Here is a 70656-nt window from a genome sequence, read left to right as displayed (position 1 = left end):
TCTAAAAATTTTAGTTGGTTTACTATATTTCATAGAAAAAATACCAAGCGATTGAAAATCACTGTTGTTCAGTCAATCACTATTAGAAAACACTATTTATTTGCGGAACTATTAAAAACTTCTTCTCGTTTTGCAGAAAAGTTTGTATGCTTGCAATAAAATACGTATTTTCTTTAAGATAAAATTTTAGAAAAATTGATCCTTATTAACTTCCAAATTAGTCCCCAGTAGACACTCACCACCTTTTTCTTGAAATGTTACAAGGTTTACCAGCCCGACTAAAATACTCAAACGCTAAAAAGAAAAAAATTAATAAGCATCTGTTTTTTTTGTTGTTGTTTTTCGTGTTTTTTTAATTATTCGAACGTTTTTTTACAACGATGCTCACGAATTTTCAGCTTTAAAAAATGAAAAACTTTTCAGAATTCCACGAAGTTTCTAGAGAAACAGTTAGATAAATCTATACATACTACTTAAATATTTACGTTCTTTAAACATTATATTTTAACAAGAAAAAGTCATAATTCCGAAAAAAGTTAATATCTGCTTTTTGCCATAATACAGGATGATATTCAGACTGTTACTTTAAATAAAAAACCAAGATAAAATGTTATCTTTGTGATAAAATTGTTAATCAAATAATAAGTATCACCAAAAAAAGTGTTTTTCATTAACTTTTTTTCCAGACATTTGACTATCTTTCTAACATATCAGACAACTGTGTGCACTCTATAGTTAAATTGTAACAACGTTTACCAAAACAACTAAATTTCGGTATGTAATACATGCAGAATGCCTTTAGATTTTGTTTTTTTTTAAACTTTTCTGCTGTAAATAGGCAGAGTTATTTCTTTTTCCTTTCATTGAATCAGAATTTTGTTACAAGAACTATATAATTTAATGACTGTCAAAGACGACCAACATTTTCGAATTCCACAAATTCTTGAAAAACCAACACAATTTTTTTTCTTTTTTTCTGTGATTAAAGGATTGTGGTTGGTGACAAAAAAAGAAAAAAAAAAAAACGAAAAAACTTTTTTTAGTAGTCATTTTTCGATTTACATCACTAGGTTAACTGCTTACCGACACAAATGAAATTCTCCAGTCGAAGGTACGCAGAATATTTTTACATTTTGACCTTTTTTTATGGTTCCAGCGCGCGTAGCTAATTTTTTTTTACTCTTTTATTATGAGAACGTTTTTCAATTAGAACAAAGAAATTTTGAAGCTGTCTTATTGACTCATCATTTTTAAATTCTGGTAAAGAAAAAAGTCAAAATAATTCCTGTAAAAAATAAAAAAACCTTTCCCCTTTTCAAAAAAATCTTCTGCTTATATTTCTTATTATATTATATGATAATCAATAGTTTTTTTGAATTAATCAAATTTTCACTTTACTGATTAAACTGCTGAAAGCTTTATAAAAATGCAAAATCAATGTCATTTTCGAATTTTAAATATACGACTGTTTAAAATTTGATTTCTCAGGAACTACTCAACCAATTTCTTGCAAATTTTGCATTTTGCCACAGAAAATTACATTATTTGAAATGATGTTTAATTTGTATACCTTACAATTCAAAACTCTTTCCACTATTATTAAATGAAATATAATTCAAAATATAAAAGTATATTTTGAATTATTGAATTTGAATTAAATGAATTTGAATTATATATAAAAGTAAAAATACCCAAATTTGGACTACTATCCTGACCAAACTGTTAGGATCATATTTCCCAGTTTGCGGGTACTTTCCCCCTTATATTATTAGGGTAAGGAATCCTAATACGTCCAAAAAAAAAAAAAGCATGTTTTTTCAGAGAAAATGTGTTTTTGTGTCTGATTTTGTAACTTAAAATATCGCGTGCGCTAGTTTTATAGCACATTTATTCCTTTTATAACCATCGAGTCTTTGTACATGAAAATCTTATCGCTAGATCAAAAGTTATTCAAGATGTTCAGTTTCATTTCTGCTTTGTAATATTAAGTAGATTTGGCAAGGGCTGCCTAATTAATAGCAGTTCGATGCATAACTTTGAAAAGGAGTGCTAATTTAATATTATATCTTTAATTTGTCTCAACATTTAATGTCATAGTTGGCAATTTTATTATCGGTGTCTGAATTTATTATTTTTTATTTTATTTTTAAATTGAGCATGCTTTTATTTTTTTTCTACCTGAAAAATGATTTTCATAATTTCAAAACCAATTTCACGTAAATTCTGTTGAGCAGAAAATATTAAAAAACATCTAATAAAAGATTTATTTTAATTTAGAAGTAATTATAATTGCAAAAAAAAAATAAATAAACACACACACATTTATAAGCCATTGTAAGTTACGTTAATAAGCGCTCAGGGTAATTTATAATCATATTAAGAAGGAATGGCAACAAGCCATGATTTCAAGTATTCGCGATTACAAAAAATTAAAATCAAGTAATCGCTGTTAAAAAATTATATCGCGATTACAAAAAGTTACGTTCATGTACACAAAAAATTATGTGTTATGATTATTTAGAATACAATTAATAGTGACTACAAATTACTGTAGTTCAGATTGAAATTAGTCAAAAAATCATAGTCTCGCGATTGCATGTAATGGAGTGTTGTGACTGCAAGTAAATATAACAGTGTATGATATAAGTTAATCTCAGATTAAAAAGCTATAGGTTCATTGTTATCAAGATTAAAGTAATTAACTACTTGTTAGAGATCAATATCTACATTTATGGGAAAATTGAAGTAAAGTTGAAAGTCTAAGTACTGAAATAGTTCGGAGCAAGTTGCAAATAATGATAAGTCTAAGGCAAATGGATGAATTGGAAAAGCAATAAAGTTAGCTGGTATAGCTGGTCGGCTAATAAATAATTATGTAATTCAAGGAATCACCTAACCATTAAATCTCATGAATTAATAAAAACAAACGATGGAACAAAAAGCAAAAACGAATTAGTGAATGAATTAAGGAATTTATAAGAATTAGTTAATCAACAAATGAGTCAATCAATAAATTTGGAAAAATAAATGAAAATCCATGACTGCAAGGATTAGCAGTTTAATGAATTGATAAATCTATAAATCAGTGCGTCAATGTATGAGCTAAAGAACAAAGAATTAAGTTTCTAAATTAGCAAGTCAATGAGCGAGAGAATTTATGATTCTGCGAATCTAATAATGGAGGAGGTAATGAATCAAGGAATAGACAAAATAGAGGGTTAAAAACCAACAAATCACATAATCATCAAATCCATCGAATACATGAATCAGTAATCAGCAAATCAGTAAAGTCAATGAATCAGTGCATGAACAACTAAGCGTTTCAACTTATCTTAGAATCAGAGGAGGTACCACTGAATAATTAAATTTTCAAATCAAAAAATGACTAATAAGATGTTTCAGTGAATGTATGGGAGAAACTAATTAATTAATGAATCTAAAATCAAATGAATTATTCAGCCATTAAATAAATGGTAAAAATTTGCAAATTAGCTGTAGAATGAGTGAGCAAATCTACAATCAGTTCGTCTACGAATTTATAAATCATTGAATGAAGTAGCCAACGAGACAAAGAATTAAGGAAGAAACATACAATTAAGTCAATGATTCAGGGAGCAAAAAAAAAATATCAAAAAATGAGAAGCAAAAAAAAAGAGGGAATTTACAATTGAATGATTCAATAAATCATCACATCAACAAATGAAAGTCAGCCAACGAATTTATGAATTAAATAGAGAGTTTATCATGCATTCTTTGCTATATTGATTTGGTATACTTATAAATTTTTTCACTTATTCATTAATTTCCTGATTAACTAACTCATTCGTTTTCTTATTTTTCAGTTCACTCATTAACTGATTAACTGAATCATATTTTTTGATTCATTGATTTTCTTATCACTGATTTGTTTACTCATTGATTTGCTCATTTATTTATTCGTAATTTTACTTATAGGGGAGAGGGGAGTAAGAGTGGCGGTCATAGTGTTTGTGCAAATATCTGCAATAATTCGATAATTTATCAGTTAAACTTTCTTTAAAAGATTTGGCTGATTCACAAAAATGTTTCACATTATCATTTATAATTTCACGACAACTGAATACTAATTTGATTGCTCAGTAGTAGATTAAAAACAGGTTTGGTAAAAAAAAATTCTTCAGTTAGTTTTTAACTGCTATGTTAAACTATTTATGTTTGACGTTTTAAATAATAGATGTTATTTATAAACATATTTTTATCGCAACTTCTGATTTGAATTTTTTTTATTAACAATAATTAAATGATTAATGGAGCTAATATAGTGATAGGTGTACCAGGGGCATATTTTCTAGTTAAGATTTCTGTGATAAAATGGGTTAGTTACTAGCACATAAATTAATATGGTATATCAGTTAATATACATAAATATAATGATTTAGTTGTTAATTTATTTCGAATTTTCTTGATATTTAAGATTTTTATGTATTAAACTCAATTTCTACTTCTGTAGTAAATCATTCAAGAAAAACTCAAGCTTTATTGTATTTTATTATTTTTTTATTCATAATATCGATTACCGTTTCTTTATTTTTTAACAGCAGTTGCAAAATGTGTTTTTTCAAAATGTGTAGTTTTAATTTTTGCAAAATGTGTTGTTTTAATGTTTGTTTTGTAATATGAAAATACAATAGTTTCTACATTTTCAGATTGCGAAAAAATCAAAGGTTAGAGCACTCCTTGTGAAATTATGCCGATAGATGGCGATGTAAGCAAGAAAAGAAAGTTTTCCCAGCAAACGGGAAAAGTTTTCATAAAATGAAGCGAGAGAAGAGCGCAGAGAAATTTCAAAATCAAGAAAAGAGAAATTATACTTCATTTTTCTTGTGCTCTAAATTACAATTCATTTCAAAAAGGCAATTGTTCGTTTTTGTTTTTCTTGTTGCTCAGAGTCCAATTCTTGTCCCTCAACCCACCTACTACTTTGTTCCTACTACTTCGTTTCTTTAACTACATTAGCAAACCTTGTTTGTGATCTGTCTGGAGGAGAGTAGTTCTAGAAATTGTTAACTCAGTGATTGTCAGTTCTTCGAACTCTACGCCCAGTCCACTCTACTGCGATTTAAAACGTTTAATTCTTTGTATAGCATTAGCAACCTTTGTTTAGTTGCTGCATACGAATTTTAAATTAAGAAAAAATATTTTTAAACTTCCTTGCATTGCTCAAAGTCTTTGCATCGATCATAGATTTCCAAAATGGGATGTACTGTCTGCTAGTTAGTGCTGAAGAAATCTAGGTAGGGGAAGGGGACGTGTATGATAGCGTCAGTATTGATGACGTTGGGATTTTCTAATAGGTCAGTAAAAACTGGCCAAAAGTTAATTGTTAAATACTATTCAAAATTTTAAATTAATAAATTTTTTAGCGTTGTATAAAAATTTAAGTTTTGTATTATAATATATATAAAATTGATAATATAATAATAATAAAATTAAATAAAGCAGCCAAGAAGAATATAATGAATTTAATAAGCCTTGGGTTATTTAGGTTATTGTTGGGGTGAAGACAGTTTCAGCTTACTGCGTTATACATAAATTTTTTGATAAGGAGGAAGTCTAAACAAGGTGAACAAAAAAATAACTAAATAAAAAATAAATTAAAATAAATAGAAAATAATGAAAAAATGTTGAATATACTTAATTTATCTGTATAGTTTACAAGTTTTCTCACTTGTTTAATTCAAAGAAAAAAGAAATGTTATTAAACTATACTTAACTTTTGATTCTCTAGTAGCAGAGAAGTCAAAAATTAATACAAAATCAATTATTGATGAATTTTTGAACACGAATGAAAAGAAAAAAATCAAATTACTTTTTATTTTGGATTTTATATTTTGGATTTTATATTTTAGAACAAACATAATTCCAAGAATTTAATTAATTTTTTCAGTAACTATTTGACTGCTTTTTATAATAAAAAAATACCAAAATGTATTTTTACTTGTAATTAGAGCGTCAGAAAAAAATATATATCTAAGTCACACCGGTGTCCCACCTCGTCAAAGGGCAAAGTTTTCTGTCACAATAAGTAAGTGTTTAAAATAAATAAAATTGTACAAATCTAAACGCCTTTAAAATTATCATACTGGAAAAAGAAATTTTCGAAAAAGATTATTACTGAACAGAAAATGATACAGGACAGATACGTGAAATTTAAAGTTGTCAAATAGTAAAAATACGTCCTGAGGTCCTTCTATAGTTGTCTTCATTTGTTGAGGGTCAGCAACCTATCAATAATGTGGAATTGTGGTGTCATAAAAATGCAGCACAAGCGCCTAAAATGCATCAATTTACCCACAAACTATTTCAAATAAATGGATATTCACTTTTTCGTACATTCAACCTGGTGCGCAGCCAAGTTTACCAACTTACCACAATGGTATCAGAAATATTTTTACGGCCGGGTCCCTTTTCGGTTTTTTTACAACCCAAAGCAATTAAATGGAGACGCGCAGACGATCTCAAATATTTTGATTTACGATTGAATAGAAACACTTGGCTGTATTCGTATACGCCTTCATGCCGGGAGAGAAGTATGTTGTAAATTACACCCCCTTGTGGCACGCGCCGCCCGTCAATACACTTCTGTACCCCTCTGGGGGCGTGAGGGACCCCCAAGGTCAAGAAAAGGAGTGCCACACGTTGTTTTCTTCAAAGAAAAGGAAATAGAAGCGCGGCTTTGCCTGGATGGTATTTAATGGGGAAAATAATAATTAAGGTAATTGTGGGTTTGTTTTAAATACTACTATACACTGTTTTTAATAAATAACTGATTCTATATGTGGTAGTTTTGATCATTTATCAATAAGTTCACAGAAAAATTTAAACACTTTTCGCATTAATTTTTATCTTCTTCAGCATTTTGAAATTACTTATCTGAGGATGTAAAAATGTAATTTTCTTTTAAAAAAAGGGTATTTGCTGCATTTCACTTAAAATCATATTAACTTTGATAAAAAATTAAATAATTGGCCTTTATAATAATATTAATATATCTGCAGCTCGGATTTTGATGAGACCTAAAAATTTCGAAAAACCAGTTATGTATAAAAAAAAGAAAAAAAAATCTATAAATAAACTTAAAAACATTAAAAAATTTCTCTAGAATATGAAAATTTCCTTCTTTCAATTTGAAACATTATTTCTTTCTTGTATTTCCTTAAATTATATTGAAATACAAATACATCAAAATTGATATGCAATTTCCTTTGAAGTTAAAAAAAAAAAATACCAATGGTGAAAAAGTAACATATAGATTAGAACAAGGCTGCTAGGAATATCAAAAACTGTAGTATTAGAAAAAATCCATGTGAAAAATGACTAAATATATTCTTACGCATAAAACAATACACTAAAATTGAAAAAAAAGGAACGAAAAAAAAACCCAGGAAAATTTGAACGTGCATTCAAAGAGAAAAATAGTCTTACATTGTCATCAAAATATGGGTATTATTTATAGGAGACGTCTACAGTGGTTTCATTGAGGAATTAGCATAATTACAACAAACGAATACGAAAAGCGGCAGTTCGATAATATCTTTTTTTTTAAGTGCAAAGTATTCAAATTGCACTATAAGTGTAAAATATTAAACTCAAAGTGAAAAATATTTAAGCTATAGTTCCAAAAGCTCCTAATGTTAACTATTTAATGGACATTTATATATTATCATAGAAAACATAAATCTTTAATATGTTCAGTGTCGTTCTTCCTATCTTTTTTTTCCTCGTATTACAATCTCAATAGAATTGAAAAATTTTCAAATTTTGTTGAAATATTATTTACTTTTTGTAACCGCAGACTAAATTTTCAGAGAAATACTGTTATGCAAATGTCAGATGTCGAACACTATATATGTATACACGTACTATGTATATCTATCTATACATTGGCCTACGTAAGTCATTTTTTTGCACTGTACTTTTTCTAAGGATCATTTGCAAAATTTTTTTTTTAATTAAAAACTTTTTCTTTTGTTTTTTGGAAAGATGTTTACATTTTAATATTACATTATTAACAACTAGCAAAGGCCAATTACTTTCAAGACTTATTACTATGTAAAAAAACAAAACAAAAACTAATAAAATTAGTTTTTATTCAATTTACTGAGTCATTTGCTTTTAATCCGCAAATGTGCATGATTTTTTGTGAACTAATTGAATAGATCATGGAGCAATATATATTTTCCAATGGGCTATATTACTGATATATATTTACAATACTGATGCATTTTATTGCACATGTACAATAAAACAGAATCAAGACAAAATTAAATTTTTGAGTTATTTACTTAATTTGCTCCAATTTGTCATTAAATATTTAAATTTTTTTTCTAATAAATCTATGCCAAATTTAAATATGATGGCTTAATAATATAATATGATACGTTGTTAAGTATTTAGTCTCATAATTTTTTTAAAAAAAAAGTATATTCATTGATTGAAATTTATAATTCTGATAGGAATTGTGTCTGGAAATTGTTGATCATTCAGGAAGAAACAATAAAGCTTGTTGTTACCTAAAATAAAGAGACATTAGTAGGGCAGAAAAATATGGTTTTTTCTAATCAATCTATGTTAAATTTGTATAAGATGGCTTAATAATATAATATGATACGTTGTTAAGTATTTAGTCTCATAATTTTTTTTTAAAAAAAAGTATATTCATTGATTGAAATTTATAATTCTGATAGGATTTGTGTCTGGAAATTGTTGATCATTCAAGAAGAAACATAAGGCTTGTTGTTATCTAAAATAAAGAGACATTAGTAGGGCAGAAAAATATGGTTTTTCTAATAAATCTATGTTAAATTTAAATAAGATGACTTAATAATATAATATGATACGTTGTTAAGTATAGTCTCATAATTTTTTTTTAAAAAAAAGTATATTCATTGATTGAAATTTATAATTCTGATAGGATTTGTGTCTGGAAATTGTTGATCATTCAAGAAGAAACATAAGGCTTGTTGTTATCTAAAATAAAGAGACATTAGTAGGGCAGAAAAATATGGTTTTTCTAATAAATCTATGCCAAATTTAAATAAGATGGCTTAATAATATAATATGATACGTTGTTAAGTATTTAGTCTCATAATTTTTTTTTAAAAAAAAGTATATTCATTGATTGAAATTTATAATTCTGATAGGATTTGTGTCTGGAAATTGTTGATCATTCAAGAAGAAACATAAGGCTTGTTGTTATCTAAAATAAAGAGACATTAGTAGGGCAGAAAAATATGGTTTTTCTAATAAATCTATGCCAAATTTAAATAAGATGGCTTAATAATATAATATGATACGTTGTTAAGTATTTAGTCTCATAATTTTTTTTTTAAAAAAAGTATATTCATTGATTGAAATTTATAATTCTGATAGGATTTGTGTCTGGAAATTGTTGATCATTCAAGAAGAAACATAAGGCTTGTTGTTATCTAAAATAAAGAGACATTAGTAGGGCAGAAAAATATGGTTTTTCTAATAAATCTATGTTAAATTTAAATAAGATGGCTTAATAATATAATATGATACGTTGTTAAGTATTTAGTCTCATAATTTTTTTTTAAAAAAAAGTATATTCATTGATTGAAATTTATAATTCTGATAGGATTTGTGTCTGGAAATTGTTGATCATTCAAGAAGAAACATAAGGCTTGTTGTTACCTAAAATAAAGAGACATTAGTAGGGCAGAAAAATATGGTTTTTTCTAATCAATCTATGTTAAATTTAAATAAGATGGCTTAATAATATAATATGATACGTTGTTAAGTATTTAGTCTCATAATTTTTTTTTAAAAAAAAGTATATTCATTGATTGAAATTTAAAATTTATAATTCTGATAGGATTTGTGTCTGGAAATTGTTGATCATTCAAGAAGAAACATAAGGCTTGTTGTTATCTAAAATAAAGAGACATTAGTAGGGCAGAAAAATATGGTTTTTCTAATAAATCTATGATAAATTTAAATAAGATGGCTTAATAATATAATATGATACGTTGTTAAGTATTTAGTCTCATAATTTTTTTTTAAAAAAAAGTATATTCATTGATTGAAATTTATAATTCTGATAGGATTTGTGTCTGGAAATTGTTGATCATTCAAGAAGAAACATAAGGCTTGTTGTTATCTAAAATAAAGAGACATTAGTAGGGCAGAAAAATATGGTTTTTCTAATAAATCTATGCCAAATTTAAATAAGATGGCTTAATAATATAATATGATACGTTGTTAAGTATTTAGTCTCATAATTTTTTTTTAAAAAAAAGCATATTCATTGATTGAAATTTATAATTTTGATAGGATTTGTGTCTGGAAATTGTTGATCATTCAAGAAGAAACATAAGGCTTGTTGTTATCTAAAATAAAGAGACATTAGTAGGGCAGAAAAATATGGTTTTTCTAATAAATCTATGTTAAATTTAAATAAGATGGCTTAATAATATAATATGATACGTTGTTAAGTATTTAGTCTCATAATTTTTTTTTTAAAAAAAGTATATTCATTGATTGAAATTTATAATTCTGATAGGATTTGTGTCTGGAAATTGTTGATCATTCAAGAAGAAACATAAGGCTTGTTGTTATCTAAAATAAAGAGACATTAGTAGGGCAGAAAAATATGGTTTTTCTAATAAATCTATGCCAAATTTAAATAAGATGGCTTAATAATATAATATGATACGTTGTTAAGTATTTAGTCTCATAATTTTTTTAAAAAAAAAAGTATATTCATTGATTGAAATTTATAATTCTGATAGGAATTGTGTCTGGAAATTGTTGATCATTCAGGAAGAAACAATAAAGCTTGTTGTTACCTAAAATAAAGAGACATTAGTAGGGCAGAAAAATATGGTTTTTTCTAATCAATCTATGTTAAATTTATATAAGATGGCTTAATAATATAATATGATACGTTGTTAAGTATTTAGTCTCATAATTTTTTTTAAAAAAAAAGTATATTCATTGATTGAAATTTATAATTCTGATAGGATTTGTGTCTGGAAATTGTTGATCATTCAAGAAGAAACATAAGGCTTGTTGTTATCTAAAATAAAGAGACATTAGTAGGGCAGAAAAATATGGTTTTTCTAATAAATCTATGTTAAATTTAAATAAGATGACTTAATAATATAATATGATACGTTGTTAAGTATTTAGTCTCATAATTTTTTTAAAAAAAGGTATATTCATTGATTGAAATTTATAATTCTGATAGGATTTGTGTCTGGAAATTGTTGATCATTCAAGGAAAAACATAAGGCTTGTTGTTATCTAAAATAAAGAGACATTAGTAGGGCAGAAAAATATGGTTTATTGGGGAAAAAAAAAGAGTTTCTAATATGCTTAATCTATCATATAGGTTTCATTAATAAAATGAATTTTCAATAGCGAAACTAAATTAGAAAATAATGGCAATGGATAATAAATATTGTAGATTTTGCATTATTTAATAATCTAAAGTAACTATAAAATTGAGGATATTATTAATAATATGAAATTTTTTTTCTTCTCGAAGATTCATATTGAAATAAAATTTAATTTTTGAAATTTTTATAACAAATATTCTTTTCAAAAGAATTTTGAATTTTATCTCCAAAAATTCATTCTGAAATAATGTTGAATTATGTATTTTTATTCTCGAACATTATAATAGTCTTGAATGTATGCTTTTTTATTCACTAAAATTTATATTGAAATAATTTCGAATTATGTGATTCTCCCCCTCTTAATTTTTACTCCAAAGATTCTCGGAAAAATAATTTTCGAATTATGTATTTTCAAAATATTTTCCTACTTCATAAAACTTGGTTTCATACAATTTATAAGGAATTGGAAGGAAATATTAATAAAATTTAACATCTTCCAAGAAAACTATAACAGAAACATCATTGATCTATTCACATAACATCTTTTTTCTTCCATAACCTTTTTTTCTTCTTCTTTATAGATCTGAAGAAAATGAATTAATGTTATTTATTTATAAACGACTATAATTTGTTTTCAAATCACAAAATTTGAATTCTTGTACAGGAAGTTTAATATTAATCACGAGTAAATCAGTTATTTGAAACACGACAAGCATCTGTGACTTCAAAAAAAAATTTTTTTTTTATGAGATACTGTCTTTGGAAATAAAATTAAAAATAATTAAAAAAAAAATCAATTTTATGAGTTTTGTTTAGATATCAAATACGAAATATACAATGATAATAATTTATAAAATGATAGTTTCAGTCCAAAATCGTCTGATTTACATACGCGCAGACGATAACAGAAGAAAGCAATTTTTCACATCAGTATTTGTTATCTTCTCCCATCTGCGCAAGACCGTCGAAGTTAAGTTTGAAACTTTTCTCTTTAAACTTTTATTTCCGGCCACGCGCTCAAAAAGAACTACGTCCAAGGAGACTGACCACTCTGAACGAAAAGCGCGCGCAAGTCGAAAATCGAACTAGATCCCGCTGCTGGTCACCCTTCTAGACATGCATGAATGAAAAAGATAGAGTGGAGTTAGTATAAGTACCACACATGGGGTGGCGTAAGGTGGGGGTCGCGTTAAAACGCTCTGTCGGTAAACTCTATCGATCTCTGGTAGGGGGAAGAAGGGGGAATAGCGAGAGGGAGGAGTCACGGGACATCGGGGGAGTGGTGAACTCCCGGTAATCTGCGGCAGCCGGTTTGACAGTCGCGAAGACAGGCGTGGTGTTACGGTCCCAGCGGAGGGATACACGCCGGTGAACCACACAGGGGAGTGGTGGTTTAGAGGGAAAAGTCACGTGGTCTACCCACTCTCCCCAAGTTGCGTTCCCCCCTCTTTGCTCTTGGCCATCCTTTCAAACTCTCCCTTCTCTTTGTTATATAGCATCCGCTGCAGCCTCACTCAGTTCCTAGTTGACTGTTGTGAGAAGAAGTCGTGTTGTCGGATTCACTAAACCACAAGTTATCTTTAGCTTCTCATTGGGACCTATTTCAACAAAACTAATTAAAACCCTTCTTTTATTTAATGCATACTCATATCTTATTCACAGAACAAAAATTCTTTATATAACTATTTATATGAGTATACGGCAACGCTTTCTGTCATCAATGAAGATATTCTAAATCTTTGATCAAAACAAAGATAGCCACGTGACTACCACGCAGGATAAAATCAAGACTTAATTAATTTGAAGACAAAAGTCCAACTGTTTGAAATCAGTCCACTAACTGTGTGGAATTTCAAAAAGTAGATACTGTAACTAGCCAACTAATTTTGTTGATATACTGAAACTGGAATCTACTAACGAACTGTTTGTCCATTTTTTCCCCGTTTAATCCGTCATGGACTCCTGATGATTTCTCAATATTAGGATTTTGTCAACAATAATCTAAACATGCATTTACCAGCAGATTCAGTGAGTAGTCCACCGGTCAGTACGAACAGTCCTGACCAAACGAATACCACAAATGGTTTTCTCTTCCCCGGCGAGAGAATGCTGAATGAAGTTATGAATGACCATCCTAATGAACTGGTCAAGACTGGAAGTCCCTGTGTTGTGTGTTCCTCATTGCCTAGTCATTGGAGATCAAACAAGACATTACCTATCGCTTTCAAAGTAGTTTGCTTGGGCGAAGTTGCTGATGGGACAGTGGTCAGCATAAAGGCAGGGAATGATGAGAACTATAGTGCTGAACTGAGAAATGCCACTGCAGTGATCAAGAACCAAGTGGCCAAGTTCAATGACTTGAGGTTCGTGGGTCGAAGTGGACGAGGTAAGTTTCTTTTTGCATTTCTCTTTAAATATTTTAAATCTCTTTCATTGATAGTGAATTTCTACAAAGCTTTTCCGCTTTTTTATTTTTCGTTAGGGTTTCATAGTATTTTATGGCATGAATTAAGTAAATAATCGTAAATTAAAGCACCTCGTCAAGCTACACGTTTGAATAAGTTTTGTTGGGAATAGATACTCAATATTATTTTCTAGTTTGATATTTTTCCCTTTCTCTTTTTGATCCTAATTTTTTAAAATTGAAATGGCATGAAATACTTTTTAGGACCATTAAAAGAGAATTTAAGATTATTAGGAACATTCTTAGTTTCAATGCTTTTTTTTATGTTTCAAGGATTAAACTTTTTAGGAAACAATTACATGCTGTGTTTTAAAAGCCATTGATTTCTTTTCTGTTTACTTAGTTTCTTTCTTTTTTTTTTTTGGTTGATAATTAATTATTTATTTATTTATTTTTAACTTTTGCATAGATATTTCTCCCGAATGGATCATATATTTTAGCATCAGTAAAATACTAAAATACAAAATGAGCAAAAACGGATATTAAACATTTTCCACATTTTGAATCCCATTTGTTTCCAATTTTTCTTCTGGCGTATTTTTTAAAATTTTATTAATTACATTCCTGGCGATGTTTAATGATTTAAGCACAATATATTTCCATTATAAAACTTATATTATGTTATAATTTTTGTTCAGTTGTCTAAAATTTTTATAAGTTGAATATCTAAAAAAAGAAAGGCAGGCCTTTTAGCTACACCTAAAAATAACATGATACTTTATAAATAAAAAAATTTTTCTATTAGAAGCAGAACATAATATATGATATTAAAAAAAGTATGTATTATGTTATCAAACCTTAAAAATATTCACCATTTTATTTAGGAAAAGAGGTGATTTTTTGCTTAAGAGAAGCACTTATTTTATATATAGTGAAAACTACCCTATTGAGTTTAGAAATCATGGCAAAACTCAGCATCCATTGATTAAAAATACCAATCATCATTGTGTTTAAGTAGATTTTCTGTTCTTTTCACTAATTCGAATGTTCATTGCTAAAAATGTCTGAAATATCAGTTTTCGAAGATTTAGCCATTTTATTTTAATTCGGTTATATAAACGTAATAAATAAGGAACATATATAAAGAATTGTAGTTCGTTAATATATTTACTTTTTTCCAGTGAAAAACTAACTTCCTCATCCTTAATAAACTTATTCAATAGATTGACTAAATACTTTTTGGCATCAAGAATTTTTTCGAATTGCGATTAAATTTAGAAATGCTCGTTGAGGTTTGTAGTTTTTTTTTTCCCCAATCAAAATAAATTTTTAATGAGTTTAATTTACATACATTTGGTAGTCCTATTTTTTCTTTTTTTTAAGAGGATATTTGTTTGAAATTTCTACTTTAATCTATACGCGTATAAACGGTACTAGTTTATCTACTAGATTGAATTGATCTGTGACAAGTAGATACATAATAACTTAAAATTTAAGATGAGTAACATACTCGAGTTACAACTTTCTTCCTGTAAACATTTCACCGATTTAATAAATCCAAATGATATTGAACTCACTTGAATCTACGTGTTATTTAAATACTGTAAGTTCTCATAGTTGTACTAATATTTTACGCATTATGTTTTGATGGCATGCATTTGTTTTGCATTTTGTTTTGATTATTCATGATGGAATAACATTTTTTTTCTTCGAAAGAACAAGTGATTCTAAAGCGAATTTTCTTTCTTTGTGTTTGTTTAAAACGTTAAAAGTAATTAGTAGCATGTGCCATTCGCCTGAAATAAGCGACAATGTCGTAATTTCCGTTTTTTTTAAAGTTAAAAAAAAGCTGCTATTTTAATTAAAATTGATGTAGAAAACTGGCTTTATTATAGTTTAAACAAATTAAAGGAAGCTGTCTACTGTTAGCTAATAAATTGGGAGCTTTGCCTTATAGTTTGGTTAATGGTGTTAAATAAAAATTGTAATTTAATATTTATAATAGTGGGATAAATTGGAAATTTTAACTTAAGATTCAAAGATTGAAGCAGGTTTAAGAAACACATAAAGATTAATGAAAACATAGCATAAAGATTAAGATTTAAGAATAACAAAACATAAGAAGGACGAAAAAAAATTATAAATCGTTATGAAAGTAAGAAGCAAGACCAAAGAAAAGTTTCAAGTACGTGAAAATTCATGAAGAGATTGACTGTAAAAATTTAAATAACTTAAAAGGATTGAAGAAATTAAATGTCACTATCAGTTTTGAAAAAAAAACTAATAAAAAATATTATAGTTTATAAATTAAGAAAGACTTCGAGTTACAATTCATCAAAGTAATAAGAATTTTGTGCTGAAAATAAAAAATAATAATAATAAATTGCTAAAACAATCACATTAATCAAAACAATTGAAAGAAAACATCATTGTAAAATATTCAAAAATTTAATATTTTTTGATTTTTTTTTTTAAATTTTAACACTTATAATTAGTATACATATTTGAAAACATTATGGAAAAAGTATGGGTTGAAACTAATATAAATGAGAGAAAAAAATTCGCAAAATCCTGGCGGAGTAAGTTTTGATAGAAGGAGGTCTTTATGATAACTTCTCAAAACTGCATTTCTCATGCCTACAGGCGCAAAGACTCATAAGTTTTTAGCCGTTTGTTTAGCCGATTTAACAGCCTGTGTAAAGCAAAAAGTAGTTTCCGTTTCAGAAAGAGTTTTTGTTTCTATATTTTTTAAAAATTTTATTTAATAGTTTACTAGTTTTAGACAAATTAAGTGATAAAGTAAAACGTTTACACAGTTTAAGTTCGAAATTTAATAATTAAAAAAAAAAAAACAAAAAAAAAAGACCCATCGACGGGACATTTAATATTTCCTGGAATGGAAGCTACGTCATTTATTATAAATGTTCTTAAAATTTTGTAAATTTGATGGATAATTGACTAAGTTATCGCATTTATACTTAAAAAAAATCTTTTCAAATTACCGTTCTGTATGGTAATGAAATTTCTGGTTTAAAAAAAACAACGCAATTGTGGTTAATAAAACCGAAATATAGTATATTTAAACTATTCACTTGGTAATTTTTCAGTTCATATAGTAACGGTTTATCAAAAATTCTGATTTTCAAAATTATAGTTCGTATTACCACGCATTTAGTTAAAAAATATAAAACTAAAAAGTAAATTTAACGGAATATATGGAATTATGCTAAAAGTTTTACAACATTTATCTAACTTTATCACATATTATGGAATCATACTTTGCCGTTAATTTTTTCAAAATTACTACCAAAGCACTTCGGTAAAAATTACCAAAATTTTGGCATTTCCATGGAACTAGAAGCACGGTAAATTTTTCCTGTTTGACCATACTTTTCTTTGCTCAGTGTGGAAATACAAAAAACGTTTTATCTATTTTTTTCATAAAAAAAAAAACGCATTTTATAATTAGGGAAAGCTTATTTCCTCAATGTGCATGTTGATCTGAAAATCACCGTATTTTTCTCGTTTATATAAGTTTCTTATATAAGAAATGATATTTCACGTCGATTTGCCTCTAAAAGCTAATGCAACATAAAGTTAATGCTTTGTGCGTAAGTATTTCGCAATCATATGGTTGAAGAACCGGTATTCTAATCAAGATATTTTAAACTGGGTTTATTTTGATTGATTCATTTTTGTTCTGGTTTTTTTTTATTACAGTCGGAAAAAAACAAAAAAACAAACAATAGAAATACTTTATTATTAAGGAGTAAGTTCATTTCTAAAGAAAACAGACGAATTCTTTTAGAAAAATATTTTAGTTAAACTTTTAGTAATTTTTTTAAATTAAAGGAAATGGGATAATGAAAGGTTAAAATCAAGTTCAAATATTCTCCTTAAAAAAGGAAGATTTTAATTCAAAAAATTAAAAATTGAAGAAACCTATTACGAAATAAAAATTAACTTTAATTTTTATCTCAAATGTTGAATCATTCAAGCGACAGTTTATATCAATTTTCCATCTTTTTCCTCAACGATTTACAATTAATGATATTTTTTTTGTTAAAAAAATATCTTTCAAAGTATAATTTAAAATAACTTGAGTAGTTTTCATAAGCCATCAAATCATTGCATTTGAAATAAATTAAAATGAACGGAGATTTATACAGAAAAAAAAAAGTTGTAAAATTCCAAGCGAATTTTGTATTTGTTTGAAAGATATTCTAATTTTCAAAGTTTTACTTCCTTAAGATCAATAATCAATGTATTAGCTGCATTTTTATTTATTTCTTATCTCTTTTATTGATGTTAACTCAAACAACCTGCGAAATACATAAATGAAAAAATATCTTTAGCATCTCAAAGCTTTTATCAACGGTTCCGTTAAAAACGTTGACCCTTGTAGTTTTCTGTTCCTTATTCATTTAAGCACAAGTTACTAAAGTAGGTAGGGTAGTAAATCAAGTTATCTACAAATTGTTTATAATACTGTTTTCCTTAAAAGTACTTTCATATTTTTTAATATTAAAAGTTTTATGTTGAAAAATACTCGTAGAAAGCGATTTCAAGAATTTGATATTATTTGTATCACTTGAGAATTCGGGTACCTTAGCACACTTTATTCAACAGCAAAAGATTTGTATTTAAATTTACATGGAGCAAAAAATTCTGATAAAATTACCGTACTGTATGGTGAGGGCATTTTTAGTAGAAAATAAAATAAAAAAATATGGTATTTAAATAATTTATTTGGTAATTTCTCGGTAACGGTTTATCGGATATTCTGGTTTTCAAAATTATAGTTCTTATTACAACACGTATAGTAAAAAATACAAAACTGAAAACTAAATTTGACCGAACGGGTTGTTCTTATGCCCTGATCTAAAATTCTTCTAATCTAATCTAATCTTTTATGCCACAATAAAGATCCGAAATTTCATCACATATTATAAAGCAATACTTGATTGTTAATTTTAACAAAACCCTTCGATTAAAATTACTGTACTTTTTGGTGCTTCCACACGACAAAGTTTACCATATTTTAGTAATTTTGAACATTTTTTTCTTTTTAGTGTGCAAAAAGATCTGAACATTTTGTTATTTTTAGTATAATTGGGGCATCTTGGTGAACTTTGCTTTGTTCAATAACAGGGGTCAACAAAAATTAAAGATTTCTATATTTTATAAATCAATTTTTTGGAGTCAGCATGTTATGGATAATAAAGTAACGTTAAGTCAAAACTTTTCGTTCTTATGAAATTACACAAAGACAATTATTAATTTTAATTATTGCTATTATCTAATGAGAAATGAAATGGTCAGAAATAAGGTATACAGTTTTTATGTATAGAAAATTATAAAATCTAAAATTTGAAGATTTTAAAAACATGCTCGGATGCTATTTTTAAAACCTTAATGTTATCATCCGTTTTATTTTCTCGGATGTTATTTAGTAAAACTTCTGCTTTTTTAAAAAAACATTTTCAGATTTTTAGGTCAAAAAATAAATAAAATAAAATGGTGGAATGTTATCATGATATTGGGCTAAAGTTGCGATTTTTTACTTGTAGACTTGGCACCAAAAGTTTTAATTTATAACAGGAAAATGATTTCAAAATCCATAAAGCATAATTATTTTATAACATTATTTTAGGCATCTTTATCATATTATTTTCAATGAAATAAAATATATTGAATTCATTAGTTAAAGGAATGTAACAAAACGCAATTAGAATTTATATGAATAAAAGCTATCTATTTATAAAATCAGTATTCGACTTCTTTTGAAAGTTATTTAGATTATGCGACGAAAGACGTCAAAAATACGAAAACCATAAGTTATGGTTTTCTTAAAACGTTTCGCCCACATCATATTTTATCGAAATGTTATGTTATAATGAAATTCCTTTAAAATTTTTTGAATATCATTGCGTTTTTTTTCTCCATATCCTTAGGAATATTTAAATTAAAAATAGCACGAAATTCTTTAAAAACCAAATTATTTTCAAAAGATACTAAAAAATCATTCTTTTTGAGGCAAATAATTGAAACAAATTTTTAAGTTTAATAAGCTTTCATGGAAGAAAAAGTTTATAAACGAAAACGATATGATTTAGCAATACTTAAAAAAAAAAAAAAATCCTTTGAAAAACTAATCTGGCTTATCATGAATTCTTTTAAAGCTTGAGGTAATTTCGAAATGCGAAGTTTTTATGATCTTTTAAAAATTAAATAATTCAATTATATTTATGCTCTATTGTTTTAAGAAGAATTTGCTAATATGTCTGAAGCTTTTCTCCTTTAAAAAAAACTTAATAACTTTTTAGATATCTTAAAAAAAGTTTATACATTTCATTATAATTGTCTTTCCTTAAAAAATTAATATTTTCCAAAACTATCTGCTTTAGGTTATATGATATGATTTCGAATTTATTTAAATTGAATTCTTTTTTCTTTTTTTCGTTGAGAGATTATACAAATTATGACAAAGAAAGAGATTTTTCTACTTTTTCTTAATAATTCAATCTTGTAGAAATAGACGATAGTATTAAAAAACAAATCTAATTTATTTGGAAATTTTTCATGGAACATGTTTTATTTTTTTTCCCCATTTAAAATAAGGTACTGTACAATAAAAAAAACGCAAAACAAAACTGGGCTCTTTCGATTATATGAAAAAGCCAATGAAGTACAGCGAATGAAAAGTCATTTCTTATTCAGTATGATCTGTTAACAAACCAAAATAAAATGAAGGGAAACAAATAATGTTATTAAATATCTAATTTATAGATAAAATAGGGAAAAGAAACGAAAAGAAAACTTTTTTTTCCAGCTAACAAAAAGTCATCTTGAAATACGAATTCCCGATATTAATTGCATTAAAGTTTCCATTATTAATGTTCTAACTGAAATAAGCAATGATCCAGAAATAAGGTTTTCCTTTCCCCGCCATTTTTTTTTATTGCTTCTTCTTTTTAAGAACAAAGATTCTCAGAATTCGAACTGAACAAAAGTTAAGAACCAAGAAAAAGAACGAAACAATAAGAGATTTTTCAGTACACTATATATCCGTCGGCAGGGATTCAAATAAATACTGAGACACGATCAACCAAATTTTGGATACAAATTCAATTACATGCAAAAGCCAAGCGATGCCCAATGTCTTACCCCATCGCCCCCTAGGGGGATTGTCGGTAAACGTTGTCGCGTAATTGAATTATAATTTTGCTTCCGTTTACACGGGGAGCAGCCATCGCACAGCTCAACTCCGCGCTGCGGAATAACGCGAGAGTTTTCCCCTTCTTTTCTTATGTTTAGCTAAAAATCAGAGAAAGCTTTTCTCTTCGCTGCTGTCAGAAGATAAAAGTGAATTAGCATGAAGGGAATAGTTGCATTTCTTTATCTTGTTCTTTTTTTTTTTATTATTTACATATTCTTCAACTTTATTTCGCTTGTCTCTTTTTGTGCCGGTGATATACAGGGTAAAAAAAAAGTTTGCTTTTTGTATTTGAATGGCTGTTTACCTCTTGGCGTTTCTGTGACTTTTTGAAAAATTTATTGAGACTAAAATGTGGTTGATATAAGGAGGAATTGCCTGTCTTATCTATTTCCACACTTTGTCAAACGATGAATACGAATTCGAATCCAAACTTAAGATTTCCTTCCCCTTTTTTGGTTTAGAAAAAATATTTTACTCTTCCTTTTTGTATAAATCTTAAATGTAGTATATTTTCAGAAGAGAGTTGATGTAGATACATATCTATCTATTCATTCAAATTCACAGGAAGACATTCTGATTTTTAAAGTTATCATCTGCCTTCTTCTTGCCATGTGTGGCATGTATTTAGACATTACTTGGCTAACAGATTTTAAGTTGTACAAATTATGTCATAAAACAGATCATTTTAAGATATTACTTGGCTAGTAGATTCAAAACAGATTTTAATGTCGACACAAATTTAATATCTTGGGTTTAACTTAGCTTTTATATAAAATATGTTGAGACCTCATTTATATATATATATATATATATATATATATATATATATATATATATATATATATATATATATATATATATATATATATATATATATATATATATATATATATATATATATATATATATATATATATATATATATATATATATATACATTATCTAATACATGTTGAAAGTTTATTTTACAATATTTTCCATAAAAACATTTTAGAAGCTCATTTTTGCATATTTTCATACAGAAAATATGTTAATAGCTTATCTAAAAAATTTTTAATAGAATGTTGAAAGCTTCTTTTAATTTCATTCATTTCTTCTTTAAAACGAAAAATATGAAAGCAAGATTTTATTTTGGAAAAAATAGCTTTAAGCTATGTGTTTTTTTAAAACTAAATTTCATTATTTCTATTAATTAGAAATTCTAATTAGATGTTTTAATTCGTCCGCTGAGTATTTATTTCATATACCAAACGGATTGTCTTAAATTTTCGAGCCATTACAAAATCACGTATAAGACATATTTCCAAAACTAAAATGACCGAAGATAGGAAAGAAAAAAGAGTTTCAAAGTCTGGGAAAGTTGTGCTACGGGATATCACACTTGGTTCATTTGAAATTACTAAACAAAAAACAAAAATGGCTAAGGCGGATGTGTAGTTGAGGAATATGCGGGCTGTGGAATTTCTTCTCCTTTCATCCGGCCTAAATGTGGGATCCGATTTTGTTCTTCTGGTCAGTGGTTTTCTTTATCCCACAATTCTAAATAAGGTTAGAAGCTTAAGCGAAAGAATTTTATTCCCTTTTAATCTATGAAGATTTAAACAATTTATTTATGCTCTAAATAATGACTTGTTAATCTCTTACTTCGATTTGTTTTTGGAAATAGATTGATGTACATAAATCGCAAGTTTATTAATTTAATTACAATGGATTTGCTTTTGTAATTGTCAATAAGATTGGAATGTTTGTGTAATAATTTGAGTATTTTCAATATAGGTTTTCGGATTAGCAATAATTATATCATCTTTAGACACTTATAAACTCTACATTCACTAATTTAACTGTATCTATTTTTTCCCAGTATCAAAACAGAAACTATTATAAGATAATTTATTTTTATAACTCTTGCTCTCATAACAAGAACATAATAAAGCGAAAAATAAATTCAAAATACAAAGTTCTAATAGATTTTTGTCAAAAATACGAATTCTTAATAGATTTATTTGTCCTAAATACAAATTCTTAATAGAGTTTAATTTGAAAGCAATACGATATAAATGATTGAAATAATTTGTGTAATATGCCTCAACATGCATGACTATAGTAAATTTAGAGAGGAGATTTTTCTCTTTTAATCATTGCTCCTGTGGAAAAAAAAATAGTAAAAATGGAAATATTGCAATTGTCTAGCTGTAGAGTTGGATCGCATTAACGCACTTTCTTTTATTCAAGGCCCTGTGGTAGGCCTTATTAACAAATATTATCTTTTTTTTTTCATTTATTTAATTTATATTATTATTATTGTTCAGTACTCATACATGTAAATCGATAGTAATTTTAATTCAATAAAATGTTCATCATTTTTATCATTTAAAGATGGTTTGAGATCTGCAACAAACTTAAATGAAATAACCAGGATAAAGAAAATATTTTTAAAACATTTTCATTAATTATATAAATTTTGAATTGTTAGTTGCAGTTATGGTTTAGTTTGATGCATTTACAATAATACTTCTGCCGTTTTAACACAAGTTTTTAAGAGGTACCTTAATATACCTTACCAGTAGAACTAATGGAGTTTTTTCTGTTGCTGTTATTTATTTGTTGCCAGGTGTGCAATGGGAGTGGCGCTTAATTACTTAGGTTTTTTTTTTTTTTTCTTTTTTTTTGGAATGACCTAGTCATTGACAATGCTTCTATTTCCACTCACCATACAGCAATAAAAAAAAAATCCTCTTTTTACTCTCTCTTTTTTATCTGAAATTGAAACTGCGAAAGGGGATTGGGAGAAAATAGACGTTACATTTTAAATGGTGGTCGTTTGCATTGTTAAAGAAAACGCGAGCGTTCATAAAATAATGTCTTTTCTATTCAGTAGACTCTTTACATTATGTTTGTCAAACTCTTCACATTACATTTTTATTGACTTTACGAACTAGTTTTAAAGTTACTTCGAATACTTTTTTCTTTGTTGTGTATTTCAGCGTTGCTTACCTAGTTTTGAGTTTCTTGATTTTTATTTCAGGAAAGAGCTTCACATTAACTATTTCGATTAGTACAAGTCCTCCTCAAGTGGTTACTTACAACAAAGCCATTAAAGTCACCGTAGATGGACCCAGAGAACCAAGAAGTGAGTAGCCTTTTTTCATTGGTTGATTTCATTAGACACATGACGTCACATAGATGTTAATTGGATAAAAATAAGAGTTGCGAAACCAACGTCGGTTACCCAAGAGTCAAGTTTATTTTATTTTAAAGTTAAAGCGCGTGAAAGAAATCCAATATTCTACTCTACCATAGAAACATATTCGAACATATCTTTACAAATATCATAAAACGAATTCAATTAGAGGGATTTCAATTAGAGATTCAATTTAATTTCATTAATTAGAGATGCAATTTTTTTTAATATATATATGGAACTATCTAATTTTTACAGTATTTCTAGAGAAAGTTGTTAGACAAATATCAATAGAGAGCAATAATACCTGTTTTCTCATTCGCTTAGCGCTAACATATTTTATCTCATTTTAAAGTCGTCTACACTGCAAAAGATTACAGTATGAAGTACCAGCACTTAGGGTTCATTATCCACAAAATCCATTTTTACGGTAAAATATTACACCGTAATTTTTACAGTAATATTTGCTTAATTAGAATGATTCAGTTTTACTGTAACTATTCCTGTAAAAATTAATATTAATGCAGTAATATTTGTTTAATTAGGGTGATTCAGTTTTACTGTAATTGTTTCTGTAAAAATTAAGGAACATCAATTTTGTTTTGTTTTGTAACATTTTCCGGTTAAAAGTAATCAAACATAATCGACTATGTCCTAACAAATATTATAATATTGATTTAGCACTAATTCAGAATTGCAATTTAGCATCAATTCAGATACAATTTATTTATTTATTTTCGTATGCATACAACTTATACAGTACTATACAACTTTCACAGTAATACAGAGAAAGTAGTCAAATGTCAATAGAGAGTCATAATAACTGTTTTCTCATTCGCTTTTACTTTATGATAGTTTTTCTAACATATTTTATTTGATTTTAAAATCGTCTGCACTATAAAAAAATTCCGGATCAAATTATGGTATAAAGTACCGGCACTTTGGGTGTGCATCATTCATTAAATCCATTTTCACCGTAAAATATCAAACCATAATTTTTACTTCAATATTTATTTAATTAAAGTAATTCAGTGATTTTACCGCAATTATTACTGTAAAAAATATTGAATAAATTTTTTTTGTTCCGTAGCATGTTCCGGAATAAAATGGATTTTACTGTGAAAAGTACTGGTACCTTGATAGTCCGTGTTTTTTACCGTTATTAAATCCAGTATACTTTACAGTTTTTATTGTATGCCGATGTAGTATTGGAGTCATAACTCGTTCAGATCTGAGCAATGATTAAGTGTATCTTCACTGAAAATGTTATTTTTTCTATGCTAATTTTTTTTGGAAGAAATATGTACGCAAATTTTTACGGTTATATTTGCAGTTAAAAAGACTCACTCTGAGTATTGGCACTTTTTGTTATGAATTTTCAGAAACATATTTTTTACATGTTCTTTTACTAATTGTACCGATACGTGTTTGGAAGTTTGAGTCAACTTATTAACATAATAAGCTGAATATTCATTTATCGAATCTTTAGTGAGAGGTTTACAGAATTCATTTTAATGCAGCGTTGACTGTCACGATTTCGATGCATTGTTTTAAAATCTTCAGCTAGTACTTAAAGCATTGTTTATGTTGACTGTCACAATTTTGATGTATTGTTTTAAAATCTTCAGCATCAACTTAAAGCATGGTTTTTCTTAAAGTGCTAATTTTACCATCAACTTTTAGTTTTCTCCAAAATATTTTCTTTTAGGAAAATTTTTTTTGTGCAAATCTTTTTGAAGTTAGGCTTTTTTTTTTCTTCCTCTTCTCTTTTTCGCGAAAAACCTCGTTAAAGTTTTGAAGCCTTTTTTTCTCTCTTTAAAAAAAGAAATAATAATAATAAAAAAACTTTCCTAAATAATGATTATGCGCCGGAGCTCTTTTACGGTTATCCCTTCCAGTAAAGGTAAACCATACATTGAACCGCATTCTTAACACAAGCAGCGGAGCGTAATGCTCTAAATGAGGTAGAAAATAATTTTACGCTCAAAAGATGGGCAGGCATTAAAAAAAGAAATCAAGAAAACAGAATAGAAAAGAAAAGAACTTTCGAACAATCAAGAACAAATTCTTCAACTAAGTCCGAAGACACTTTGTCATTAAATGCTCATCTGCGTTAGACATTTCTTTTTTTTTCAAAACCATTTTTTTTTCTTTCGCTAATTTGTAGCCTTTGTCACCAATGGTTGTTTTCAGATTCGAACATTCGCTCAGCTGTAAGGAATAAAGTAAGTTATAAAAAAATCTGGCAGTAGTCCCCCAAACAGTTTAGTCACACCGTGTTGCGTTGGAAGTAAATATCGATCGAATAAAATTATCCTGCTGAAAAAAAATGTTTAAGTGACATACAGTGGTATATTAAAGTTGTTCAGTTTCCCCTCCCCTTGACTGACTGTTCGCTCCATTACAGTTCAATTTTTTCTGTTTTGAGAATTCACGCGACATCCGGTTCATATGTTATGGTCCACTCAATGCCATTGTTAACTTATGTTCACTTTAACAACCTATTTATTTTGTAATAGATAAGAACATACACGTATGGTAAACTGTAAATTGTGTTGCCATACTACTGTTGAACAATTTCAGTATTGTTTGAGCAAATATTCTCATGAAAACGAACCAGGGAGAATACAACGATAGATAGTTGAAAGCATTTTGTCTTTTTATAACCCAGTTTTTTTTTTTTTTCTTCAAATTTTTTCAATCTTGATTTTGAATAGCTTTAAGTTTTCTGAAATGTTACCATATCTTTTCCTTTCTCGTGTAGAACTTTCTATGATCTGAACTTTATATGATCGTATATTACATAAAAACCATACTACATAAAAACTATGCATTAGATAAAGCAAACAAAAAATAAAAATACATTAGAAATTTGCGTTATTTAAAGAATGCACCCAACGTCGTTTGGGGACTTATTGTACAACTAAAATTAATTATTGTACAACATATCATAGATATATAGTTTTATTAAAAGTACTTTCTTCAAGTAATTAAAGTTTTTCACTGAAAATAAATAAATAAATTAATTAAAACAAAATAAAAAAACGAATAATTTTAATGTACCAATCAATCTAAAAAATGTCAGATTCCTTATACATAATGCTCTGCAACAGTCGTTCGCCATTCAATAAGGATTGAGAGTTCGCTATCCAATGACGTAAACTGGATTCGAATCCCAGCGATGGATGGTCAATACGAATTCCGTACCCGGCTCGCACTGACTACAGTGCTGACGTAAAAAATCCTCAGTGGTAGAGGGATCATGGGCTAAAGTCCCCTTGCGTCAGATCAGTGGGCGCTTTGCGTGATTTTCCTCTCCATGTTACGCAAATGCGGGTTATTTCCATCAAAAAGTCCTCCATGAAGGCAAATTTCTCCCAATACTAAATTCGGGAGTTCCTTGTCTTCTGGATTAGGTTCAAAATTACAAGGATATGTAGTTAAACTTAAGTAGTCGTAAGCCCAAAATTGTGTCGGCTGTTCAATGATTGCTATAAAAGGGTGGTTTTTAATAAATATCGTTGGAATCTTGATTGTAAAAAAGTATACATATTAAAGGTAGCTAATAACTATACAAGTGAAGAAAAGGACAAGCTTTCGAAATTTCTCAAATCATTAATAAGGAAGACGAGCGCAAAGTATCAAAACTAGCTTGATTGTCTGGCAAAAGTGACGTTTTTAATAACCGCCTTTCAACTCTGGCAATCAAATAGGTTTTGATGTTTTCAGTTTCGCCTTCCTCAGCAGGAATTTGTTAGGTCCCGATAACTTCTTTTCTTCTTTCGCTTAAATATTAACTCGATGCTTTCAATTAGGATAGTTTTAACAATAATTTTAACAAGCAAAAAATTAAAAAATAAAAAATAAAAAATCGGATGAAAAGTTGAAATGCTTTTCTTTTTATAAATGATGTACTATTTTAAATTATTGTATATTAAAAATTGACGCATTTTGAGAAAAAAATTAGAAATGAAAGTAGGGATTGTTAAACTTCTAAAATTTTAAAAATACATGCATACTCATCACAACAGAAATTTAGATACTTATTTATAATTTAACTATTTTTGTTTTTATAAAACTGAATCGTTGCATAATATACAATTGAAACTGAAAACTATTTATTTGACGTTTATAACTTAACAATCCCAGTCACAAATAGCGAACTTGGCAGAACACAAAATTGCCAAACCTTGTTTATTAAAGCCGATCCTCAAACACTAGCCTTACCCTTCCCTAAGTTCAGGATACTTGCAGCCGCCATAATTGGTGGTTTGGTGGTCTTTCAAAAGCTGCATCCACTACCTTTTACCACTCAATGTTTATTTGGACTTAGATGTCAATAATTAGCGTAAAGGGTTCTAATTCGAAGGCGGGACTCTTGGCGGCCTACGATTTGATGTTTGATAAACGGCCGCTTTTGGGAGAGATCGTTGCTTTTAATTAGCTCCCCATTTGTTGAGTAACGAATTCCAGAAAGGGTTACAACTTGAATGGGGCAACGGTATTTCGGTTTTGGGTGGATTTACGGCTTTTCCAAATGGCAGACGATTTCGAATCTTGGCGGTAATTTGGAAATGTTTTCTGGTTTACGGTTAGGAGTGAGTTTGGGTTTAGAAAGATAAGGTTAATTTGAAAGTTTTCTTTTTGTTGGAAAACTATCATTAAGGCGAGAAAGAAATTTGTTTCATTTGATGCGATTATGGTGCTAATTTTTAGCTGAATATATTAGTTGGAGGTTGAAATGAAACTCGTCAAGAGGTAAAACAATGGCATAAAATGAATGAGTTGCAGGTATTAAATTAAATTACAATATAAAGTTGGAAAAGAAGTTATTTTATATGAAATTATCTTTGGATAAAAACGAGTTATTTTTTAAATTATTTTTAATTTACAGAAATTATTTCAATTCTTTTTAACATTTCCTGAGTTATGGAAAAGACGTAAAAAGTGAACTTAACTTTAAGGAACCACCCCTCTGACTGAACTATTCCGAATTGCTGCTTCCTCGTATATTTCGATTGTCGAAATTACGAATCCGCCTAAAAAAGTGGTATGTTAATCAAAGAAAGTTAGTTATTGTGTCCAATTTCGTAAATCAAAACATCATCTGCTCAAATTATAGTTCAGCTCTTGAAAATTAAGATTGATTTTTAGTAAATGCATATTTGAGCATTAGATCAAAAGTTATAAAGGTGTTCCGTTTTCGTTTTGTGCACTGTGCACATAAACAGGGTATAAAATTACAGTTTGATGCATATAATCTTCTTTATTATACACTGCATTCTACTTTCTCTCTTTATTTTTACACATCGAATCTTGTGATTCAGTTTCGCGGCAGTATTGCTATTTAGTTTATTTTGTGTACTCTGCGAAAAAACGGGATATAAAGTTACAGTTTAATGAATATACTCTTTTTTTTATTATGCATTTTATTCTACTTTCTCTCGTTGTTTTTTACATATTGAATCGTTTAATTTAGTTTCGTGGCTGAAAAATTATTTGAAAATGTGTGATTTTCTATTAAACATTTCTATTTTCTATTAAAAATCACAATTATTAAACATTTGGTGGATGATTTTGATAAAATTGTAGTATGTTTATACATTTGAGAAGCATTTTTACCGTTTTCATGTTTCTAAACACAATTTTCTTCATGTGTTTATATCTTAATCGCATTAAAATTTTTTGAAGTACGAATCCAATTAATAAATATCAGATTTATTAGAATAGTGAAGAAAAATTCTAACTGATTGTTTTTTTCAATTATCGGATAATGGGTTAGGCATTTGCACGAGCCTAGCATAAAGTTTGTACTTATAGACCAAATATTTGGTGTTTTCACATACTTGTGTGTTGTTGAATATAGAAAATATTAGTTACTGCTGCTTTCAAGAAGGAAATAACAAGGTAGGGTAACTGCAGTGCCTTCATTGCGATCTAAGGGTAGCAATTTATCTTTTACCACATAAATCGTAAACAGGAAATTACTGGTTTTTCTCTTGTATTATAGGCTATATTTAAAACAGGTTAACATGTTCGGTTTGTTTTTCGTGGCTCTTAAGAACTTTTTCAACGTAAATGATCGTGTACTGCCATTTAATCGATATTATTCTAAAAATACAATCTCGTTTTTGTGGTCAGTTTGTTTGATTTGAATTGTATATAAAAAACTAATCTTCTCGTAAATTTAATTAAGTACACACTGCCGAAAATTCCGGATCAAATTCCGGTAAAAATTATTGACACCCTGAGAGCATCATCCGTAAAATCTATTTTTACCGCAAACTTTTATAACATAATTTTCATAGTACCATTTATTTAATTGCATAAGTTGAGTGATTTTCAAGTAAATATTACTTTAAAAATTGCAGTATATAAGTTTTTTGCTCCGTAAAATTTGAAGATAAAACTGGATTTCACGGTAAAAAGTACTGGTACATAGAATGATGATTACTTTTTACCGTAATTTGATCCGAAATTTTTTATAGTGCATAGCGTTTTCCTTTGTATGAATATGCTTCATACATAAATTCGTAAAATGAGTTTATAGATAATTTATGTATGAAACTCTATGCATACTTAGGCGTACTATATACGTTACATATATAAATTAGCAAAATGCATTCATTATAGAAAGAATTTGTTCATGCATATATTGAGAAAATAATTTTTTTTTTTTTTTGGGATTAGATTGAATTGATCTCCCAAAATTGAATATTAATTCGCATAAAACTGTTTAATTTAAATGTTTCTAAATATTTTGTGCGTAAACTTACCCCTAATTTTATAACAATTTACAGATATTATTCTCCCTCTCAATGAAAATCTATTAGAGAAAAAATAATTGAAATAAAAAATTGGTAACTTAAAATTGGCTTTTTAAAAAAAACTAGTTGAAACGTAATATGTATCCCTTAAACCATAATACGGTGCAAATTAACTACAAACTTAAAAATGTTATATTATGAACCATATTTCCATTCATATTGAACCATAGTATGGTGGCCAATTTATGCCGAACCATAGTATTTCCTACAAATCTCCTGCAACTTAATTTTTAATTCAACTCTTTACAATTAAAGAGGAAATATATGTGGCAATATCGAAACATTTTGAAAAAGCTATCTAACTTTGGACAAACAATTATGCATAAAATAAAAGAAAATTCTAAATGATCAACTTTATCAGATTTTGTTACGAAATTCTCAAGGTTTCAAATAATAGGCATCTTAATAATAAAGTAAGCATATTCATTGCTAGGGTCATAGTCGCATATATCTTTTTGGTTCAAACATTTTACTTTCCAAGATACTTTTAAGAACATACTAGGGAAGTTTCTTTTTATGTTATATTATGAAATAGTTGTATGGCCATTAAAGCTGGTCAATGCTTATCCAAAGTATAATGTTTTATTCCAAAACTAGGTTTTAATCGGATCTTGATCCGCTTATAGCTAGGCTCTTCCATAATACCTCGAAAGTTCTTCTGTTTCCAAAAATTTTTTTTCAACAAGAATTTATACTCTACAGTCTTATACGATATGGTTTTTACATAAATCATTCACTAAGAAAAAAAAATATGGTTAAAACTACCAGAATGGGGTAACATTTACCGTCTTTCTGGCTTTATGGAAACAACAAAAAGCTCAGTGATTTTTACGGATGCGTTTTAGTTACGATTTTGGTAAAAATACCAATAAAATATAATTTTTTAATATATGATAAATGTGGAAAGTTTCGGTAATTTTATCAGAATACCTCATATTATGGCGTAAAAACCATTTATTTGGCTTACTTTACATAACATTGTTAAGAAATTTTTCTTGCGTTAAATAACAATAACGCCTAAATTTGCTGCAACTTTAATTTGGCACTAAGATAAACAATACATTTTATATTGCTCAACTTTGTTTCCATATTAAAGTTCAACTTACATAAGTTGAACATACTTCTTGAACTTGATTACACGTTACGTGGAAACCTAAGCTCAATTTATCGTCTTGTACCTAATTTGCATCGTAATATTGCTCAAGGTACCGCTCTTACCGATTTCAGACATTGAACTAATTTTTCTGAGAGATTCTTTATCGATTATTAAGAGTTCTCTAAATCTACTCACACTTTTTCCCCCATTAAAATCTATTCCCACGTATGGAAAAAATAATCGGATATTATTTTTAATTTGGTAATGGAAATTATTTTAAACTTATGTTAAATTGCTCGTTTTTCTCTTGAAATAGTTTCTAACTCGTAAATACTTTGTTTTTCAAATATTTTATTTTCTAAAATGAGCTAAGTGCACTTTTAAAACTCATCACGCATTTACTGCCCAAACAACAATAAAAATACAACCATGAGTAGCATTTCTCGTGGGATTATACTTTATCTAGTATTAAAAACTCGCCAAATCTACTCGTATCTCTCTTTTGCAGACCCCCACATTCGGAAAAAAGCTCTTTTCTACATTATGTCCCCCCTTCCATCATATTCGCCAAAGCTCTTGTCCCCCAGTATAAAATATGAAAAATATCCCGTACATAATGAATAAATTCTATGCTTTGGATAGAAGGGCAGATTTGAGAAAGGGGTGGCGGCGGTGCGATATGAGAGACTACCCCACCTTTTATATTCTACTAGTACTCCCCCCCTTGAAGCACCCTGCGATTCGATAAACAACGTCATTGATCGGCGGTAGAGGGGGTCAGGGGATGGGGCCCTACACTGTTCAGAACAGATGGTTCTGCAACAGCTGTTTGGGCCCGGGAACATGTTATTAGGGAGTCCCGAACTGGAAAAGAGGGGCAGGGGAAGCGTTTAGCTTTTGTACAGGGGCGTACTAACCCTCCCGCCCGTCATTCTTGTCCAGTGGCGCAGCGTGCCAGAGTTTGGCAAGTCGTATAGTGGCGTTGGGAGAGGGGAAAATTGACTCCGTCGAATGTGGGGGTACGTCCTGAAATTGTGTGAGGTTTGATCACGTGTTATGCGGATTAGCTTGTATATTAATGAGTTTATTAATTTTATTTGTGGGTTGATATTGGATATGAAAATGAGGATGAATTATGCACAATTTTTATAAAAGTATTCTGATTTGAATTGGACGGTATTCATTTAAATATTATGTTTTAGATTTTTTTACTTGGTAAAATAAATTGTGTTGGATATAAACAAAAGTTCAGCTCTAAAGATGAATAAAACTTGATATTTAGAAATATCTATTAAACAATAAATTTTCAGACAACACTTGCAGAATAATGAGTTCAGCATTAAATCATTATATAGTGCAAATTTGCTATAAACTTACAGGTTTTGATTTTATTTTATATCCGGCGTTGAACAGAGAACCTATTTTTGAGTTTGTATTTATCTATGTTTAACTCCCCATTCTTGTAATTTTGAACTCAACTCAGCTGACTTGGGGAAAACTAGCCTTCGCGATGGATTTTTGTTGGAACAAATACACACTTGAGTTAAACTATGAGGAAGACCATGAAAGTTCCCATTGTTGGCTAGCATGCAAGGGATTTCTAACCCTATAATACGTCCGTCGAAAGGAATATTTTATGTCAGTACTCTAGTCGGTGCGAGTCCGAAGCAGAAACCTTGAAAATTTAATTTTTTACTTCACTTTTCCAAGCAAATTGTCTCCAAAATTAAAATCTTGATACTTGAAACATAATATCGTATACAGAGGAAAAAATATGGCTATAACTATCAGAATATGGTAAAAATTACCGTATTTCTGGCTCTATGAGAACATTAAAGAGCTCGGTAATTTTTACCTAAGCGCTTTGGTGAATTTAACAATAAAATATGGTTTTATAATATGTACTCACATTTGATAAATGTGGTAATTTTACTATAATAATTTAAGGTATGGTATAAAAACCATTTATTCCATTATTGGTATGGTGGTAATAACTAATGAGGGGTAATAAGAACTAAAATTTTGAAGACCAGAATTTCCTGTAAACTGTTACCCTTCGAACAGAAAAATTACCAACTGAACTGTTTAAATACCGTATATCACGGTTTTATCAACCAGAATTATGTTCTTTTGTGTAATCAGAAATGTCAATGTCATTGCGATACTGTCGGTAATTTTACCAGAATTTTTTCCTCCTTGTAAGACCACGAAATTGTTACACTCAGAACATCGTAGTAGTCAGTAGTCGAATACGCGCATTGCTTTAAATTTGGAATAGCAAATATTTCCAATCATTTAAATACTTTGAATTAATTATAAATATCTATTGTATTATGGGCTCCTAACAATTGAGTTTGGTGCTTCATCTATTTCTCAAGTTTATGACTTAAAAAATTATTTCGAAAAAAAAAATTAAACAATCCTTTTCCGAATTTTTTTGTTCACGTATTTAACCTAAAAATTTTCATAGCTTCAATAAGGATTTTTCATACCCATTATTATAATTTTGAACAGCGATTCTTCCCCAGTAAGGATTTGACTCGTTAGCTAACGTATAAGTCCATCCCCTATAGTTATTTTGATTCGTGGGAAAATTCGAGGGATAAATTAAAAATGGAAAATTTTCATAAACGATTCTTACAGGAGAGAAAAAAGACATTTTTGGTGTCAATTTTATGAAAACTTCAGAAATACAACACAGCAAAATCTTCCGTTTTTATAACCTTATTCGAAGATCGAAACGTCCGTGGATAGTTTGATATTTTACATTTAATCAAATCTTCGAAGAGCTAATCACAATTTGTTCACTAACCCGAGAATGTTGTCAATAAGTTTTCTACCATGGCCTCTCACTGATCGTCGTCGATCAACTATTCTCGTGGGGCAGTTGCGTTGGGGTGCGCCCCATAACCACCTGATGGCTGGTACCAAGTAAATGGCGATGGTCAGCCGCTGTGGAAACAATTGTGGCAACTCTGGAGAGGGTGATATCAACCTCCTCCTCTTCCACAACCTCCCCTCACATCGTATTATTCGGTACGTTTACACGCAGTAGACTCCCCCACTTAGTTATTGACCTCACTGGACCCAAAGTGACCGGAAGTTGAGCGAAAGCAATCAATACTTTCTGGAATTATAGACTTTTTTCCCCCTCCTTTGTTAGACGGCAAAAGAGCGGTTGTTTGATTTTTTGTTTGTGTGTGTTCTATGGATGAAAAAAAATTATTCTGTGGGAAAGTATTGGTGATGTGATTTTGATTTTAGGCATCCAGATGGCGTGTTAGTGGGGAACGTTATTACTATTTTAAGTGCTAGAACGGTGCAATTCACTACCTTAACTGTTTGTTAACTGTTCCGTTAGAGTTATACTATAAGCATCGTTTTTTTCTTAATCCTGCGTCATTTCTTCGTGATCCGAGTTGATTTATTTCATAGTTCAAAGCAAAACAACACTTAACTTTAAACTCAATTTAATGTAGTTGAGATACTTATCTAATCAAATAATGGAATTGAATGAAATTTAACAAGATGGACATTCTTTGAACGCGTCATGACTTCTTGATTGAGATTCTAATACTTAAAAAATGTTATTTAAGCTAGAACTTTTTAAACTACATAAGCAAAGACTTTAATTGCACAGCCAGAGATCATATTAGAAGATATTTAGTGTTCGTTAACGGGTTCTTCACAAGTTTTGTATCGTTAAAACGGACCCTTTTCAAAAAATTTTATCGTTATAGCAGATCATACGCTAAATATTTTATCGTTATCGTCCTTAACGAAATCTTATTGGAGAAACGGAATCAACGACGTTTATAATTCATAATTTTAAAACTAAATCTCTTTAAAAATCATGTTTTTTTTTTGTTTTCCCCACAAAAACAGGACTTTCTTTTCAGATATTCACAAAATTGTCCATAGTTGTTGCTGTTAATTTATGTCGCACTAGAGCTGCACAATGGGCTAAAATTGTCCATAGGTTTCTCCCAAAAAGCCATTGGATTATATGATATTTGTCAAAATCAAGAGCTTATTTTCAGAAAAGCATGACATTTAATAAAGACGTCAAGTATGTTATCGTTACCGTCCTCAACGAAATCTTATTGCAAAAACGGAATCATTAACGTTTATAATTCATAATTTTAAAATTTTAAAACTAAATCTCTTTAAAAAATCATATTTTTCTTTCTTTCAAAAACAAGACTTTTTTTTCCAGACATTCACAAAATTATTCATAGGTTCCTCCCAAAAAGCCATTGGATTATATGATTTTTGTCAAAATCAAGAACTTATTTTCAGAAATTCATGAAACAATGTGCAGTTTTCAAAGGTCTAGAATGATCCATGGCAATGTTTTAAGACAAGATAGTTCCATGCCAGCTTCGAAGACAAAGAAACAGTCGTTTTCATTTTACTCAACAGATCGTAATCTCTTGACTTGTATTAATTCAATATACCAGTTTATAATCTCGGAATTAACACAACATTTTTGAGTTATACATTATTTTACAAATGTTAGGCGATGAGGATTAAATTTGTTCCTTTTATTTCAATTGATAAGTTTTAAATTTTTGCTTTTTTTATACCTTTTATTTTACTTTATATATCTATTTAATTTTACTTTCTATAGCTTTACTTCAAATTTTGAGTTTTTATGCTTAATTAATTTTTCACTTATGTCGTAACTTCAAAGATACCCATTTTACTCGTAGTTCAGTTTGGAAATCATTTTGATTACCAAAAAATATTGAACTGCTGTTATAGTTTCAACAAGGACTCTAAACTCTATATTATGGACTTAGCTGCTTGTAAAACATTAGTTAATGAGAATTACTTATCAATCAAAATAGAAAAATAGGTTCAAACATATCTCCAAATAGTTTATTTCGATAATAATAGAACATTACGAAAAAAAAGAAGCACTAAGTTAAACTGTATTAATTTTTTTTTCATTTAAAAACTTGCTTAATTTCGAAAGCCGATTAAAAATAATTAAAAACATCCTAGCTGTTTCTAAAAACAATAAAAAAAAATTTTCTCCAGAGAAATGAAACATAAGGAAAAAAAGAATGAGTTTTTTTCTTAAAGAGGTCGAGCTGCTTTACTTTATGATTGTAAATCGATTGCAGATCAATCATAACAAATATAAATATTTTGACACAATTTCTGTCACTTTAAAAACCCACACACTTTTATCAAATACTTTTTGTTTTCAGTAAAGAAATTGCTTCTTCCATCGCTTTATCCCCCCCCCCCACCTCAGACAAACATCGTTATTGCTCGATACCAAAATATAAACAAAAAATAAAAGAGAAAATGAAGCCAAAATCTCCTTAACCAGGCGTTCGCCTTGCTGTCCATTTCATCTACGATTGAAATAACGTGATCCTTAAGAACTTTGGCTGGAGTAGAAAAATAGTTCCTTTCCCAAAGAGCTTTGCAGACGCTTTGCGCCGTAGCGGTGCAGGAATAACGCTGATGGCTTCTCTATAAGATCTGAAAATATACTGCTTTAGTAAAAGAAGAAATTCCAAGAAAAGAAGAAAAAAAAAGAAGACTAAAATAAAGAAATAGGACCGTCCGCGGCCAGTCCTCTGTTTTTTCTTCCGTTCACCACAAAACCATAATCTTCTGTCACTAGGGGATTTATTTGCTTTCGTTTTTTGAACGGTGGTTTAGATCCAATGGGGGCATGGGGCCTTGATATATTATAGTAATACTTTTTCCTTCTTTCTCTTCATCTTTTTCTTTCTTTTTCTTCTCTTCATCTCATGCCTGCATTGGCAGAAGCATGGAGCGGAAATGATTTTCTTAACTTCTTCATTCTTAAACTTCTTTAGGGAGGGATAGGACCGCTTTCAACATTCTTTTGAAGGCTATTTTTTTCCCCTGTTTTCCTTTCCTCTTATCCATTCTTTTCTTTTGTATCTGGATACATTTTTTCCCTTCTTATGTCTCTAATAGACCTTCTTAGAGTTAGTGTTCCAATGTTTCTTCTTTTATTTATTTATTTGTTTGTTTGTCGTTTTAAATACAACTGAATGTTTTTCAGTAGTGATACATAGAGTGTATTTTTCTAAGTTAGGATCTTAAATCTAATACTTTGAGTAGAAAGTTACGATTTTTAGTATATTTTATGGATAATTCATTCAAAAATGATATTGCTTTTTCAATCTTCGTATCTAATTGTTATCTCTAGGAGTAAAAAATAACGGGTTCATTTTCGATTGATTTAATTCATTCGGTGATTTTATTCACATAGTTAGAAGTAACAGCCAAAGATAGTTTTCTAAAAAAAGTTATTGTTAGTTTAGATTGTTGAAAGTGTTATTGTTATTAGTCAATTTCTAGAGAGGTAATATATAAACTTATATAGTAGTGTGCTTTTTCAACCTTCATATCTAATTGTTAAACTCTAGAAGTAAAAAACAACGGGTTCATTTTCGACTGATTTAATTCATTTATTGACTTTATTCACATAGTAGAAGCAACAGTCAAACATAGTTTTCTAAAAAATGTTATTGTTAGTTATGATTGTTAAAAGTGTTAGTGTTAATAGTCCATTTCTAGAGAGGTAAATATGTAAACTTATAAAATAGTGCAACTACATATGGTGTGAATAAATGTATAATGCTATTTACTATCGTTTAAATATTCATAATACAGCGATTATAAATATAAATGAAATTGCCCTTTCTTAAAATTATATTCTAGTTATTTTATAATAAATGTCAAGAAAATATACAAATAATTGTTGTAAAGGAGAGGAATATTGTAATAAAGGTGATGCTTCCTTGACGGAAAGAAAATTGAAAGTTTAAATTTAATTTTTTTATTAATGGGAATGTAATATTATTATTATTATTATTATTTTTTGTATTCGTATATGGTACTAAGATATTTCAGGCATATGTACATGTTTGCAATTTTCGTATGCGGCAAATATCGATTAATTTTCTGATGAAAAATGGTTACTTGGAAAAGCTGATTAATAAAAGTGATTATAAGTAAGTGTTGCAGATGCTCGATTAAAAAAAAAAATGAAATGAAGCGTTAAAAGTGATATAATGGTCAAAATTTTTACGAGAGAATATTTGTTGAAAAAAACCATGCTTACTCTCTTGGCAATAAGTTTCAGTTGTCTAGTGGAAATTCCAGAAATCTATATTTGAAAACAAGATGTGAAGCAGTAGTATGTAAAAATATTACCATTGAAAAAATATAGTTTATTATCATTATAATGGAAAATGAAGTAGAGGACTAGTTGCTGGAATTTTATTAATTGTGGTTGAAATTAAAAAAATTACTCAAATTCATATTCTGATAAAATAAAATAATTCATATTCTGATAAAATATTTCATATTCTGATTAAAGCAGTATATGAAAACAGGAGCATAATGACTTTAAAACTTCTACTTCGATGCACATCTCTAAGTGTTAATTAAAATGAATATTATTTTCCCAGGCATATTTAAAGTAAAATAATATATTTTGCATTACATGAATATGGACAGGCTATGGGAGGAAAATTTCCTAATCTAATGAAAAGCCAAACCAACAATATTTATTCGTTCGACACTTTGCAGTACATTCGAGATCTATAGAGGCGTATTATCGAAAAAGGACATTGCCGAAAAAATGCCAAATCAGCCAATCTCGCGATATCTCACGTTAATATTAAAATAATTTGGCTGAAAATTTAAGGCCAAAATGTTCGCTTGAAATTAAAATACGTTAATGCTAATGTGGTTGAAGAAAGAAAGGTTAAAAATATATTCTGATGTTAAGTTGTCGTGAAGTTGAATTAATAATAATTAGTTATGCATTTGTATTGGAAGTAAAAGGTTAGTCGTTACATTGATTGAGAAAAATATTTACATTCGCTCTTTATAAAATTGAATTAAAATTATTTAACTGACTTATTTACTTAAGAAGGGATTAGGAATGATTAAAAATGATTTAATTTACGAAACAATGGAAGTTAAAAGCTAGAAAATACGTAATGCTTCTAATAGCGATCATGTTACTTTAAGTTCTTCTATTGTTATAAAATAAATACTTTGTTAATTTAATAGGAATTAAATAACGTATAATATGAATATAGATATGATAACGGATATCTAATTACATATAAAAGATTACATTTGAAAGCAAGGGATGAAAGCTGAAAAAAATATATGTAAGCTTTTATGTGGCTTGTGTAATCCTATCAAATAATTATTATCAATCTTCCTTTACAAAAGTGAAAGGTACTGCAATAAATCAAGTTTTTTTAATCGTCTTTCAAAATAAATTCTTCCCTCTTAATCGATTAAAGACCTCATTCATTTCAAAAATATGCAAATTGGTAATAGTCGACACATTTCAAGCGCTCAAAAAACAGGCTCTTTTTTTCAAGAGTTGCCAGGCGGGAATATGTACGTTTCATATTTCAAATTACTTTTGTTTCTTCTCTTTCACTTCTGGCGAGTCTTTAAATTGGGCGCCTGTTTTTGAGCTCTTGAAACATGTCAACTACTATTTCCAATTTGTATATTTTTGAAGCGAATGAAGTTTTTTTCTCTTATTTATTTATTTATTATTATCATTTTTTAAATTTTTACAGCTTCAGTTTCTTGAAATTGATTATTTAAAATTCTTTTCTGATTCATTTACGCGTAGACAATTTTCAAATCTATTTCAAAATTTTTTTTTCAAGTAAATTGGTTTTTCATTTACTTTTTGATTGGTTATTGAGTTTTTAATTATTCGATTAGTAATAATAAGCAATTAAAAATAAAAATCGAAAATTTTTCTTTGCTGCAAAGAGTAAGTTTTTATATATATTTTAATTATCACCTTTGACGCACATAAAGTATGCTTACACTCTCTGAAGAAACGATTCAACACCAAACCATGATATCGTGCAAACTTATTGCGACCTTAAATAGGTATTAAATTAAATCATATTTTCGTTTAAGTTCAAACCTTAGTATCAGGAAATTAAGATTAATATGCCTTAATTTTCACGATGTTATACTTCAATGAGCCCCAGAATAAATAGTGTATGGACGCACGTTTTAATCAAAAATAAATTAGATAAAACGAAGTAGTATTGATTATAAAACAGTGTTTGGATTTGCCCACTTTTGAAAGCTGCCCATTCATTTGCTTTTCTGCATTACACAAAGGACTTTCTCCATGTGAAAGATGAGAAAAGAGAGTGCAGAGGAGAAACACTTTTACAGACACAGCAACGCTCCGTCTCTTTCTAAGTGGTTTGCAAAGCAATAGCGTGAATTTCGGACGTATTCTGAAAAATATTTATTTTGAAAATTCGTAATAAGACATTTTGCTGCATTTTAAGCACACAAAAGTGAAAATGATAATTTGTTTCTAAGCACAATTTTTTAGAATAAACAAAAAATAACTTTAAATTATTAAAAAATAGAATAAGTATATAATAAATGTAAATTAAACAGCATAATAAATTCTTGTCTTTTACTTGTAGATATAATAACAGGAACTACAAAAATAAATTTTCGCAACGAAAATGTTACTTTAAAGGAAAAAAAAAGAACAAAAAAAAAAAAGAAGAAGAACTGGATGATAGTATGAATTTAATCACCAGGAAGGAAATATCGATATATCTCGATAAATTGCGATATTTTTTTCAATTTGACAAATTTGCACTATTTTTGCATTGGTCAATATTTTTGTTACCTAAATAAAATTTATCAACTATTAAAATAATAACACATTCGTTAATAATTGATAATAATTGTATTATCTTATTCGGTATTCACTGTTGTTGATAGCGAGTGCCATATTATAGTTGCCGATAAGTATAGATTCGATATTTTTTAAATATTGTTGCGATGTTTAAAACATATCAGTATTTTACGAAAGGTTGTGGATTTCATATTTTCTTGAGGAACAGATTATATATAAATGAGTCTTAAGACACTTCTTACTGCTAAAATCAAGTACGATATAGAAAGATAACTTTGTTAATAATTTTTATTAATAGGTTAACAAAATTTATACAAAACCTTGAAACAGAATATTTTTAACAATTCCTAAGCTACCTATCCAAAAATCTACTAAACTACTACTCACCAGAAAGAATTCAAATGTAAGATTAATTTTACATATTTTTAAAATATTTTTCAGGAGTTTTCCTTTTATAGAATTTAAAGCTTTAAAACCTTGATAGTTTAACATTTGTCAAATACAACTTCAACTATTAACCGTTTGGGGACTAGAGACACTTTAAAACTTTAATATCTTTAACAATTGCACACAAATGTTAAATAATCCCCCTTCTAAATTTTAATTAATCCAGAAAAATGCTAAGCCATGCTATTTTGTAGTTAAGAAAGAATTCAATTGTAAGATTAATTTCAAACATTATTACTTTTTAAGAAATGAATTTTACGGAATTTAAAACTTTATACCCTAGTTAGTTTAACGTTTGTCAAATACAACTCCGACTTTTGTCAGTTTTTTGAACTCGAGATAATACCGTAAAAGTTTAACATCTTTATCGATTGCATGCAAATGTGAAATTATCACCCATCTAAATTTTAGTTTATATATAAGAATATTTATGTTTAACTAAGCTGCTATCTTGACGTAAATCAAGAAAATATGGGAAAAAAGCCTTTTTTTAATTTGTAGTTGCGGAACTAGTAGCTAATTATTTATAGTTAAGAAAAAATTCAAATGAAATATTAATTTTATAGATATTTAAACTACTTTTTGAAAATTGAATTTTACAGAATTTAAAACTTTATATCCTAGATAATTTAACATTTGCCAAATACAGCTCCGAATTTGAATCGAACTTGATATAATACCGTAAAATTTTCCCATTTTTAACGATTGCGTGTAAGTGCTAAATAATCACCTATCTACATTTTAATTAATCTATAAGAATTTTTCTGTAAAGACACACTAATTTTTTTATGTAAATAAAGAAACTATGGAAAAAAGCGTGTTCATAATTTGCAGTTAATGAGTTACATGAATGTTTACAGTAACATTAAATCAAGTTTTATAGTATTAAATCAAATTCCACATCTGATTTATAATAATTATTTTTTTTAAAGGAAAACATTACAGGATGAAAGGAAACAAGCGGTGTTTAAAATTCGTATTCTGACATGTCTTTAAAAAAAATTCGATTTTTGAAACTAAACAGGAAGCATTCTACAGAAGTCTGAAGCATAAATCATAATCATACTCAAATATAAATGACGTCTGGTATTCTTATATTATTCCACAAAATAGTCAATAAATATAAATATGAACTGTTCCAGAAAATATTTTAAACTGCAGAGATCTCATTCTTCTAGTTTTCACAATAACTTCCACAAAGAACTTTTCCAAACAAACTCTCTTCTGCTGCACCCTATAGCGCCCACCGACTTCAAACCATAATAGTGTTCTGGCATAACCAACAATGGCACCCATTCCTCCTTTCATAAAGGAATCAGATTGGTTTGAATGAACTATGGTGGATTCCCTCTCAGACATGAGTCATCCTCTATTGAATTTACCCTATGCCCTCCTTTGCCCCTGATCCGCAAAGGGACATCCATTCATCTGTGACACCCCCTCATTTCATTCCCCCCTTATTGAATGCATCACCGCAGATCAATAAGAATATAACGTAGAGGGGTCTTTCTCCGGGGAAGACGAACACACGATGCCATCTTTATTGTAAACAATACCGACGGTGAATATTTAAATCATTTAAAACCGCTAATCAGGATATATCAGGAGAAGTAGGGTATGGGGTTATCATTCAGGAAAATGGAATAAAGGAGGAGGAGGGGGGATTTTTATTCCATCTTCGTTTCTGATTTAGAAATGAGAGTCAAACAGTGTATTGATGAAAGAGAGATATTTCCATTTGGGTCATTGTGTAAACTAAATTAGAGCCAAAAGGGCTATTATGGATGGTTATTAAATTACTATGCTGACTAGTACCGTTTGAGGATGAAAGCTCTCGAGAATTTCCTTTGGTGAATTCATAAAGCAAATGTTGGCGGCTTTAGAGAAGATCCTTATTAGGTGAATTTTGTGGTTTGAAGTTTTGCTATGTAAGCTTCGGTATTTGTTAAGGTATAAAAGTACTCTACTATTCTTTAACCGGTGGCGTAGTTGGTTTCAATTTTTCGGGAAGTTTTGCTTAAGCTCTTACTTACAGAACGCAAGGTGTTTCTTAATCACTGCTTTTAGAATATATTTCTAGATTGTTATGAAATTACTGGATCTAAATAACAGCCAAAGGGCAATTATGGATGATTATTAAATTACGATACTGACTAATACAGTCTGTGGATGAAAGCTCACGAGAATTTCCTTCTGTGAATTCATAAAGCAAATGTTGGCGGCTTTAGAGATAGATCCTTATTAGGTGAATTTTGTGGTTTGAAGTTTTGCTATGTAAGCTTCGGTATTTGTTAAGGTATAAAAGTACTCTACTATTCTTTTTAACCGGTGGCGTAGTTGCTTTAATTTTTCGGGAAGTTTTGTTTATGTTCTTACTTACAGAACACAAGGTGTTCTTAAATCACTGCCTTTAGTATATATTTCTAGATTATTATGAAAGAGATAAAATTACTGGATCTAAATAAGAGCCGAAAGGCAATTATGGATGGATGTTAAATTACGATGCTGACTAACACCATTTGTGGATGAAAGCTTTCGTGAATTTCCTTCGGTGAATTCATAAGGCAAATGTTGGCGACTTAAGAGAAGATCTTTATTAGGTAAATTTCGTGGTTTGAAGTTCTGCTATGTAAGCTTCGGTATTTGTGAAGGTATAAAAGTACTCTACTATTCTTTAACCTGTCAAGTAGTTGCGGCAATATTTCGGAAAATTTTGTTTAAGCTCTTTCCTACAGCATATAGGATGTTCCATAATCACTGCCCTTTGTATATATATCAGGAAATCTTGCAAAAAAAGGAAGTTAAAAAATGCACACATTAAGAGTGGCAAGTTAATATTTAAGCTGTTAAAATTTAAAAACGCTTTTGGAAAGAAGATTGGGTTCATATTAAGGGTGTTCATTACAGAACACTTTATAGGTTAATAAATAGTTAAAAATTTATTTCGCTTTTAAGCTTTTGTTTTATACTTCAGAACTTTTCAGTAAATGAACTTGTTTTCTTATGTTTAATAGTACAATTATCTTTCTTTAAAATTAGATTCCATAACTTGGAAATATGTTTTGCTTCAACAACAACGCCACTGTTTTCAACCCTTCTGGCTAAGTCGCACACACTTAGAGGCATAAAATATTAAGTTAAGCATAAAGAATAACTACTAATCATGATTTTTGAATTACTTTCGAACAATATTTTAATAATTTTTTTAGAATGGTATTTCATAACGTTGGTCTGAACTTAGTGCATCCGTAACACAAGTATTCAAGAGATCATTACTCATTTTATTTGCTTATTTTATTATTATAATTTTTTTTTAAATCTTGATAGTTAGAAAATAATGCAGTTTACGATTTGAAATATATATACTAAGTATTGTTCGCATTTTATAATAAAAATACTTTAAAATTTGGTACGAATGGTTAGGTTACGCGTTTAAGGGCCGATTAATATATACTGTAGTATTAAGGTAACTAGAGACTCGTGAGTAATTCTTCCTTTTTTAAATATTGAATTATATTTAAAGACATTTAGCTTCTGATTGGAATGCGTTCTAAGCTTTATATGAAAACCTTACCTATTAACAAAATTTCAGAATACTGTACTTATATATAGTTATACATACTTTCATTTAATGTTATGAGAATGAAAAGAATTACATAGAATATCAAAACAATGTAATCCTATTTTTCTTAAACTTAGATGTTTAAAGACTTTGACATAGAATTTTTATTAAGCCTATTTTTCATACTTTTTTTCTCGTAATTTTGTATTAATTTTGGTCAAAACAAGTGAAAAATATCATATTTTGCAATTTAATAATTTTTGGTTATATGGTCGGCGTCTTTTTCTGCATGAAAGGTAAAATCTTCCAAACATGGTTTACTTCCAAACAAATTTTTTTCTATTTTAGTACAAATATAATTCCGATAATCTAACAGACTTTTTCAAGTAACTATTAGATTGTTTCTCAATAATTAAAAAGCACCAAAATATATTTTTACTTGTAATAAAAGCATCTGAAGAGAAATATAAAAGGAACACCGGTGTCCCATTTGCATCAAAGGGTTAAAGATGCATGCCTTTTTCTGAAAGTTTTCCAGATCTATAGTTACGTACTTAAATATCTTATTAAAATTTAATAATAATAATAATACCAATTAAAATAATAATAAACATGGATTGTATTTTTTCCTCGTATATTTTCATGAATGGTGGTTTTATGTTATTGTAATGACGTTTGCTTTCTTTTCTTTTGTAGGGCAACAGCAACAGCTAAGGGCGTTCGCTACAGCGTTCGGTCATCGGCCACCCTATTTGGATCCACGCTTTCATGATTTGCGTGAATGGGATAGCATTAGAAGAAAGAGCGAACACTGGCAACTAGACTTTCAACGCAGAGGTCAGTTGGATTCTTTTTTCTTGGTTTTACGATATATGTGAAAATAAGTTTCACTTCCGAAATTATGTATAATTCTGTTGCATATTTTTAAAAAGAAAAAATGTTTGAAAAATTATCAAATTACCCATTTAAAATATAATAATCTTAGCAATTAATGATAGTCCAGACACGAAGAAAAAAATTCTGGTAAAATTACTGTACTGAACCGTGATCCCATTTCTGGTAGAAAAATAAACCATAATTTTGGTTAATAAAACCAAAATATATGGTATTTAAACCATTCAGATGGTAGTGTTTCCGTTCATTTGGTGACTGGAAACTCTGGTTTTGAAAATTACAGTTCTTATTATCACATATTTTGTAAAAAAATCAAATTTAAACAATGCCATTTTAATGCCATGTATGTATTATGAAAAAATTACCAATCTTATTCTAGAATAGACTATTCTGTAAGATCACTCCTACTGTTGATTTTCAGAATCCTTGATAAAAAGGAAGTTGAAAAAGTAAATACATCAGGAGTTGCAAATACTATTTAAGCATGCAGCAATAACAAACTTATAGAAATGTCATGATAAGAATCACTACTAAGGACAGCGGGATTGAAAACATAAAAGCTAGTTTTATTGCCTGAGAAAACTCGAAAGTGTCTCGATTAACCACATTTCAACACACACCACATTTAATTTTCTCATTTCCATCTCTTTTAAATTTTCATTCAAATTGTTATTCAATAATAGTTTCAGTTATCCATCTCTCAAACAGAGAATTACTTATTCAGTAACGCAACTTGGTTTGAACTCTAGTTTGTGTCTCTTAATTAATCTCTCTAACCTTCATTAATTTTTGTCCCGTAACTAGACACAATATATATTATTTTCCAAGTAAATTGTTTAACATTGATATTAGTAGGCCCTTTATTTCGTTTTTTTTCTTCGTGTTTTTCCCTAAGGTTGTCACTCACTTTGATTTCTCAAGTGATTTTGTCTTTTTTGAAAAAAGGTAATAAGGCGTTGAGAGGTTTAGTCTTTGGTTTAAATGCTATAGATAATTAAAAATTGTAATCATATCAACGAAATAAACCATTCACTTCTTAATTTTTTGATTCAAATTGTTATTCAAAATTAACCCTAGTCTTCTATTTCTCAAAAAGAGCAATGCAACATATTCAAGTTTAAACAGAAAGAGTCCTAAAAGCTCTAATTCGCGTCACTTAACTTGATCTACTGAATCCTCATTGATTTTTGCGCCGCAGCTACACACAATATATTTTGTTTTCCTTATAAATAAAACAACAGAAACAAAAATGAATCTTCTCCCGAAAACTCGTAAAAGTCATTTCGTCAACCGAGCCGATGTGTACCTGCACTATCAAGCAAGGAAGGAAATAAATACGAGGAATAAAAGAAGAAGGAGCAAAGAAGAAGAACACAGCCTCCAAGAATAAATGGCGAATGTAATGAAGAAGAAGAGGACAGAAGGTCCAGAAACAAATGGCCTGTAACGGCAGATGCCAATTACACCTTTATGGCATACCAACCAGGAGACGATACTTACTGGCAAGCCTGCACCCTCCCTGTTGCCTGTGCACAAAAGTTTTTGCAGTTTTTGTTTCAGATGAAGGTTGCAGAAAAAAAAAAAGAAATAAGAAAACATTACACGAAAGGGCAAGGAAAATGGGATGGTTCCGTGGTTGTAAGGAGTGGATATTTATCACTGGACGGTTAACCACAAAAGTAGAAGTACCGCTGCACTCTCGCTTAAGTAGTATTCTTAAGGAGGGAATATTGGCAAAACAATCATCTTTCACGGTTTTCTTTTCTTCTTTCAAATGACTTTTATTTCGTATTTTTCGTACATTCAGTTTTGTAAAGAGGAAAAACAAAAGATTTCTTCCCATTTTTCCTGAATTGCTTTTCTTTATCATTTTAAAGCTGCTATTTTCTTCTAAAAATATCTTGTCTGGATTTTTCAATTTGTTAAGACTTTAAAGAAGTTTTGCTTGCTTTATAACTGAAAATATTATTTAAGAATTTTCTTTGTTGCATTCTTAATAATTTTCTATCGATGGTTTGGTCTTACTGTTATAAATAAAGGAAAAAAAGAATTCCAATTTTTACAATATTATAATCTAAGCATAGTCATGTTGGCAACAGAAAGTGGTAGTGAATACCTTCATTAAGTAAACAAGTGTGTTACTTCATAACTACACTTTGAGTTTATAAAAAAATATATTTTATTCAATCTGCTCCAGCTTTTTATTTTACTTCATTGAATGTTTCCAAATCGATGTTTTTCCTATAACATATTATTATAATATTATGCTTCATGTATTTCTCTGTTTTTACAGTACTGTACAAACTATTTCTATGCCTATTGTGTATTTTTGTTTTTTTATTCTAACAACAAAATATAAGAGAATACTATGAATCTCTAAGTCCTTAGCTTAGCTGTTACTTTTTGAAAAGAATTATCATAGTTAAAATTCATCTGATTAAATATTATCCGTTTTCTTTTCTTTCCCTAATTTTATGGTAGAGTTTGCTGAATGAATTTTGAAGTAAAAAATGCAGTTTCTATGAATTTTATATTACACATCTTTTCGAAATACAATTAATAAGTACCTTCTTCAACGATTTTAAGTTTATGTCAAAATATAATAAGTAAAGAATAACTTTTTTTGAAATTTTTAAAAAACCTATGGTTAAGAGTCAATTTTTTTCTTTTTTTTAAAATAGATTCTATGTATCTCTCTGATGGTCATTGGGGTCACCCATACCCATTTTTAGCTTCAACGTCAAGTCTTCAAGGAGCAGGTTTTCCACCGTATAATTTGGATGTCACTCTCGCTGTTTCTCCAACATCTCAAGATTCATGTTCCTCTACATTACCTCTTGCTGGTAAGCTTCTGATGTATTCAATGTAGAATGTTTATTTTCAAGTTCAAATTTGACCATAGAAATGCAATTTACAGCCTTGTCCATAACAAATTAATTTCTTATAGGTCTTGGTGATCCTACCACAGGCTTAACGAACACAAGTTCCTCCTTTCCGAGTCTTAGCGATCACTCTGGAAGTTTAGCGCTAAAAACGGACCCACTCTTGATGTCCAGGTACAATAATGCTATAGCTGCCGCAGCAGCAAATGCAGATCTTCGACTGTCAGATCGACTTACAGAGCTACGCCAAGGTCTCAATTCTGTCACCAATCCAGCACAGCAATCCAATAATCCTGTCGCACTCTTGGCAGGAAATGCAGGTAGTCCTCCTTACCTGCCAGTAAACCACAGCAGTTATGGTTTGCTATCGTCTCATCCTTACTACAATGGTAACGGTTGCAATGCTCCTGGTGCTGCTGGAATGTATTTGAATCCACCTGTAGTACCACATTCACTAATGTATCCTCAGCTTTACAACAGCATTGCTCATAATCAGCTACATACCTCAATTCATTTGCTGGGTAACAGTAACTCAGATCTATTAAGATCTCCAGAACCTTCTATTAGAAACGAAGAAGAAACTTTGCATACCAGCTCTCGAGAAAGTTCTACGGGTAGTGTTGCAAGTGTTAATGGAAGTTCACCATCTTCCGTCAACAATCTTTTATCGCCAGTTGGCACCAGTCAGCCAAGTTCGCCAACTCACCAAACTCAAACATCATGTTCCACGCCATCCAATGGTAGAACTATTTATGGTTCCACCACAAACGGCCACGGACAATCCGAAACAGGTCTATGGAGGCCATACTGAATTGTTCCTTAGCTGTTTTCATGTAAGATGCTTCATTTAACTGGCAAAAACTTTAATGGTCTTGAAGAATTGTTTATGATAATTTCAGCTGATAGTCAAAAAAATATTTAAAATAGTTATCGAGCTTTATGCAGGATGGAAACTTCATGCTGCTTGTATATAGTGATTATGTAATATTTCATATAATATGCAGAATATAAACTGTGGCAAATAATGTGATATACGTTTTATTAGGCATAAGATTATGATTATCATCTTCAAAATATCATGAAATGAATTATAAATAGATGAACTTTTTTGTATTCATTGTACAAAATGGAGAGTTATTCATTGTCTTAGTGCTAATATATGACATCTGGGTGCTAATGCTTTAGTTCCATATGTATTCTTAAAATAAAAAAAAAGTTTTTAATTTTCTACAATTATAATATTTTTTATGGCGCTGAAAATGTTCCCAAAAAAATTAAGGCAGGGTATATGGATATGTATTGTTGACTTACTTTGCTTTAAAAGCCTTTTTCAAATAATTGCTTTCCTTGATTCCTGACTGAACCTTTGAATTTACTTTTTTTTCTCATTAAAATATAATAAGAAAGACATATATGTGCAATTTTGTTTTAAGACAATGATAATACGTAATGCTGATCAACAAATTTTTATTGCTTTTCATTTTTACGTAGTTGTTGATCTGTTTTGATTTTTTTGCTGTATAGTTGATTATATATATTTGTATAAAAGGTGACAAAATGATTGAATAATGTTTCGGAAATTATCGTCATTGTTATTTTGTAAAAAGTAAATATATATATATCTATATATAAAATAAACATTACTATTTGATAGTGAAACCGTCTCTTTTTTTTTTTTTTTTTTTTTTTTTTTTTTTTTTTTTTTTTTTGCAAAATGCATGTTTCATTCATAGGACTTAATTTGTTTCTAAGCATAAATACTATTATGCTTAGGAAATTGGGTATTACGTAATCACTCCACTTAATGCATAATTTTAGAATCCTTGTCAATGTCAAATACACAGTAAAAATTGTACATTATAGTTCTCTGATTAATAAATAAAGCAAGAAAGAGACAAAAAAGCTATGGAAATTAATGAAACATTAGTGATGAAAGTGGGTTGATGTACTTCAAAATGAGTTTGATTGCCTGATGAAACTCGAAGGTGCTTCTTAAAATCTCCTCCTAACTTCTCGCTGTTTTCTCCGGCAATCAAATGGGGTTCGATAATCTCACTTCTGCTTTTCCCAGCAGTGATTAAGAGAATTTTGGTATCGTCTATGTTTTACCCTAGTTTAAATAATAGTTTCTGACGCCTAACTTTATATACTAGTGGGCTGTGCCCCCTGCTCACTGATGCTCGCCAACCCCCGAAAATTGCTACGCAAACTTATATGATTTGCTTCGCTCGCACTAACTTAGGTACATTGCAAATGCACAAAATTCTTAGAATTCAAAACAATCATTCAAATCCATGTAACTTTAAAAAAAAAAAAAAACATCGTTTTAGTAAATACTAAGTCATTAAAATAAATTTGAATTCAAATAAATGGCATGTAATTCGTTAAACCTATTAGAAATGTGCTATAGTATAAAATCTTAAGATAAAATTTCTGAAACTGATATCTCTTTAAAAAGGTTAACAATAATTAAGTCTATTTAAAATTGAAATAAGTGAATTGCAATGGAAAAACATGCATAAACAAATAAATTCTAGTAAAACAAATAAATTCGTGATATAAATCAAAAATCGTCAAATAAATTCGTGAAAAAAAAGCGCCTTCGACAAAATACTAAAATAGAGATCTATCGACAAAGACTACTCACTTCTGCCTAGCTTATGCTCTCTCTGGTTATTTCAGTTTCCGTTTTTAAAAGCGCTATATGTTGAGCCATCTCGGCTAGATATGGCATGTGACATTTTTAACAGCAATCATTGGTCGATTTTCCAGCGTTGCCATTCGGGGAGTTGTAATGAGGCTTTTTTTTGTCGCCGTGTAAGAGAAATATATATATAGATCTTTTCACTTTATTTTCAAAACGGATTTTTAAAATATATATTTGAAGGGCAAACGTTACAGAACAGATAGCAGATAAGCCTTAGAAAGGAATACAGAATTTCAATTCTGGTTAACTAGGAATTATAAAATTTCGAAATAATTTTATAACTACTTTAAATTTTTTTTTTTTGACGGTTAGATAATGATTTTATGAATTCTTTAACAATAAGGTTGAGTAAAGAAGCTATGATGAAGATAAATATTCTCATTAGCTAGAAACATTACAAACAGCCCTGCTTTTAAGTCAACTTTGCTTAATTAATTAGTAATTTGTAAAATCTTGCCTATTTTTACCTGGCATAAAAATGCATTTAATTTTTATTTATGAAATTTAAATACTTACTAATGAAAGTGAATTTCCATGATTAGCTTCTTATAGTCTAACCTCTCAAATGCGGGAAATATTTAAAGATTTTAGGAACTTCCACACAGAAAACGTTTACAATTGTATATTAAATATTTTAAGTTAAACATGCTAATAATAATTCTGTAGATGCCTTGCAAGTAAATTTGATATTTTGTCATTTAAATAAGTCAGCTTAAATCTCCCGATAATATTAGTTTTGGACGCCCGGTGGCTGAGCGGTAGCGCTTCGCGCTGTCGTGCCACAGGTCCTTGGTTCGATCCTCGGGCCGGGCAAGGTTGACTCAGCCTTTCATCCCTTCAGTGGGTCGATAAATGAGTACCAAGCATGCTTGGGAACTAAACACTGGGGGTTTCGCGTTCGGCTGACCACCTGACCGGAACATCTGCTCCTGCACCCCAGAGCCCAAGGTCAAGAAAACTGAGATGGGCACAGTAGGCCTTGGCCCTCTTTGGGCTGTCGAGCCACTGAGTTTAGTTTAATATTAGTTTTGAATTAATTATTTTTAACTCAGAATTTAATTTTTTACAAAAATTGTATTTGGCCTATTTATTTATTTCAGTAAGTAGGGGAGAGTGGGGTCAATTGTAACAGGGTACGATTGTAACAGAGCAAAAATTTCGAGTGTCAGGTTCTAAATTTGGTTTCTAGGTGGCGCACAATGTGTATTTAATAAATCTACATGTACACCCCTGCTGGCAACCATTTTTATGTACTTTTGGAAAAGTTACATCACAAAAGATATTTTCACTCTACGTAAGTACTTTTTTTGGTATTAGAATATTATATTGTAACAAAGTAATTTTGTTTAAACAAATAAAAATTATTAACCGAATATGTAAGTGGACACCTTAATTAACATTTAAAAAAAAAAGATTAGTTTTGTTAATTAACTAGCATTGTTTTTAACAAATGAAGCTGAAATGGCGTCATGGGGACGATTGTAACAATAAGTAAAGGGACGATTGTAACAGCTGAAAATAGAATTCATAATTTCAATTGCAATTGTTTAACCCCTTAGGTCCCATTTCTTATGTTTACAAACCATTACTTAACTCTTTAAGAATCACCAATAGTTTCCTACATCATTTATATTATGTTGCATGTGCATTATTTTATTTGTCACCTTTCACAGCATAAATTAAAATTTTTAACCCCTTAAAGTTAAAAGTTTAACCCTTTAGGTCTCTGTTCATTATTATTTTTACTCCTAAAATATCACTACTATTTTGATCAATAAAAAAATATATCACAACTATGATAATATGTATAATTAACTATGTTTTAGTTGAATTTATGAACTGTTACAATTGACCCCGTAAGTGGGGACAATTGTAACAAGTGCACGACTGTCGAAAATTGTTAATAACTAATATAATTACATTTAAAATAAAGTATTTATTTTTTTTTTCTAGTAGAGGATAGTCCACTTTACTCGACTGTCAATTAATACTAATAATATATTGGATTTTTTGTTAGTTAAAAATATTTAAGTAAAAAATGTTACAATTGACCCCACTCTCCCCTACTACAGCTTACTGATTAAAGAAAAAAATTATTCCGTTAAAATATTGCCGTGAACACCAAAAATGTGATCTGGAATTTTCTTGTAAAACTAGAGAATTTTATTTCTAAAATTGAGTGAGAACCTTTAACGAGTTGTGGAGATTGACTACCTATTGATAGTAGTCAATCTCCACAACTAAACTAATTTATTTTAAACTACTACAATAACAACAGGAAAGGCGGTATCTAGATTTTTGTGTTGGTTAATATTTTGTACTGGTTAATATTTTTAGTGAGCAATGAAATTAGGCACTTCATCAATGTGAAATCTAAAATAAAAGTAAAAACGCCTTATTATTTCCCGGCAAACTTGATTATTATTCCTCGTCAAATGATAAACAATGTAGAAATTGCTCTGCTGTCAGCGTTGATAATTGAAATGTCATTACTTTCACACGCTTTCTTATTTATTATTTAAAAAAAAAAGATTTTCAATAATTAGTTTTCACTTTCATTAGACAACGCTTCAATGTTCCGCCATGATGAACCAGTATATAGGTAGCGTAACCAGCTCACCACTTTTCATTGGTATTTGGCAATCCACTTACTTGAATTCTGAATTGCATTGAAAACATTCCATGGAAGCTAAGTATTATAATAATTTTGATCTGGTAGAAGATAAAGCAATTATTATCCCAAATTAAACGCTTATCAGCGCAATGCTCATAAATAGTCGTTCACATATGATATTGCACGTTTAACAGTCATTTTTGATTTGCACACCATATTCTGTAATGTAAAAAAGTAGGAAATGAAGCAACAGCCAGTTGTTGGCTGAAGGGGTCATATTAAAGATAAGGTATCACAATTTATTGATCAACAGCATGGTGGTGGTAATTTGGTCAGCATTGTGCATTGACTGCTGTAACTGCCCTGTCAATTTGGTATCCATCTATCTACAATTCTGCTTAATCAATCATTATATAGAGAACATAAGTGAACATCTAATTGACTTCAGAACCAATTGGGAACAATGGGTGGAACAATTTCATAAATCAAAAATCAACCACGTGAGCAATCCATAAATACAAAAGAGGTGCCTGTCTTAAAACGTAAATAACACTTAGATATTTTCTAAATCAAAATTTATGTAAATTAAAAGATTACTATATTAGGAAATGAGCCTATTTTATCTGTTATAAGATATGAAATATTTACATTTTTCACATTTCATTCCCTTCATTTTAACTTGGCTAATTCTAATTCGATTACTTCCAACCATTCCTTTAAAGAAGACGAAAGTAGGAAGATAATTTGATTTTTTATAACTTTTTTTTTGTTGAAATAATAATCATAAAAAATAATAAACGTTGTTTTGAGCAAAAGTGCGAGGTACATCCACTAATTCCTGCCCTTCCTAACTTTAAGTGAGGAACAGAGGTACCATTTTAGGGAATCTCTAAATTAATTAGCAGGCATCCGTACGGGAATTAATACACGAACTTCATCATAATAAGTTTCTAGAATCATATATATTGAATAATTGTCTAAATGGATTAGAAGTCGAAGCCCCGAGGACAGACAAGCACATTCGCCAACCAACAGAATCCGACCATCTTGGCGAGAATTTGATTAGAGCTTTTAAGTAGCTAGCTAACAGAATTAAACAGACTCTCTTCAGAATGGGAAAGAAATTATAAATTCAAAGTACCAAACACTTTCTTTTATCACGTCGGAGCCTTTCAAGAATTAACTTTAATTACTCTATTCTTAACTCGTTTTTTTTTCCTCTCCTTTTCTTTTCGAAAGAAGAACACTAATTTCAAAAGATCGCCTTAGTGAAGGGAGGTTTTTTTTCTTCTTAAAAAAAGTGTTTTCATTGAGTAATTGCCAAGAATACAATGGTCACCCATATACAATTTTTTTTAATGTTGTCTCACAGCAAATGCACCATATATCTACTTGAAATTTTTTTCTCCTTTGCTTTTAACATTAAGCTTTAATACTGGAGCTGCATTTTTTATTTACGGTTGCAAAACAATGAAAAGAAGCTCGCAATTAATGGTTGACCACTTAGTTTGTGTATGCTATCCCCCCAAAATTAATTGCCGGCCTCTGAGGCAAGTTTGGGTAACCTAATTATCGCCGTGGAAGACCGCCAAACGGTCACCAGAGGGCGCGGGCTGATTTATCACGCCATGTGCTTGTTGCCAGAAACTTATGTCTACATTTTAATGTTCCTTTTCCTCTTTTCTTGCTTTTTCTTTTCCACAGTTTAGCGGCTAACTGACAGGAAAGCACTTTACAGACTCTTGGCAACGTGCTTTTAAGACAATTTTTTCCCTCCCTTCATAGTTCGTAAAAGACAAGTTCAGCTCGTGAAATGCCAACATAATTTTCAATCGATGAACTTCATTAGTTTTGGCAGTGTAATTAAATATTGCTGGCGCACATTATATATTCAAACATGTGGGGTTAAATACATTTTAAAACTGGTTTAATCGATCGGCCAGACAGTTTATGTTTTCTGTAAAACACAATGCAGTTTATCAAAATAGTTGTCTTACATTTTAGCTACGCTTACAAATTGTGAAAGAGAGTTTATATTTAAATATTGTAGTAATTTATCAGTATTAACCTAAGTTATAGTAGAAACTCTTCTATATTACCACAAACCATTGTAAAGATGCTTTACTGTTAGAAAATGAGGAGAATATTGTTAAATAAACAACAATTAAATTTGAATTAATGATTGAAAGATTGCAGCTCTTAAATAATGTAATAATAATAATGTATTGTCTAAGTTCATCGATTTAAATAATATTTCACTATTCGTGTTGAAAAGATCATGTAAAATACTTCTTTCAGTAATGCAATCTAATTAACATAGTAATTAAAGTTTAATATTAAGGCAAATTACTGTAAAAATTCTTCAATATTAACGCAAATAATAATAATCTACACAAATAATGTAAAAATGTAAGGAATTTTTTAAAACAATATTCTCTAAATTTTCCCCTAATTATTAAAAAAAGTAGAAAATATTGTTAAAAAACAGCAATTAAACTTTAAATAATAAGGACAAAAATTTACAACGTTTATTTTTCATAATGATTATGAAAAATAAAGTTGAAAAGCTCGAAAATCGATCTGAGTTAAAAATGATTGACAAAATTCTAACACATATGTAATGTCTCTTAATTAGGATAATTATTTTTGTCAATTGTTTGGTCAGTACAGGCTGTAAACAGTATAATATGAATTCCAATATTCCAATAATAATAGTATTATAATTCAATCCTTTTTTTCTAAAGTGATTTATAGCTGAATATCTTAAGCTATGTTAGCTGAATAACTTGAACTATAACCATTAGATTTGTACGTCTTGAAAATAGGTCGTAAAATACATATTCAGTTCATGATGGTAAAGTTATTTAGATGCTTTATTAGTTTTTGTAAATAATTATGCAATAAACAAATGCATTAATGCATTTTAAAACAAGTTTACCCGATTATTTAACATTGGCGTTAATCGTATAAACTTTATAAGAGCTACTATAAAACTTATATTAGTAATTCTTTAACATTAACACAAATCATACTTTAAATTCTTCATTGTCAACAAATGTAAAGAATATTGTTGAATAACCTGCCATCAAATTACAATCAATGATTGAAAAAAGAAAAGAAAAATATTAGTAATAATGAAAAATACAGTTGATTAGCCAGTAAATCTGAGTTAAAATTTAACATAAGGACTCGTACTCCTGATCCTTCTTCTATTAAGAATAGGCTTCTTTTGCTCATAATTTGTCCAGTTTAGGCAGTATAAAATATAGTTACTTATTTGTCATAGTCGGCAGATATAACTGAGTTAAAATTTACCAAAAGGACTCGTACCTATGATCCTTCTTCTATTAAGAATATATTTCTTTTATTCATTATTTGTCCAGTTCGGGCAAGATAAAATATAATTATCTGTTTACCACAGTCAAAATTCAAACTTCAATCCATTACATCTAAAGTGATTACTAAATTATAATTATTCACTCTGTTCCTAGTACTAATGCAACGCGACCCATCATAGGAAAAATATTCGAGAATCTTGCTAAATGATAAAAGCGCTACCATCAACTAATATTCTGCTTAGACAGACTTTAGATAAAACGTTCCGTTTAATTTTAAATTTTATAGCTATTGCGTCTATATAGATGGTGGTTCCAATGCATTTAATATTTTTCAATCACTATTCAGTCTGAATTGGACAACCATTTAACAGTCCGACGCAACTATTGGGAAAAAGTCTAGACATCCTAATTTGCAATTTTGCTTCCTTGGCGCATGAGCAAATTTTGATCTAGGTTTTTCTTTTCTACCTTACTAATATCTTTACTTTTGGAGCCGTGGTGGCTCAGAGATTGAGCACATGTCTCCCAACGAGGTGTCCCGGGTTCGAATTCCAGCGATGGTTGGTTGATACGAATTCCCTCATCCAGCTCGCGCCGACCACAGTGCTCAGTGGATATTGCCTAAATGATAGACGGATCATGGGTTGGAGTTCCCTTGCCAACAGGCTAACAGTGGAAAGTTTTCGCATATTTCCTCGCCATGTAACGCAAGTGCAGGTTAGCTCCATCAAAAAGTCTTCCTCAAAGGCAAATTTCTCCCAATACTTGATCCAGTAGTTCCCTTGTCTTCTGGATTGGGTTCAAAATTACAAGGTTAATGAGGTTGAAAATTGGTAGTGGTAAATTCAAAAATGGGTCGACTGTTCAACGATGGTTATGAAATAATGTAAAATAAAATACCTTTGCTTTAATATCTTTACTAAATTTTACCTTACAATGGCCAAGATAAAATTATTGCTGAGATTCCGCGTTCAAATTGGTACAATGAAAGAGAACCAATTATATAATAAAGCATTCAACGCAATACAAGTATGTAAAATTATCGAAAAATTTTTTTTTTAATGCCCGCAGTCAGTGATGCTCTAGTGAAACTGCTTTATGAAAAACTGTATTTCGGTGAAAATGAAAGAAATTTGTTTATGATCAGAGTAAAATAAAGTAAACAAAGTATATTTACACGATGAAGCATATCAATATAATAGAAAAAGAAGATTAAATATATGATAGATTGAATCTGAAACGCAAAATTGCCTCAATTTTTCGAATCAGCAGTGCCAAGTAGTTTATCCTTAATACATTTGGCGTTCCAATATTTTTCGAAATCATCGAGATATTTTCTCTTATCTAGTAAATCTCATTATATTTCACTTTCCGTGAATTATTTGGTCGCCATTTTCTGTTCTTATATCCAAAAAACACAAAGAAAATATTAAAATAAAAATATATCCTAAACGAATTTTTTACGCGAAAATAGCTCATTCTAACCAAATATCGAATTACAGTTCGAATAAGGTGGAAGAGAAGAAACAATTTTCTGTATTTCGTTCCTTTTTCTTCTTCTTTTTTTACCCATCGCCAAATCAAATTTTAATGTTATTGAAAAAGGGAATATGGATGAAAACTCAATAATGATAACTTTCCAGGGGTTAGGGAAAAGTAAGCCGGGTGAAGCCTCCGTGTAGGGGTCATTATTCGTAGTAGGGTGGGTCGAGGGTCGAGAGGCACGCTTATATGCCCTGTGTATTCCGGCAGAGAAGATTTCATGACTCAGCCTATGCGTCTGTGAGAGTTGAAGCGGGCTACTTAATCGTTTTACAAAATCGTTCGCCCATGCCTGTATGAGGGACTGTTTGCGCAGTGCATGGTTTTACTAGGATGCATCAAATCAGAAAGGCTTTATTCTCTAAAATATATTATTATTTTTTTATTGGATGTATCTTATATTTTTACTTCCAACTATGAGTGAAGATAGCGTATTGTGATAGTTTTCATTTTCGTGAAATTTTAGTTGTGGAAATATGATTTATATTTTTATCAATGAAGCACAGTTTTACGTAATTTCTGTTTCGTGCCACATAAATTTTGAAAAAATAAAAACATATGCTCTTAATATTTGTTTGGGAAATTTATTTTGGTTTATAACAATAAGAAATTTGGTTTATAACAAATCCGAAAAAGTGATGGCGGCCATTGTTTACTTTTTGTTCTATTACTGTTTACCATTACTGCTTTGTTTACTATTACTGTTTACTATTGCCATGTCATGAAGAATTAAAGAATATAAAAAAATAATGGAATAAACTGCTTTATGTGTTAACCTATCACAATACTATCAATATCGTACTATGATTCTCATTTTGCTTTCAATGAATAAAGGAAGGGGGGAAGAACTAAAAATCAGAGAATCAACTTCTATTTTTCATAGGGATGACTGGGTTCCGAAAGGGGAAATCAGAAGGGACTGAAGAAAGATACTTCACTGAATATTTGACTGAGGTCTCAGTATAAATCGGATTGAAGACTGAGTGAATGACTATACCAGGAACAATACTAAGCTTTCAGAAATGGAGAGCGAGGGAGTAGGGGATTGGGGTGATCACATCTGCAAAGGGGGGCAGAGAATGGGCGAATAGTTGGTGGGTATCTTTATGTATGGTGTATGGTGCACCACTTCCCTGGGGTAAGCCACCCTAGAGTCGTTCGGTACACCCAAACATACCCTACTTCTTTTAACTTCGATGCAAAAAATGAATGAAGCCTCGCCCTGTGCTCAAAAAAGATATGCAGAAAAGGTCTTGGGCTAAATAATGTATTAGTAACGACGCTGAATTTTTTAAAATTATATTCTTTTTTCAAAAAACAGTTAAAAATGGTTTACAACATATTTAATACCACATCCAAATTTCACTCCAAAAATGATTACATATACAATCAAATGAACGATCTTTTAAGGGTGGGGCATTTAATGCTGGCAACGAATTCGGAAAGCAAAACAACATTTATTTCCTGTTTTGCTGTATTGTTCACTTTTCATGGCCGGAGGGCTATACTACTTGTTTGTTGCGAAAGTTTTATATTTACAAAACTATGACACCATATAATTTTATTTCAGGTATTTTTGTTTCCAGAGAATTTATGAATCCTTTCGTTAACGATATTGTTTACAAAATTGTTGGTCATTTCTAAAGATTTTCCTGCCAAATAGATTCTTGATGTAAACTGAATACAAAAGGCTCCTTTTAGGAAATCGGGAAAGTCACAATTCATATTATTATTATGAGTACAATCTTTTAATTCAGGAAAACTTGCATGTTGCCTGAAAAGAAGTTATTGTCCCAAACATAATGATATTATTCAGGATGCTCCTTAATCACCGCCGTTAATATAAATTTTAGAATTTCGTCCAATATAAAGTAAAAAAAAGAGAAAAACTCGGGAGAAAAATTAATATTTATTTAAGGAAAAAATAAAGACATTTTCAAAATATTAAAAATAACTTTTTCTGAAATAAGGGTTTAAAAACCTCAAAATCAGTTTAAATGTCAGATGAAAGTTAAAGGTGTTTCTAACAGTTATTTTTTTTTATCTCCTTGCAATTTCTTCCCGAAAACGAAACGGGTTTTGATATTTTTTATGTCCCTCTTCTCGATATTTCAAAAATTGTTAAAGCTTTTCTATTTTCCTTCTTAATATATTAATTTATGTTTCATATTATGCATGGATTTTGACAAGAACCTTATAAAAATACACTTTGAATTTGGAGATTTTGCAAAACATATATTATAAATAATTTTTTTTTCACTTAAGAGTTAAAAAATTTAAACTACCATATGTTTCTTTATTTAAGTCAATTCACTAATAAGCTGAAGATATTGTTCTTCTGAGAAAATGACAGTCCTTCTCTCGGCTAGCACCAACCACAATGCTGACTTAGTTATTTCATAGAGTTTTTTTGTTACAATAACAGAATTTTACTGTTAAAATAATAGAACTTATATGTTTAAAAAACAGGCATAAAATTTTAAATATCAGTATTTTCCTATGAAATAAATGGTTTTCTATTACCATTTATCTCATAGGATAATTTATTTCACCATTTATTACCATTTATTTCATTATCTATATGGTTTCCAACCACAATGCTGACTTAGTTATTTTACAGAGTTTTTTTTGTTAAAATAAGATAATTTTATTGTTAAAATAACAGTACTCAGTAAAATAACAGTACTAAAATAACAGTTTTATGCCTGTTTTAAAAAACAGGCACTAAATTTTAAATAGCAGTATTTTCCTATGAAATAAATGTCTTTCTATTGGCACACCAGCTGACATTTTTTTTTTAGTAAATTTATCAGACATTTTTTAAAAGTGTATTACTAAAAACAAAATTCTATTATGTACTTGGGTCTTTTTCCAATAACTCTCTCCAATTAGAGTTTCACTACAAGCTAGGGGTGCCAGGGACTTCGTGTTCCCTCTCCCCTTAATGTTGGGGCTTCCCTACATCCATTCATCTATACTGGTTGTGGACCCACGTACATATCCATCCCTTTACCCCACGGTTATAAGCCCCAACCTTCTTTGTCCCTTATTATTGATCTACTTTGAGGGGCTTCCTACCCCCCATTTTGATTGAAGGGGGGAAAAAGCACCGTCTGAATAATAGGCCAAAAATGTGTCTGCGTTAGCTGTATAAGGGTAGATAGTATTGCAATCGGTGCCATGATCCGTAAAGATTTGATAATATTGTATCTTTGGATACTTTTTTTTATACTTTTTATCCCCCCTTTCTTTTTTTTTTCTAGGGTCCTGGGAGGGTTTGGTGAGCCCTTTGAACAATGATGCAGAAAGCGCTACCAAAACACCATAAGAAATTCTATTTGATTTCGTTCTTTCATGAAAGGAATAGAAAAATGGCGTTTCTAGTTGTGATCGTAAAAAAAAGACAGAAACCTGTGCCAATGGATGTTTACGTAAACTTGATTGTAACGGCCTTTGTTGCACTGAGAAATGATGCATGCACAACTATTCAATCCTGCTTTAGATATGGTTTCCCACCATTCTTTATGGAGGGAAATTTGAAGAGTATTCAATCTGAAAAATAAAATTTAGAATGCAAGTTTTGAAAAACATAATAATTTAGAAAGGAACTGTATGTTCAATAAAGTGAGATAAGAAACGGTATAAATTCTGCATTGCATTATTTTAATCTTGTTTTAACATAGAATAGAAAGCAGATGGATTCGAATTTTTCTATCTAACTTGTACCTACATTGCCGAAGATGGCATGGCACTGATATAAAATGCAGACGTGCAAAGTCAGGGGGAATACTGTTTTATAAGTTGTCTTGTTCAATGTGTTAATTATAACTTAGAATAAAATGATTACAACGACTATTACAAGTTGCCTACTAATTTTCCGACTAACTGCATCTGCATTGCGAAAGCTGCAATGGCATTAATTTAATAAATAAATAAATAACAGATAATAGAAAAACAACATAACAAATAATAAACAATAAATAATAGAAACAAATAATAATAATAAAAATTATATAGATAAACAGCATAATAAGTAAATAAAAAAAAACCCCAGCTAAACAGTATCAGGGGATATTGTCTAATCACTTATTGCGCATTTAATCTACTATAATCTTCAATTAAGCTCTTTATATTAAATATTTTTGCGACAAACTGTGTTCTTTATACGAGTTACTAATAATAAAAGGATTAAAACGAAATGGAACAAGTGGCTTATTAACTTTTCTGATTTACGGTATTCATATTGCCGAAGTTGACACGACATTCTTACTATGATATTGCCTGAAAATTGAGCAACAACATCTCGCACCTAAATTTATTCACCTTTTTAATTATTTCGTGTAGTAAAAAGAACTCGATGTTTCCATTATTTTGTTATCAACCGTTGAAGTGCTACAGTACGGAGTTAAAAATTTGAGACTTTCAAAAAATGCTTTACTTCAGTAAATGAAATAGAAATCAGAAATTAAAATACATTAAAATATGTCTTATCTTTATTTCACATTATACAGATAAATTAGTAACTCTTGCTGAGATAGCCTGGTCGGTAGGGTGCTGGGCTCATGTCCGAGAGTTCGTGGGTTCGAACCCCGCCAGTCGAAGACTCCCGCCCGTGTAGTAAAGTGACTGATGCACGTTAAAATCTGCCGAGTCACAAAATTCCCCCATCGTTCTCTGATTCAGGTCAAAATTACGATCGGTAGCTGAATGAGGGGATGTATGAATGGGTCCGCCCTATAAACGGGTGCGACGTATGGTGTGGCAGAAGTCGAATTCTTGAACATAGATGGCGCCACTGAAAAAGAAGAAGCGCACACTCTGCCTTAAATTTGCTCGGTATCACCAAGCAGGCTTGCCCGTGTGGCACGTCGCATTAGAAACAACAACAACAGTAATTCTTAATTCTTTTAGCATCAATACACCACACCATTTGAAGCCGTCTTGCCACTGATTTTACTAGAGACATGAGAGAGGCCTCCCATATTTTTTTAAAATTTTCCTTTCATTTTTTTTACTGTATTCTTTCCTGATTTTTCAATTTTTTTTTATATTCTTCATTAATTCTCTATGGAACTGCGATCAAGAGATGAAGCAGACTATTTTAAAACATTTATTCCATTATCATTCAATCACTTTGTGGTTTGTCTTGAAGTGAGAGGACTAGAATTGTGACACAAAGCCACCAGACTGAAGTGTTCCCGCAGTGGGAAGGATTTCATTAATAATAATATGAGTGGACAAATTAGCAGTTCTTTCAGTAATAGATCAGTACATTTTACCTCTGGCATTTATTGTTCCTTACACCCCCTTTGACATAGATGGGTAACCGTTGTTCCCTTTATAAATTTTTTTACAAGCAAAAAAATTTTTTTTTTGTATTTTTTAACTATAAAAAACGGTTTTATAATTACTAAAAAAATCTGTTAGATTATCGGAATTATATTTGTACTAAAATATAAAATTCCAAAAAAAGTGGTTTTAATTTTTTTAAAATTAATATATTTTTAACTTTATCAGTAATACTGATTCGTAAATTAAATAAATTTCAGTGATGAATAGATCTAAATAACTGCAAATAAGTGTAAATTAGAAATATTGTTTGGAAGCCAGTCGTGTTTGGAAGATTTTACCTTCGCTGTATTTCATAACCATGAATTATTAAAGTGATAACTACAATATTTTTTCACTTATTTTGACCTAAATTAATACAAAATAATGAAAAAAATATGAAAAATATGTTTAATAAAAATTTTGCGTCAAAGGATTATCACGCTTATAAAAGTTTATTTTTATGTCTTTCTTTTCTGGACGCAATTCTTCACTCAAATCAAATTTTTGAAATGTAATATCTTTAAAATTAAAAATAAAATGGTGACAAGAATCACCAAAATTGCAAAACTTTAAAAGTCTCAATTGTTTTGCATCGTACTGCAGATGTAATTCTAAGTTATTTGAGAACACGATCTGCAAGTTTCTTTGTCTTGCTTAGAAAGTATGATCATCTAAGTATTTGGATAGATGAAGCTCTGGGAATTTTGGAAGAATGTCACCGAATCTCTGCATTGCTTGGTTTATCAAATTATCTTTCATTTCTAATATTGCTTTTTTACTGAATTTTTCGGAAGCATTGAAGATTTTTGTTAGTTGGCAGTTTTTGGCAGTTAGTTGGGGAAGTAACAGAATTTCTTTTCTTTTTTTTTGCCATGAGCTGTTTTATTTTATTTATTATTATCATTATTTTTGAATAAATTAACATTTGGGGTTCGGTAAATCTCGTTAGGTACTCCATAAACGAAATTCTTCTCGAGACTTAACTGACGAAACTTTCATGTGGTGTAGTGGAATTTGTGTCAAAGCAAAATCTTCACAAACTCTAATAGGCAGGCAAAATTTGAAAAGTTTAGCTTAAGCTTTATAAAAAGCTTAGCTTTAATTTTAGAAGACACAAAATTAATAAGAAACTGCCCATACAAACACAATATGGACAATTTTTGCAAGCATAAAAGTTAAATAAAAGTTTTAAGAGGCATTTTAAAAACAGGTGCGTTACTATTCATGTTAAACTTTGTGTCTGTTATTATTCATGTTAACCTATCTATAACAAATGGTATTTAAGAGCCGTAGTGGTTAAGGGGATAGAGCACTCGGCTTCCAATTAATTGAACCGGGTTCAAATCCCAGCGGTGTCTGGTCGATACGAATTCCGCACCTGGCTCACACCGACCACAGTACTGACTTAAAATATCCTCAGTTGTAGACGGATTATGGGTTAGATTCTTCTTGCCGTCAGACTAACCGCAAGATGTTCTCATGGTTTTCCTCCCACAAATGTGAGTTAGTTCCTCCGTGAAATCAAATTTCTCCCCATAATTGATCCAGGAGTTCCCATTGTCGATTGGGTTCAAAATTACAAGGCTACAGAGTTGAATATCGGTAGTCGTAAACCCTAAATTGTGTCTGCTGTTCAACGACGTTTATAAAATAAAATGGTATTTAAATAAGTCCATATTATGTAATCATAGTCACACAAATGCTGAATTTAAGTAGCGCATATAGTTTGAATCGGTTCTATCACGCTAGTCGAGACTTTTTTTGTAAAAGAAAATAAATATATAAATTCCTTTTTTAGCAAAGTGCTGCCGGTACATATTCAGTAGAGATCCCACAAAAATGCTTTATTGTATGCAGATGGAGTGTGCGCCCCTGTATCAGGAAAAAAGCAGGGGCGCTGGCATACATGTTAGCGTGTGATAGTAGGCCATCAATATGCCATTGATCCTTCCACATCAGGATTTGTGTGTGTCCAACTTCCGCCTGAAGAAGAAGAACTTTCGATAATATGCAGCTGCGGAACTCTTCTCTTTAGGCAGTTTTCTTTTTCTTCTTCTTTTTACTCTCACTTATAAGACGTTGTGGCAATCAATACATTTCCTCTTCTTCAAGGTAAAAAAAAAAAAAACTTTCTCTTATATTTTTTCTTCTTTTTTTCTCCCCTATCCCTTACACCTTCATGAATGATTTCTTGAGGAAATCGTGAACGAAAGATTTGAATTTTCTTCCCCTTTCATTCGAGTATTATTTATTACCAACCTTTACTTGAAAGTTTGAAAATATTGTGCCCATATTTTAAGTGTTTGTTTCAACGTCAGGAAACTTGACTTGTTCCCATGTGTGCCGTGTTTTCATTTAGAAGTTTTTCTTGATTTTTAACCACCGATAACTGATAATTGTATTTTCGCAAGAAGTTTCAACATACACTTGTTAAATTTAATTGTTGCAAAATGAATCTGGTTTTCTTAGTACTTCGTTTACACAAAAGTTGGAAAGTTTGGGAATGCTAAGCTTGTCTTAACGTTTTCATCTCAATATCAGAAAGTTGATTTATTGTATGGTTTCTATTTTCAACTTCTGATAACTTATAATTACATTTTCGTAAGAAATTTCAATTTATCCTTGTTCATTTTTACTGTTTCAAAATGCGTCTGCTTTTCTTAGTTTCATTCATTGCCATTTGATTCTGGAAAGTTTGAAAATATTATGCTCAAATCATATTTTGTCGTTTTTGTTTTGATGTCAGAAAACTGACTTTTTTTCCATACCTTGCGTCTCTATGAAGAAGTGTTTTTGGATTCTTAGCCACCGGTGCCTAATAATTGCATTTTTGCAACAAGTTTCAACATATATTTTTTTAATTTTGATTGCTGCAAAATGTATCTGATCTCTTAAAATTTAATTTTGCACCAAATTCGGAAGGTTTGAAAATACTGTGCTCAAATTTTAGGTTTTTCTTCCTTTCATCTTTTTCTCTTCTCTTTTCCTTCCCTTATTATTTTTATTTATTTATTAAATCAGATTATTTTTATAGGCAGTGTTTTCAGCGAGAAGTTGTTCTGGATTTTAAAATATCGATAACATATTGTATAATTGCAGTTTCACACGAAACTTTAACACTCACTTGTTAATGAATGTTGCAAAATATATATAATTCTCTTAGCATTTTTGTCTTTCACGAAATTTGGAAAGTTTGAAAATATTGTGCTCATATCTTGGATTTTTTGTTCTTTTTTTTTACAATGTCAAGAAACTGATTTATTTCCATGAGCTGTGTTTTTGGCAGGAAGTTATTTCTTTGGATTTTTAATCATTAACGAAATATAATTACATTACAAATTTGAATTAGTTTGCTTAGTTTGAAGCTTTCCCTCCACAAAATTAGGTTAGTCCAAAAATGCAGTGTTCATTGTTTTTAAATCAGGAAATTGACTTGTGTGCTGTGTTTTCAACAATAAGTTCTTCCCAATTTTTTTTCTATGAATGAAATATAATAACATTAGTTGCGAAAATTTTAAATTAACATTTGCTTGTTTTCATCGCAGTAATAAAAATATGTATTGGCTTAATTTTGAAATTTGTTTGCCCGAAATTCGGAAAAATTAAAAACATTTCATTCATAAGTGCTTTTTACAATGGAAATTAACTTCTAATGTGTAGTATATTTATTAGAGATAACTAACTGTTTCTTTATTTTTAGAATTTTCTTTAAAAAAGGAATTGAATTACATTGAATCGAATTTTGTATAACATTTACATAAATAAAAAACTGTTTGTATATTTGTCTAAAAAGTATTGACTTTATTTCACAATTTGATCTTAAAAAAAATACTGCGTCGAATGAAGAAAAGAGCCTAATTAATAGTGAGATTGGGCGTTGTTTATGCCTTTAAAAAATCGTTTTCATTGAGTTTTTCTCTACTATCCTAGGTAATAGGAAGTTATTCCCTTTATCCCATATTAATTTTCCCTTGGTCATAAGTACCAATAATGATTTTTATTGGAGCCATTAAACAACAGGTAGTCGAGGTCGAAGAACTGTTTTCGTGAAACGTAAAGTATTTAAACCATTTTATGAAATTAATACTGCTAGAAACTAATAGTTTTATACAGCTTTTAATAGGTTTTGTATTTCATAATGGTTGCAGGAAATATCTTTGAAAATTTCTCACAAACATAATCTTGGTAGGAATATTTCATTAATTTATGGGCCGAATAAATGTAATAATATTTTAAGTTTCACATAAATAATTCGTTGTAAAATGTAAAAAGAAATAAAACTGATATAACATAGGTAATTTTTAAGATCCTGAGCGTAAAATTCACCTTCTGTACTCTTTGTTTAGCAAAGAATGGCAATTTTTTTGACTTTTAGGCCTTCTTGAAAAGTTGGTGCATTGTTCCCTTTCCTTTGCAAAGAGTGGTTACGATTTATAAAGGCTGCATTCACATCCAGATGCAGCAATTTGTCGCACTTAAAATCTGTCAATCTTCTCTCAAATATACTTTTATGCATTTGACCGGTACTAACCACTCCTCATGACGACTCTGTGCGTCAATGGCGCAATACCATCCCCATGGAATAGAAGAAAATAAATATACGTATAAAAAAAACTCTCTATAATAAAGTATGAAAATTTTTTCCGCGATTATTTGGTCTCCGGATACATTGTGGGGCACCAAAGACCGTGCCAATAACTTCCTTTTGAAAAGAGATCCCTGAATCGAATGGCTTTTCTGAAAAACCCCAGAGGCGAGTACACAATGGCGAACCTCGTGTTCAGGGGTTCCGGCTGCCATTGAATCTCATCCAAGTAGATCTGTATCGGTGAGAAGCAAATGCAGCAAAAGGTAAAGAGAAGAAGGGACAAAAAAAAGTAATTTATTACGTTTGATAAAGATGTCGCTTCGATCGTCACACAGAAACGACAATACTCATTGTTGCCATCGAGTCATAACAAATACCAAAAGTTCGCTCGCTCAAAGAGAGTTTTGCAACAAAAGGAGGTCTAATCTTTTCAGTGGGTGTTTGTTGACGTGTTAAAGGCAACTTTGGCAGCAGAGGAAAATAGTAGTCTTCAAAACTTATTTCTGCTCCAAAGGTTTGGGCTAAAGGAAGTGGAAAATTAAGTTCTCGGGCTTTTAGAGGTGAGGTAGAACGTGGGGGATGGTGGACTTTTCGGAAAATTCATATTCTTCTAACTTTTCCTAAACACTAGACTTGTGATGTCGTATTTATCTGCTTTAGCATGAAAGAACAAGAGGATCTGGGATATTTTCTCCTAACATTGTTAGCATAGCTTCTATTCAACAGGGAGGGGCAATTCAGAGTAAATATATTCTTTTAATTATCATAATTTCGAAAGTGTTAACTACAAATAAAATGTATCTTATTCTGATGAATCGATAGATTTTGTTTTTGAGTTTCTGCTTTGAAGGTTCAGAAAAGTTTTAACTCAATGCTTAATTGTTATATAACTTTAATTAATGAGTCTCTT

The 70656-nt window shown here is 29.6% G+C and overlaps 1 protein-coding gene across 1 annotated transcript; it reads left to right on the top strand.

Moving 5' to 3' along the window:
* The first annotated feature begins 12725 nt into the window (after positions 1-12725).
* On the top strand, positions 12726-51285 carry LOC107449413 (uncharacterized). Its single transcript, XM_016064933.4, has 5 exons — positions 12726-13788; positions 24051-24155; positions 46547-46687; positions 49426-49587; positions 49692-51285. The coding sequence occupies exons 1-5, from the start codon at positions 13410-13412 to the stop codon at positions 50435-50437; spliced, it is 1533 nt and encodes a 510-aa protein (XP_015920419.1). The 5' UTR covers positions 12726-13409; the 3' UTR covers positions 50438-51285.
* The last annotated feature ends 19371 nt before the right edge of the window (positions 51286-70656 follow it).

Source organism: Parasteatoda tepidariorum, chromosome 1 (genome assembly GCF_982258835.1).
Source record: "Parasteatoda tepidariorum strain Cologne lab strain chromosome 1, Ptep-v5.0, whole genome shotgun sequence".
Classification (NCBI taxonomy): domain Eukaryota; kingdom Metazoa; phylum Arthropoda; class Arachnida; order Araneae; family Theridiidae; genus Parasteatoda; species Parasteatoda tepidariorum.
This window is presented reverse-complemented; position numbering and strand designations above follow the sequence as displayed.

Excerpts from the sequence above, each read along its gene's own strand:
- LOC107449413 (XM_016064933.4), top strand. The coding sequence starts at position 13,410 with ATGCATTTACCAGCAGATTCAGTGAGTAGTCCACCGGTCAGTACGAAC. Across the intron at positions 13,789-24,050 it reads CGTGGGTCGAAGTGGACGAG|GAAAGAGCTTCACATTAACT; the intron begins GTAAGTTTCTTT and ends TTTTTATTTCAG. Across the intron at positions 49,588-49,691 it reads CTCTACATTACCTCTTGCTG|GTCTTGGTGATCCTACCACA; the intron begins GTAAGCTTCTGA and ends AATTTCTTATAG.